General features: G+C 36.2%; 2 protein-coding genes and 1 long non-coding RNA gene across 3 annotated transcripts; 2 read left to right on the plus strand and 1 right to left on the minus strand.

Moving 5' to 3' along the window:
* The first annotated feature begins 25,258 nt into the window (after positions 1-25,258).
* Positions 25,259-29,640, plus strand: LOC110733790 (protein CHROMOSOME TRANSMISSION FIDELITY 7-like). Its single transcript, XM_021913847.1, has 6 exons — positions 25,259-25,698; positions 25,810-26,065; positions 26,148-26,243; positions 26,374-26,442; positions 26,555-26,904; positions 29,285-29,640. The coding sequence occupies exons 1-6, from the start codon at positions 25,562-25,564 to the stop codon at positions 29,409-29,411; spliced, it is 1,035 nt and encodes a 344-aa protein (XP_021769539.1). The 5' UTR covers positions 25,259-25,561; the 3' UTR covers positions 29,412-29,640.
* A 4,650-nt stretch (positions 29,641-34,290) lies between these two features.
* LOC110733866 (patellin-6-like) lies at positions 34,291-37,576 on the minus strand. Its single transcript, XM_021913940.1, has 4 exons — positions 36,431-37,576; positions 36,213-36,337; positions 35,390-35,531; positions 34,291-34,897 (listed from the first exon to the last, which is right to left on the minus strand). The coding sequence occupies exons 1-4, from the start codon at positions 37,163-37,165 to the stop codon at positions 34,637-34,639; spliced, it is 1,263 nt and encodes a 420-aa protein (XP_021769632.1). The 5' UTR covers positions 37,166-37,576; the 3' UTR covers positions 34,291-34,636.
* A 14,760-nt stretch (positions 37,577-52,336) lies between these two features.
* On the plus strand, positions 52,337-52,816 carry LOC110733791. Its single transcript, XR_002513668.1, has 3 exons — positions 52,337-52,387; positions 52,481-52,534; positions 52,634-52,816. It is a non-coding gene; the product is annotated as an uncharacterized LOC110733791 (long non-coding RNA).
* The last annotated feature ends 8,132 nt before the right edge of the window (positions 52,817-60,948 follow it).

The raw sequence follows: 60,948 nt of genomic DNA on the forward strand, positions 1-60,948 counted from the left end.
GTCATGCGTGACTTGGATGGATGAATAAGCAAGGAGTTTATTTGCCTTGGATGCCTTGATGATATTCGTAGCATTAGGGAGGAATATTCTTTTGTTCCTTTCTGTTTTGAAGGCAGCCAAGACAAGGGAATAAAGAGGGGGGTTACACACGGTTTTAGTGTGCATTCAAGAGGAGTTTTACACTCTTGTTGGGCGCCATTCATGGAGTATAACCTCCTTAGTTTAATTGCTTTTTATTACTACTTATTTATATGTTTTATTTTCAGTTTATAGTAGTAATTAGCTTAGCTTAAATTGTTGCAATAAAGTTGTAACTTTCAGCCGTTGAAAATAGGGAGAGCCGGGCGTATTTGCAGCGAGTTCCTTACGGAACTGCGGCGTTAAGGAACAACAACAGTTATTATTCTTCAATATGTGATGGTTTTCATGGGAACTGTTACACCTGAGGGCTGAGTATCGCTGGCGACTTTTGAGTTTCTTTTGGCTGGCGACTTTTGAGTTCCCTTTTATTAAATTAGCTAAGTGAGTTAATTAATGTAACTACTTCCTTAGTCTATGAAAGAAAGTCTAGTCTAGCTTTTGTAAGCAGCTTATCTAGAATGAAATATTTTACCTTTGAAATATACTTTGTGTTATTTCTAATTTTAACTTATGGATTCAAGTTACTTGAACTCGTGGACTCGAGTTTGAGAGCTTAACTCGAAGTGTTCAGGGTTAGCTTGTCTTATGGTTAGTAGAGTGAGTGTTCAACTCTAACCATACCTATCCTTGATTAGTATTGCGAGTGTTCCTTGCTAGTCAAATTTTGAGTTCCTCACTCTCAGGAACTAGTTCTTGTTCCTTACCCTGTTCACACGCCAAACATCTAGCCTAAACACTTAACCCATAACCCAAAAAACACAACCTAACCTTAGTTTCCGCATCATTAGAAGTTTCAGTAAACTACCATATTATAAAGTGCTAAAGTTGAATAGATAAGCACTTGCCAAATTCCAAAAATTGTTTATCGTAGAAGACCAAATGGTGCTGAATAATGAGGAATAGCCTAGCTATTAGCAAGGTATAGAATTGTGAGTGTGCATCATATCCCAAAATACTGCTTACCTTTCAAATACTTGTTTTGCTTTTGTGGAAACCTCTATTGATTAATACGAATCACCTTTCATATATCAATGATGACTTCTTTGTCTGGATTCATAGAGAGTGAAGCAGAGGCCTTGTATGAGTTTATCAAAAAATTGAGCAGCTCCATTATTTACGAAGGCCTAATTCATCTGGAAAAGATTTCTTCCCCAATTTTTACTCAGAAGGGACAATCAGAGGATAAAGGACAACAGGAGAAAGGTTCAGATGACAAGGAACGGCAGGAGAAAGCATCAGATGTTAATGAGCAGCAGAAGTTATCTTATGATAAGGAGCAGCAGGAGAAGTTATCTGATGACAAGGAGGAGCAGGAGAAATTATCTGATGACAAGGAGGAGAAGGAGAAGTTATCTGATGATAGTTACCTTATTTTTGTAAATAGTGACTTCTATATAAATGTGGTCAATGTTGTCAAAATTAATATAATTACCTTATTTTTATATATAGTGGCCTCTGTATAAATGTGGTCAAAATTGATATAGTTACCTTATTTTTGTATATAGTGACCTTTATGTAAATGTGGTCAAAATTGATATAATTACCCTATTTTTGTATATAGTGACATCTAAGTAAATATTGTAAAAATTGATATAGTTACCTTATTTTTGTATATAGTGACCTTTGTGTAAATGTTGTCAAATTGATATAATTACCATAATTTTATATATAGTGACCTTAATGAAATGTTGTCAAATCAGTATAATTACCTTATTTTTGTATATAGTTACTTTTATGTAATGTTACCAAAATATACATACCTTATCCTATGGGTTGTTTCACACCATTAGATTATCTAGTGAATATTCAATGGCTAAGATTGCTTATTTTTAGTTTTCACCATTAGCTTTGTTTTCAGCGAAACCTTCCTGTATATATAATAGAATAGTAAAATTCAAAAAATTGAGGGAGTATAAAATGTTCAGCTAAATAATTAGTCAAGTAACAAGAATAATTTGTAATAACCAAAATTCCATATTTAATGCATCTTATTGTTATTTTTAAAGGTTGGTTTCTCTCTTGATGCAGGATCTGATTAATTTGAAATTGATATTGACCATGAAGGTGTAAAGCTTGATTTGACCAAAGTTGTGTATATCGCATTTTTATCATGCAATCTTGTAATTTTATATTAAGAATAATCACTAGCTAGTATATTGTGTAATGTGTATCAACACGGTATTTATTTCATTTACAGAGGACAATCCCCTTGTCCCTAGACAAGTATATATCATAACGTACGCACCTCAATCCAAAAAAGATAATTAAGCATAGTACAATAACTTATATCTGTTTATATCATTTATTACCTTCGTTTTCTATTATTTGCAACATAAAAGTATTATTTGTGAGACATAAAATATTTATTTATTGTAAATATTCATTTGTGAAACAGGGGATATTATTTATTTTCATTGCGCGTAATGCAAAGTACAATAATCTAGGCCAGAAGAAACTAAAAACAACAAAACACGCACCAAACCAAACACACAAATAAACTAAAGACGAAAAGGAATAGCATTTTATGAACCATAGTGAGGCAACACGTACGGCTAAACAATCCCACACAAGCCTTTCCTTTTAACCAGAACAAGACAATAAATATAAACCGCACATAAACATCACCACCGTTGAAGTGACCCGATGATATATGAACATTATGTGGATATTAAACCACGCCCGCAAAATCTCTACGTAACGCTCACATTTTTGTATTGAATTGACACTTTTACCCTTATATATATATATATAAAAAAAACACTCTCACTCTCTCATCACCTCTCTCTAAAAAAAAATTCTTCAAACACACACACACACACACAATGTCGATGAGGCGGCGTGGCAGGAAGTGGCGGCGCCGAAGGAGGAAAGGCGGCAGCGTAGTGGGAAGGTATTTTTTAAATTTTAAAATAAAAAAATAATAATTAACAGCGGCGTCAAGGCGGGGCGTCTGGCTAGGACGCCAGCCCCATGGTGGCGGCGTCCAGGCTGGTAGACAGCCCCATGGCGGCGGCGTCCGGGCTGGCAGACAACCCCATGGTGGCTGGACGCCGTAACCATGGGTCTGGCGTCCAGCCTGGACGTCGCCGCCATGAGGCTGGCGTCCAGCCTGGATGCCCCTCCTCTATTTTTTTTCTTTCAATTTTTAGTATTTTTTTTCTTCAGTTTTTAGTATATATTTTTGTTTATTTTATATATTTTTTTCAGTTTTTTGTATTTTTTTATTTTATATTTTTTTTCAATTTTTAGTATTTTTGTTTGTTTATTTTATAATTTTTTTGGTTATTTTATATTTTTTTTTCTTCAGTTTTTAGTATTTTTTTTTGTCAATTTTAACTATTTTTTTTTGTTTATTTTATATTTTTGTTCTTAGATTTTAGTTTTTTTTTTTGGTCAATTTTTACTAATTTTTTTTTTTAGTTTTTTTTTTTTTTTTTTGTTTAGTTGATATTTTTTTTGTCAATTATTACTATTTTTTATTTGTACTTAAATTAGGTAGTGATAATATAGATCGATTATTAATATTAGATAAATTAAATAATAACAATTATAATAATAATTACTATTATTTTTGGTTTTCTATTTGGAGTTAGGTATCACAATTTCGACCTGGTGCGGGGAAGAGTATGAACGTTCTGAGTAGTTGTTCAATGGAGAGCTCAGGGCCCAGACATGTTAGATCCCGTAGTATTTCGGCCTCGGCTCGCAAAGAACGGGTTCAATTCCTGAGGATGAAGACGATGTGATGATGATGAGGAGGAGGAGGAAGAAGAGGAGGAGAACGCAGGTGAGGATGTGGTGCATGGGATGGGCGATTAGAGTGGACCATATGATGACTACGGTCCACTTAGTCAGAGGGTTGATGATATGTATGAGACGCAGAGAGTAGATGTGTGGAAGGGTAGTGGTGGTAGATTTGTTAGTAGATCCGGTACATCATCTGCGTCTAATGTGTCTGAGGTCAGCAGAAAACGGCCGAGGATCATTAATGATTCTTGGGTGGTGAAGGGTGAGATGCCTGGGGGTCCTGCAGACGGGAGAGTGATTCCTAGCTTTCTAGGACACATAGCTACCCGGATTTGGGAGGACAAGGAGAGGAATTTGAATGCGAGCATTTTGAAATGCCAAACTCGGGAAAAGACTTGTAGCTTTTTATGTAGATGGGCTGAGGCTTAGCCAGAGGAGAGCGAGATGTTCGGCTGGTTGCAGGGCACTAGAGTGAGTCACCTTCCTGCCACCATGCACGATAGGATTGACTCAACGATGATCACGGCTTTCGTTGAGCGATGGCAACCGGATACGAACTCTTTCCACCTTTCGTTTGGTGAGGTGACGATCACGTTACATGACGTCAAGGCGATCCTTGAGATTCGCGCTGAGGGCAAGCGGCTTTCTGCTGCGAATGATGCGGATCAGACAGATTTGCAGGCGGAGCTGTTGGGGGTGGACAGGACTTCGCTGTACAACGGGGCACGACGGTGTGAAGATCGCATCCGTTCTGCAGCATTGTTTGGACCCCACTGCACGTAGGGAGGATGATACGCAGCTGGCTGCATATGTCTTTCTTCTCCTCGGGTGTACTTTGTTTCCGGATAAGAGCGGAAATAAACAAGCTCAGACCACGCGACATAGTTGACGCGTGTGACCCCAACACCGTAGGCCAGTTTTCTTGGGGGTCGGCTATGTTGGCGTATCTGTATTGCCAATTAGGATTCTCGAGTCGGGCTGACGCTGCAGGTATCACTGGATGTCTGACATTATTATAGACCTGGATATACGAGTATTATCCTGCATTACGACCACACCACGACACGGTTCCTATTGTGAAGGGATGCCACGTGCTTGTGCGTGGAGTCTGCGGCCCGAGAAGAAGTCCCTTGACCGCCTCCGATCGATTCGATTTTTGCTTGACAGGATGTCCCCCTTGAAGGTAAAGTCTATAAATTATTTTTAATATTATATTATAATGATTTTATTATATGAATCTTACTAATTTGAAAATATGTGCAGGTAAACTGCATTCCTTTCGGCCATAAACCTAGTAATAAGGTACCCAGGACCCTCTACACGGGACTGATTTAGTATCGTGAGATCGTAGAGGCGTACATGCCTCAGCGCTGTCTTCGTCAGCTTGGATTTTTCCAAGTTATCCCTCCTCCACCAGCATGGCCCAGTAAGGCGGTCCGATCTGCATCGACGAAGGATTACGTCGTCCAATGGTCGGAAACCATGATTGGCACGTGGGATCAGTTTCTGATGGTCGCCCGCCTATGGACTGCGGAGCTGTAGAGGCCGCCAACTGGGGTGCCTCCCATGTGTGGCCACCACTACATGGAATGGTACACACCTTGTATTCGCACCCGCGGTTGATCGGAAACCTTAACCATGACGACGATGCCGATGATGGTGAGCCACGGCCCACAGCCACGAATGTTGTATGTTTCATTTTGATTATTATATATCGTGACCACCACTGTATGCTTTTTAATTATTATATATCGTGATTGAATTTTATTTTTTTTTTCTTGTGTGTAGTGAATGGGAAAGGTGATACAAGCGGCATAGGGAGTCCTACAGGAGAAGGACAACATGCCGACTGAAGCAGCCAGAGCCTCTGTTGATCATCTGCAACGGGTCTTTGAGCAGTGGGAGTGAGCGTCACGGAGGGGTTACTAATCTGTTGGTAGTTTATTTATACAACATTTTGTACAATCTGACATTACTATATTAGTTTGTACTATCTGACATTACTATATTAGTTTGTACTATTTGACATTATCATTTTAGTTTGTAATATTTGACATTATCAATTTAGTTTTAATGTTAAAATACAAATTAGTATGCATGTAATATATATGTTTAGTCAAAATTAGAATACAAAAAAAGAGATAAATAGGATAAAAATAGCAATACAAATACAATGTTACATAGAAAAAGTATACACATGCAAAAATAATAGGTAGCTAGGTTGTAATGACGCATCCGCTCATGATACAACACATCCCAACCCTCTACGTTTGGTTTGTGAATAGTGTACCAAGTACGTAAGATCGATGGCACCGGAAAATCTGATGACAGGTCCAATCGGATGAAATGTCTGTATGACGACCCCAGATATGCAATAGTGAACTCTCTCACTGGTCTGGAGATGGTCGCATGCGTATCCCAAGGGAGAACCGTGCAAGATGGAAAATAAGCTTGATTGTGCAAAGCAAGCCCGAAATGCATGACTGCGCACTTGTAGATGTTTGCAACGGCAAACAAATCAAGCGGCGCGTCAAACCAATGATTTGGACCGCAACGTCCTCCTCCCCACCGGATACGCTGAAGAGAACTATCCAAGTCTTCGCCATACACATGATGGTAAACATCTCGGTTTGCTGCAATTTCATTTTAGATCATCTGACGCACTAAAGCATAGCTGTCCTCACCCATCAAAAACACGTCAGCCACGACCCGAAATCCGCAGTTACCATTTGCAGTCACATCATTCCACCCGTCCAAGTATTCCATGACGATGTTAGGGATCCTGTCCTTATACGGAAACTGATCAATATCCACTCTTCCTGTTGCAAATATCAATAAACACAATTAACACTTTTGTAATAAACTAAACAAACATTGTAAAAAGTAAAAGAAAGTATTGTACCAGTTCCGGGTATGTTCACCGACGAAGAAGATCGGCCACGACTAGACGAACGACCGGATGACGATGAACGACCACGACCACGACCGCGACCACGAATGTACTCAAACGCACTCCTATTCTGTCGTGATGGTCGACCTCTAGGTCGCTCAATCCCTTCAAGTTCCTCGTGATCTAAGCATTCAGTTGAACATGTCATGAAGTAAGTGGGTAGCATCACGAATGATTGAAGGGTGACTAGAGGACACTCAGTCAAACATCGAACGAAACTGCTCCAACTCCTCCTATCCACGGTCGACCGTCTGTGGAACAGCATGCTCTCCAATAACGAGCGTCCGCCAGAATGGATGAACCTGATCAACATGTAACGACGCCCTATCCTAGGTAATTACACGGTGAATGGTGCATGCACAAGGTAGTCTATGAGTCACTGATATAGCACATCTGCACCGAATAGCCACTTCATCACCCAACTCCTTCATCCTGTTGTGCTCGCTCAGAATCAACCCCAAGCAGTAGTGTGACACACGACCATGGAGAATCTTAAATATGAAATGGCAATACATCATACCATGTCGCCGTCTAGAGTCCTCGAGAGAGTTCTTGATGCTGTTCTTCTGAGTATCAATAGCCTTGTTTATTCTCTCGATTAGTGTATCCAGAGCAGAGGTGGAAGAATCAGTCCCAACTATTTAGAGTAACCCTTCACTTCCCAACCATCATGGCTTCGGTACTGACGAACCTTTAATCTGAACTGACAACCACAACATTTCCTCTTTCTATCAAACCGCTGTGCTACACTGAAATCTCGTTCCTCCCTTTCGCGCCAACGGTCGCATCTCAAAATGCGATCTATTCTACCATCCCGTTGAGATTTATAAGTTGCTGCTAACAAACAAAAACCAGATCCAATAGCAACCTGTTTTTCCCAATCAGTCGCTTGTTGATCATTTTTGAAGAGACCATCATTTACAAAAATCCCACTGTAATCAACTCCGTCTCCACCAAAATCTTGCAACAATTAAATAATTTTAAATACATAGAATTATATAAAGATTAAATTAACACATAATCAAACTAAATTATTTAAAATCATTTAAAATTTAATTAAAAATAAATCATAATAATTTAACTATAAAATTAAAATTAAAAATTAAATATATTTATCATTATTATTAATTTTTTTTGAAGGCTTATTATTATTTATTTAATTTAATTAATATAAATTATGTGTGAAATTTAATTTCTAAATTTTTTTTTATTAGTATCAAATTTCCAAAAAAAAAAAGAAAATATATATTCTAAAAAGAAATTATTTTAGAGAGTGGCGTCTGGACGCCAACCACCATTTTCGTCGTTTTAACGCGTTCTACCAAATTTTCCGACGGGGTTGACGGCTCTCTGGAGTTTGTCGGCAGTGCAGTCGGGTTGATCATTTTTCGTGTAGTAAATTAACGTTTTGGGTAAAATTAGAAAAAGGACAAAATTGTCCAAAAAAAATAAAATGTGGGCGTTATATGGAGATTTACGGGCGTTTTTTAATGAATCGCTTACACCGCATGATAAGAAGCAACAATTTAAGAGATGAAAAAGAAGGGGCATACTTATAACATCCATTATACTTTTGCGTGCAATTATACTGTAAGCTTCTACTGGTTCAGAGAATTACAGATACAAAGTAGTCCAGAATTCAGATTATATACAAATCTCCAAATTATTTTTGTTCAACAAAGATGCTATGAATAAGTAAGTTTAATACTTTAATTAGGAAGGCTAAACACCAATTTGTAACATCATTACTAAAAAGTACATTTGAAAGTGTGTAATCTATAAATTAAACTTTTAATAATCCCCAAACCCAAAGATTATAAAAAGCAACAAACTAAAGACAAACCCACACACAAAACTCACAAAATCCCCTTTATAAAGCATTCATTCTATCAAATAACCCCCAAAATCAATCATCTTCCCTCTTTCTCTCTCCTCTCGATCCATTGAAATTCCCCTAAATTCTCGATACCCAGAAAAATTCCCTTCAATCTCTCGCCATTTTCGCCGTTGCCGGCACCTCGGCGACTTTCCTCTCTTTTAAATGAGGTTCTTGAAAAGGATCGCCGGTTTTCTAGGATTTGCGAAAGATGAAGGGCATGAATCCAAGGAAGAAGATGATGATGCTAATAATGTTCCGAATAATTCTGATGATATTCGCCGCAATCGGATGGAATGTTGACCCAATTCATACTGGCCCTCGTAAAGGATTCAGTGTTCCAGTCCAAGTTCCTGTTGAACGCCTTATTGTGGGTCCTATTTTGGTCCCTTGTAATGGTGATGGTGAAGTTCAGGTCATCAATTTCATCCTTTTTTGCTAATCTATTTTGGGATTTATAATTCTATTCAGCAAATTTATATCTGATATGTGATCAGTATATTATTATGTGTTATGTATGCTTAATTGAATGCTGTGAAATTGTTGGTGATTATGTCATAATGTATCTTTAGAGCAGCATGTTTATGACATTGTGTAAATAATGGATTAGAATTAGCTGGTAAGCTATGAAATTTGGCAACTTTAGTGTCTTTTCGATGAATATAGTGATTTAGAGTTGCTGCTGATAGTAGAGTGACTAGCGTATGTAGCAATAAAGAGTTATCAAAGTTGGATGCTTTGACTTGGGTCGGTTTTCTATTCTCCCATATATAGTGATGCCAAGCTTTTCCTGCATCTTTTGAGCAATCGAGTACAGGAAATCTCTTTGATCATGAATCATTAGTAGTTTGTGGGGTTTGCAAGCAGTGCCCTTAGGGTGATTTATTTATACAATATTCAACCGGGTTTGGAAAGCTATTTGTTTTCCCGCATGGAATGGTTGAAGTATGTGGGTGTGAAGAATTTTGGGCAGAGTTGTTGTAAAGGCATTTGGTGTAGAGTTCATACATACTTTCTAACAAGCTATCAGTTTTGAACGATCAAACTTTATGCTATCAGTGTGATTACCTGGTTGAACTTGAACGGTCAAACTTTTTCTTGGAGATTAACTTTAGTGAAAATGTACCAGCCTCTCTGCGGCAGCGTCACGCGAACCCATCACATTAAGCTTCCTTGGTGTTCCACCTTTGACTTGTGCGTTCCCACCATTAGTATTCTTATTCCCACTCTGAAACTGCGCCTCCTTGTTCACTTGATTCCCATTGCTACCCTGACCTCCTTCTGCTGATTCCAATTTTGTCCATTACCCTTAAACTGATTATTTCCTTGACCCCCTTTATTCTTCGAAAAACACTCGTATACCCTATGTCCTTGCTTGTTACACAGGTTACAAGTGACTAAATTTCCATCACGGTCCTTCCTTGGGTGATTGTTGGAACATCTCTTACAATAGTATATCCTTTGATTATGATCACCCGGTTGGTTCCTATTTCCCCTAGGAAAGTTGTGCCCACCTTAGTTGTTCCTATTGTTCTGGAAGTTATTACCTTGGTGGTGATTAAACTTCTGCTTCTTAAAGTCATTCTGGTTTCCAGATGGTCCAGAACTGGTCACAGGCTCCTTTCTTTTCTCCCTAGCTTCCAACTCAGCCTTTTCAGCAGCTTTTCCTTCAACTGACAACTTGCCTTGGAGAGAAAGAGGCAATCTCCTCTCAAACCTTCTAGCTTTTTGCCTATCAGTAGCCACAGTATCTTCAGCAAACCTAGACAACTTTATGAACTTAGTGTGATACTCTATCACCGACATACTTCCCATCTTAAGTTCCAGGAACCCATCAGCTTTCTGCTTATGCAAGAACATAGGGTAGAACTTATCCCTCACTTTTTCCTTGAACACGTTCCATCCAAAAATAGGTAATGCTCTCACAATTTGCTCATTCTGATACCACCACAAATCTGCTTCACCCCTTTAGTAGTAAGTTGCACTATTCACTTTGGACTCATTAGGACATGCTACTGCCATAAACACCTTATTGAACTCCCTCAGCCAGTTTTCAAGGATAGTTGGGTTAGGTTCTCCCTGATAGGTAGGAGGTTTGTTTTGGGCTATCTTCTAAAACAACTCCCCAGTAGGGTCAGGATTGTTAGGTATCATTGTTATCGTTGTTTTTCCCTGCCATCCTAGTCCTCCTGAATAAAGAAATGACTACTATTAGGTTGGTCACAACTCTCCTGTAACTAGACAACAACCAAGCTACTTTAATCGATTTAAGCATACAAGCAGTCATTTTGAATTATAATAGAAGCACCTATTTATTTCTCCTACTAATAATTCAACACATTGTATTGGTTGCATGCAACCATTTCACTTAGGTAAGCACATCACAAAAATATTTTTGAGTCATTTCCCTTGATACCATTTACAGAAATAAAAATAATAAATGACACTTAATAGACTTGGTTGAAGATTGAAATGAATAAGAAAAGAATAAATAATACTTTATTTAAATAAGGAAAAGAAATGTTTGGAATATCCCAAATGTAGCTTTGCTACTTATTACTCATACGCAGTACTTTATTAAACTGTAACTATGAATAAAGAATGAAATAAATGCTTAAAACACTAAGAAAAAGTTAGTCTAAGATTTTTAAATGTTGACATTGTCAATCTTGTCTTTTATCTCCTTGTACTTCTTTGGATTATACTCAAGATCACTCCCATTACCACCTTCATTGCCACCATCATCATCATCATCTTCCTCAGGATCCATTTCTTCATCAGGGTCTTCGTCAGACTCTTCAGATTCTAAGTAATAATTATTGGAGGGCTTGGAGGATTTGGATTAGGAATGACTTTGCATGAGGTGTCTCCTGACTCATTATCGTGCTCCATTGGCTCACCTTGACTCTCATAAGTTTGCTCAGGTTCGTTCTGATTCAGACATGGAATCATAATTTTCTGAAGAATTGTAAGGTGCATTTTGTTGTGGAGCTGGATCGCCGAAGTTATGGTAAGGTGGAGGATAAGCAGCATATTGAGGGTTAAGATAAATAAATTCTTTGTGAGCAACGTAATGGTATAAGTATCTCCAATCTGCTCCCCACTGACCATTAGAGTCCTTATACTTAGTATAGTTAGCAACACCATTAGGCAAATGAAAATCACGAAAGCGACTCTTAATAGCCTCATAGGGAGGATAGTTAGGCAAGTAATGAACAATCATGGCAGAGACATAGTCAGGTTGGTCAAGATGGCGCTCTCCAAACATATCGGATCTATAGAAATAGTAAAAACGAATCCTGCGAATATAATCTCATACATGCTCATAGTCTTTCTTTGTCAAAGTGCCCATGTCAATAAATCTATTAGGTAAATCAAACATCCTGCAAGGTATTTTGGGTCATGACTCAATTAAAAAAAAATTCTTTTTCAACTCAAATATACAGTTCTTGCAAAAATTTAAGTTTGGTGTTCAATCATACAATTTGTATTAATCCACAAATACATATCATCATCCAACATGCTTGAACACCTTGCATGCATAAAATATGCACATAGGAAGACATACAATTTCAGCCTATATACCCTTTCTTTCCTACCTAATCTCACCACATGCTTTCAAAAGCAATTAACACATAGTTACATACCCTAATTCCTTCGCATACCTGCACACATAATAAATTTCTTTTTTCTACATTGAAATTTATTTTTGACAATTAGTTGCCCGAAATAAAAATTAAAAAAAAAATTCGGACCCCTTTATTAAAAAATAATTTGGCCTTTATTATTCAAAAAAAATATTCAGACCAATTAAATAATAAAATAAAAAATCGGCCCTCTTAAAAAAAAATTCGGACCCTTTCAAAAAAAATAGATAAACAATTTCAAAATTATTCAAATAAGCACTTGGCCAACCTTTTAAAACATAGGTACCTAAAAACCTTTTTGGCTTAGTGGTAATTAAAATCCAACCAAAGCTCCCAGATACCACTTTGTAATACCCTGGAAATTTCCTCCTTTTTAAAATGCTCTTTTTACTATAAATAAAACCTTTTTTAGGAAATAACTAAAATATTACCGCCACCGTGATAACGGCTAAGGCTATTTTTCAAAGTCACACAGCGGAAGACTAAAAATTAAAACCAACTTTCAAAATAAAACTTGAGTTCACAATCTCAAAACGAAAGTAAAATAAAACGTTCGCAAATTGGAACCAATATAAACAAGGTCCTTTAAAAACCAACTTAAAAATAAAGCATAACATTGTTAGTCCATAATCAATAAACAAATAATTCAAAATATAAAATTAAGAAAGCATAACAAGTAACTCTCTGCACTCATTCCCTTCATGCTCTTCATGCTTCAAATACCAGTCACTTTCTCTTTATTTCAATCCCTCTACTTCCATATAAATGGGTCATATTAGGGTCAATCCATAGAAAAGCCAAACACAAACACAAAAGTACGAATCAACAAAAGTTAAGTACATATGCACCATACTAACATGAATATCCTAGCATCAATAAAATAATTAAAACATGCTCGCCATACAATCACAAGTCAACTTACCTTTGACTCATACAACAATATTAATTAATAAATAATAATTTTGGATTACGTATCGAACGGGTTTCCTTCCTTGAAAATAACCCATTTAAATAGTGACCTTCCAATTAGGGAGCTACGCCAATTGGCACCTACTATGTCACACTTGTGACGAAATTCCAGCGCATTAATAATAAAAGAAAGTACAGCGTCCTGTACCCCTATAGAAGCTATGATTAAATATAAAACCGCATAACTCCCCCCTATGTTCATACTCCAGGTGTATACGTTCCAATAGTTTTTGTGAGTATCCTCTTACACTTACGTGATTTACCAATTTAACTTGTGATGACTCCAACTAATCAATCAAGAACAAACATAATAACAATCATCATGTACTACCATTTAATTCTTGAATTAATAGTGAGCACATATTATAATTTGTAAATTACCACCCATAAAATAGACCAATTTTGATATAACCACCCAAAAAATATTTTATTTTAAATTACCACCAATTAAATTAAAAAAACGCGCAGATTACCACCCATTTAGAATTTCCGGTGGAATTTCCGTCAGTGGGCCCCACTTTTTTTATTTTTTTCCTTTTTTTTCTTCTATTTTCTGGCTTTCTCACTCTCTCTCCCCGATTTTTTCACTCTTCTTCTTCCTACCTTCTTTCTTTCTTCTTCCCAACCACCACCACCACCACCACCACCACCACCATTGCTCCACCTTTCACACCACCTCTGGCAACCGTTAACCACACCAACCCACCCATCTCCTCCACCTCGCGCAGCCGCACCAGCCGCCGCAAGAAGAGCAAAAACAGCAACAATTCCCTCCACATATTAGCTGTATAAAATTAACAACTTTTGTAATAATTGGTTTTGCTCGAAATTTCAGAAAACCCCCAATTCAATTAAAATAAGAACCCTAATTTAAGAAACCCCTAATCAATTGAAGCATGAACCCTAATTTCAGAAAACCTCCAATCCCCTCGATTAATTGCGGATGGGAATGTCGATGGGGTGGGAAATTTGGCTGGGGTGGAAGATGTTGCAGATGGGAATGTTGGTGGGGTTCATAATTGCAGATGATGATGTTGGTAATGGTTCATAATTGCAGCCAAGTCATCTCAATTAAATTGCTGCCAAGCCAAATGGGTAAATTACCCAACTCAAAAACTATTATCCTACACAATACCAAATTGAAATTGACAACATTAGAAAGAACAAAATCATCACAGCCTCAAAATGATTAGTACTCCGTATAAAATAAGGGGGCGTTTGGTAAACGCAGAAAAAAAGAAGGGAGTAGTATTACTGTAGTATGGTTATTGTTGTTGTTGTTGATGATGATGGAATGGTGGTGGTGGTGGTTGGGAAGAAGAAAGGAAGAAGGTAGGAAGAAGGAGAGTGAAAAAATCAGGGAAAGAGAGTGAGAAAGCCAGAAAACAGAAGAAAAAAATTATTAAAAAAAAAAAAAGTGGGGCCCACTGACGGAAATTCCACCGGAAATTCTAAATGGCTGGTAATTTGTGCGTTTTTTTAATTTAATAGGTGGTAATTTAAAATAAAATATTTTTTGGGTGGTTATATCAAAATTGGTCTATTTTGTGGGTGGTAATTTACAAATTATCCATATTTTAATTAAGGTTCCTTACCTAGTGTTGTGCACAAAATTACACGATTACTACCTTGGTGCATAAGATGCACTACTAAACTTCCTTAACTCAAACTCAACTTACATGAGCGAGTAAATAAATAAACTAATTTCTTGAGTCTTGACTCAACACCAATAATAAATGGGTGAGAAATAAAATCATTGTAGACACTTGATAGTGTCTCCCCAAAAACCAAACTCAGTGATAAGTACCTTTCACGTCTTTGATTATCGAGTTAGATGAAGAGTTAAAGAGTCTCGTGAATTTCCTTTAGCCTTGAAAATTTCTAACCTTTCCCTAAATGTTTTAGACCAAAATCATTTGTTTCGTGCCTATAAACCCAAAATCATTCATTTCGTGTCTTTGAAAATCATTCATTTCATGTTAATTTTATAAAAATGTCCAAATCAAATTGTTTTGTTCCATAATCTTGGTCCAATAATTGAGTAGTTGGATGGGGATTGAAAAGAGCTTTCCAACAATATATTATAAGCCCAAATCGGAGTTATAACGAAGAAGTTATGGTCAAAATTCCAAACCGGGCCTAAACCGAGCCTTACCTACGACCCAATGACCGAGTGGAGGGTCCATTAACCTTAATGTTATTCCTAAACCAATTAGGATTTATTATGAGCTTCTAGAATCCTCTAGAAGGTTGTTTTAAATCCTAAATCCCTTAGGATTTATTATTAGCTTCTAGAACTTCTAGAAGGTTCTAGTTTATCCTGTTTTTGAAAAGATAAAGACTTAAGAATTTTACATCGGATAAAACACTTGTTTTTCAATGCTTTTAATTTTGATAAAATTAGAATACGTATGGATATTTGATTAACCCAATTTGATTGGAAGTCGGATTCCGTACGGATTCTATCTTCTAAAAGTATCGCTGAGCGACAGAAATATCGCGTCACGATAAGCTTATCGCACTAAGATAGACATATTGCGTCGCGATAGCACCTGTTTGACTCCGAGTCGGATTCTGACTCTTTTCTGATCCTTCGACCCTCGTTTTTCCCTATAAATAGAGGTCGTTTCACCCCGTTTTCAATCATCAACAAGCTTGATCACCAACAATCATCATCTAATCCTCTCTAAGCTAAAAGCTTCTCTCTCACTCTTTTTTATTTTCTTAGCCTAGCCTAAACACATCCCAACACCTTCTTGATACTTTTCCCTAATCACACACCATACTTCCTTCACGAGCCTTGAATACTCCAAGCCAATCTTAAAGTTGTCTTCAACCTCGACGTGAAAAGTTGATAGTTATGAGGGTTTGGTCTCAAATCTATATTTCAATTCTTATTTGATTTATTTATTTGATCTGATCTTTCTTGAAGTTACTAACGCATGTATTGTTTTGATAAAAAGAAGTATGAGGCATCAAAGTGAGTAGATGTACTATCCTTAATTATTCTTTTGATGTATAAATCATGCTTAGAATAATATTTTAATTCCTAGTATCATGCTAGGATACTTTTGTGATTTCCTAGTATCATGTTAGGATGCTTTTGTGATTCCTAGTATCATGTTAGGATGTTTATCTTGATTCCTAGACTCATGTTTAGGGTGTTAATTAATAATCCTAATGTCATGTTGGTTTCTAGTATCATGTTTAGGCTAAAGCTTTGATCTTTATTATTAGTGACATGTTAGGGTTTGTTATTAATCTGTTTAGTATCATGCCTTGGATCTTGCTAATGATGTTTTGATTATGATGATGATTGTTGTGTCAATTAATAATTATTATGTTGCTTGATTATTCATTATTTATTGTTATTGCTTGATCACGCCTTCTTTCTGTAGGTTTTAAGGAAATTTGTACTTGAAATCACGCCTAATAAGATAATTAATAATTTTATTTTAGGCTAATATGCTTTTAATTCAAGTGATCGCCAATAATAGATTTATTTGTCATTAATAATCAACCAACATAAATTAAACAGGTTTAGGGTTAATTTATTGTATGTATGTTGATCGGAAATCACACATGAATATTATAAGAATTAAGTAGAGGCCGATTTAGGGCGGGTTCAATCTATTTTATGTTGGATTCGTACCATCATCCCCGAATATCCAGTCATGGTTCCGGACCACTATGGAGTTAGCAATCTCCGTGATCGTGAATGGGGTGTAACCTTCACACCAGTGAACGGTTTACAAGTTCCTAAAACTTGTTGGCGACTCTTTTATCTCTAACTTCTTTCTCTTTGGACGCTACCATGCTTAAATGCATGATCACAGTGGGGCTCAAAGTTGATGTTTGAAATATTCCCTACAATCATGAATCATGCTCAATAATTCTAACTTTAGCTCCTTTAAACTTACATAAGTCTTGCTTATTAAATTCATGCTTTCTTGTTACTTCAAAATAAAACATACCTCCATGATTCATGCATATTCAACTTGTAACATGCATCAAATAACATATTCACATGCTTGCTTAATAATTCATGATCAACCATCATCGAATCCAAGCATATAATCAACCAAACATGCTTCTAAATTCTAATTCATCACTTGAACACACTTTATATTCCTAGCATGATACTACGCATACACAATTAATCTCATGCACAAACGTACCTTGAATAATGCCTAAACTCGGCCACACTCGCTTGAAACACCTAGCTCTAAGCTTCCTACAAATACAAATACATAACTATAACTAATCCACTATTCTCACAAATTTTCAGTAACTATAACACAATTTAACCTTACTAATTAACCCAATTTAATGGTTTAAAAGCTATAAAACATTTTCTTTAAGTGGGTACTTTAAATCCTTTCAAAAAGATTTAGTTTTCATGACTTAAATAAAATTTCAGCATACTAATTTACTATAAAACATCACTAATAGACTAGGAAATCATATTTAAATCATTAAAACTATTTTCCCTTTTATGGGTAATCAAACTCTAACACACTAATTAAAAAGTAGTGTGTATATTTTAATTCCAGCATTAAATGAGGGCTTAAAACTCATTAAAAACATGTTTAGATCATTAATTTAACAACCACAACAACCAAGGATCAAACCCTAACCATATACATTAAATTCCCAAATTCTAGGGTTTGTAAATTGAAAAATCTGAAAATTATAGGAATAATTTAACATCAAATACCCAAAATTATCATCAAAATATAATCAAAATCATGCTTTAAATTAATTAAAACAAATTAGAAATAAATTAGGGAAAAGAAAGAGTTTTTTTTTCTTAATACCGAACCGCACGGGAGAAGAGAGGACGGGTGGCGCACGGACACCGATGGTGCCCCGATGCTGCTGCTGGTCGCCGGTGGCGCGGTGGCTGCCGAACGTTAAGGGAAGAGAAGAGAGAGAGACACGTGGGAAAAGGGGGGGAAAAAAGAGGAAAAGGGAGAGAGAAAATAAGAGGAAAAACTTTTCGGGTTTTTGTAAAATCTGACAATATGATTTTAGAGTGTAAAATTCTTGGGGTTAAAGTATTTATATCCCCCTTTTTAAAACAAAAACACTTATTTACCAAAACTGCCATTACTAATCCTACTTCCCTTAAACTTCTCCCTTGAGGCCAACTTGTTGGGTTCTTAAGTGTTCTTTAATTCTTAATAAGTTGATCCAACAATTTAAATAATGTTGACCCAATTCAAAACACTTTTATTGCCTCAATTAATGACTCATATTATTTTATACACACTTATTTGATATTTAAATAATTAATTCTTCAAAATGAAATGAATCATTTTTTTTAAGTTATGAATAAAATGAGTAAAATAAATAATTTATACATATAAAAATATTATAAAATACGGAGTATTACACCTACCTTGTGACCGGCGTCACACACTGTCACCACCGCCCACCATAGCCGGAAACCACCATTTCGACACCCTAAAACCTCAAAATCAAAATCCCAAAATCGAAACACTAGATTTTGATTTAAGGGTTTTTTAATTTTAGGTTTTGGCGTGTTGGTTCAGAGGGTGGAGATGGCAGTGGGAAGGGCGGTTTAGGTTCGTCGGTGCGAGGAGGGGTTCTTGGACGCCGGTGATTGGGATAGGAGGGTTTTTCTAGGGAGAGAGAAGAGGGTTTTTCGATTAGGGAGTGGGTGGTTCAGGGGAAGCTTAGGGGTGCCGGCCGGTGGGGTGTCGGGGTCAAGGAGGCGCCGGCGCAGGGGTTCTGGCAGATTCGGCGCCGGTGGGGGTTTGACGGGGACAAGGCGGTGGCTGGGGTTGGGTTATGGTGGGTGCGTTTTTTTTTTTTTTGATAATTAATTAAATAATTATTTTAAAATTTAAATAATTTAAATGACAACCAATCATAGGTTGCCACGTGACAAATTTAGCCTTAATGACTAAATGAGTTAACATCCGTTGGTCATTTGAGCATTTAGTGACATTTTTGTGAAACTCATGAGTATATGGTGAATTTGAAAAAAAAAGTTTGGGTATATGGTGAATAAAAAAATAAATTAGGGGTATATGTGAAAAATCCGTTATTATTATTATTATTATTATTATTATTATTATTATCTACCCATGAATTAATTCCTTTTTTACTCACAATAAAAATCACTTTATTATTAACCTAAATCAAGCCACTTAAAATATTAATCCATATCTTTCAAACAACGTATTATTTCTTTATTTAACATTTTTTTGTTATGAAAACTAATTGATTATCAATATAAAATATAAATTATAGGCAATATCTTATATACATTAAAAAAATAAATTATAGTCATCATCAATATATTATATAGTTATTGATTGATTTTTATTATGTAGTTATTAATTATTAAGGTAATTTTTTGGCAAAGATAATTTATAATAATTGTTTATTATTACTAGTATTATGGATTGTATTGCAATTTTTATAAAAAATTTCCTAATTGGTTTTACTATCCTTTCTAAGATTGATTTCTTTATTCTTGATAAAATTAATAATTTAGACAATAATTAAATTTAAACCATTAAAGCTATTTTCTTATTAGTCAACTTTTTTTTATCTCATTAAAACTTACTTAAATAATGTTTCTCCAAATAATTTTTGTAAAGAAAACTTAAGGACACACGCACCAAAATATGACACGTGTCATTGTTGGTGTGTCTTTTAGTATATAGTTTATACTATATATTAAAAAACGTTCTTAAACAAGCTTACACGCCACGTGGTGCTCTCTTTATTTAATCGAGTTTTTTACGTACTCCATATGTTGAAGTCACGTGGTGCTCCATCATTTAATCAGGTTTTTTTACTCGATATGTTTAAAAATATGTATCATATATACAAGACTTGAACCCAGACCTTAAGTTTAAATGTAGTGTAACGTGTTTATAGCCACTAAGTTATTATCATATATAGTAAATGTCATTCAATCAAAATTAAAGATTTTTATCATGAAAATAATGCAGTAATCTAGGGCATGGCCCAGGCATAAAAACTAGTTATTGATTAATTAAAAAATCTTTAAAAAAAAAAAAAATCCTTGTTGTTATAATGGTAAAGTAGTACATAACACTATGTATGTCACAAATTATTTGATTTATTTTTTTACTTAAGCTTATGGTATCAATATATATATTGGAAGGATACATTAAATCTTTTTATTCTTCTATTTCTGTATAAGATTTGTTTTCTAAATTAATGAAAAAAATAAGAACACACCGGAAAATGACACGTGTCAGTGCTGGTATGTCTTTTAGTATATAGTTATATTTGATTCGGTCAGTGTTACAACCATATAGGGGTTACTTATTCAGTGTTATAGGGGTTACTACTCGGTTAGTGTTAAATGGGTTATTTTATTCTTTTACATTTTAAGCGGTCACATAGTGTGGCTCACAAAACGCGCTAAATTGTTATAGTTATGTCTTGCAAACTCTGATTAATTAAAAAAAAAAAAAACCCTAATTTTCTTTAATAAGTTTAATTACTTCTTATGCATGTATGTAATTTGAAATATGTATAAATATATTGATCATTTGCATTGAAGATGCAACAAATTCTAGCGTAAGTTTTTATAAATGGTTTTAAGATGATGATGTTCTTGTGGCCATGGTGAACGACAAGAACACACAAAATTTGATGAAAAAAATGGCTTCAGAAGAGAAGAAAACCTTGGACTTTGATGTGAAATGCATATGTTTGGAACATTATTTAATGAACACTCATTTTACAAGTGTAAGGAAGCAATTTCTGAAAGGGAACTTTCTCTCCGCAAAACTTTGACGGTTTAACAAGTCTAGATTCGGCGGATGATATCATGAACAGTTGCAAATTAAAACTCTTATTATGTATAATTCTTGCATTGTATTTTTATTTATTTTTTAAATAATGGCCTATTGTGAATAGACCCAGAATGGCCACAAGGATGGATAGTGATATAGACGATATACAATCAATCCTAGATTTGGCTATGACCCTCCATGTATTTACCAACAAATGCAGTACGGCTTGTATAATATTGCTTTTATTTATTTCATGTTGATTGAATAATGATGCTAATAGATTTGTTGGTCTTAATAGATGCTTTCAATATAAACTATAAAGTGTGATTTGTATTATTTACTCACTTTCATTATAGTATTTGTTTTACATTCTTCTTTTCTTATAAAAATTAATGAAATTCTTTTGACAGTCCTACTTACATTATTACATAAAGTTGTATAATTAGGAATTGGGTGAGATGTTGTTAGTTGAGCCATATTTTTAGGTCAGATTAGGTCAAGTTAATATATCAATAAGTTAATTTGAGTAATGTAATACCTCACAACCTTGCGGAATCTCAATCAAAGAGCTTGGATTAAGTTTAAATGGAATGACGTTATATTCGAACAAATTATATTCTTTTGGAAAAAAGAGGAGAGTCTGATCCATTTAGGTTGGCAAGAATGGTTTGGATTAAGAAAACAAAAAGGTTTGAATTTGTAGCTAATGGTAAAGACGATGAACGATTGATTTGGTTGGCTTGTGCTTAATGTAGGTTTGTATTTCAATATAGGTTGGTATCTAGACTACGTGTTCTTTGAAATTCTAAAAATTCTTATCGTTGTTGATGGATAAGATGCGATTTGACCTCAAGATGAGACAACCTATGTATCCTTACATAATCAGACCTTGTTCAATTGTTGCCTTTAATAGATCTTTTGCAAGTTGTATGTGGTGTGGTTTAAGGTTGAGGGATTGCCCGAGAAGAGTAAAGGCTCAAGATCCAAAGAAAGCCTTCATTCCATAGTGTACAAATATGCTTTTGACTTTTGAACTTTTAACTTTTTTTCTTTTAAACTATCTTTCTTTCCTTTAATTTGCTTTAAATCATCTTTCTTATGGATTTTGAAACTTAAATCTTTTGAACTTCTATTTTGTACTTTGAACACAAACTTTTATTTTGATGCTTTTCTTTATTAAATTTGCACGTTAATTTCTTTCACACCCTTGCATAGTGAGTTTATGTAGATGTGGGTTTAAACTCAAGTCTAATCAAGTGGAATTGATTTTGGATTGTTGAAGAATAGCTATGTAATACCCCGTATTTTTGAGACGTATTTTCTAACTAATTAATTATTTACTAATTTTTAAAAAGGGTATTTTAGTAATTTATTTTATTATTTGATTAAGGAGCCAAAATGATATTTGAATTTTGACTCCAAAAATATTTTCAAACTCGATTATTACTTTGGATTTCGGATAAGGTTAATCATCCATTTAATATTTTAATAAAAACCTAACTATATATATATTGGATATTTTAATTAACAAAAATTACATTTCCTAATTATCAATTAAAGGGCCGAAAGGCCTGAAAATCCGAATTAATTAGCTAAGGATTTCGGATTTTCTAAGTGTAGAAAATCTGATTTTTCTTAGTTAATTAAGTTAGTTTTAAGGTAAGATTTTCTAATTAAATATTTCTTACAAAATAAATTATTTACACGATCATTTTTAATCATTAAAATCTATCAAAAAATTCCCTAAACTAATGTAGGAGGTCCGAAAATATTGAGCTTGATTAGGCTCAATCTAAATATAATGTAGAAAATCAGATTTTTCTTAGTTAATTAAGTTAGTTTTAAGGTAAGATTTTCTAATTAAATATTTCTTACAAAATAAATTATTTACACAATCATTTTTAATCTTTAAAATCTAGAAAAAATTTCCCTAAACTAATGTAGGAGGTCCAAAAATATTGAGCATGAGTAGGCTCAATATTTTCGGCCAAACTATGTTAAATTTGGGATAATTTTTGTTAGTTTGTATTTTAATTATCCTCCTTAAATTCCTTATTTTCTTAAACCCTTTATTCCAATCTTATCAAAATATGATCATGGATTATATTGTCTAATATTGTCTCTTAATTATTCCCCAAGCAAGCTCACTTACCATCTTTTATTTCATGATCAACCTCTTACCATATTTTATTATTTCTTAATCACCAAAAATTAAACCTTCCTTAATTATTAAACTCTCTTTTCCAAGTAATTCCTTAAACTAAAATTGACATACTTCTTCCTATAAAATATTACCTTAATTCTTGCATGCTTGAGCCTATAAACACCCCCTTACATCAATGCAAAAACTCACACAAAATTCTCTCTCTTTTTCCCACTCTATTTCTCACGCTTTTCTCTCCTCCTCTCTTCACTTTTATTGCGCCACCACCACCTCAAACTGCCGACTGCCACCACCTCCGACGCCAGTAGCACCTGTTGGAAGCTGCTGTCGTGCCTTCCTCTTCCTCTCTTCTTCTTCGGTTTTCAATCTCTCTTCTTCTCTTCTCTTAATTAATTCTATTATTATTATTATTATTATTATTATTATTATTATTATGGTTTTACAAAAATTATTATTAGTGTTTTAAATTAAATGAAATTTGAAATTATTCAAAGTTATGAAAAGAATTTTTATAAGGTTCGTGTACATAGAATTGGGAGTTTATTTTAATTGTTGTGATTATTTGATGACCTTATATTTATTAAGGTTATATTTAATTGTAGGGTGTTCTTGACAAGAGTGCTTGAGGTTCTTTTGAGTGTTTGCTAAGCAAGGATTCAAGGTACATTTAGGTCGCTAAATACCTTTTAAAGTGATTGGTTTGACTTATATGTTTTATGTGATTTTAATGATGTTTGAATTAAATTGGTTATTGTGATTTATGAAATAAGTTTGAGAATTAATGTTTTAAAACAAATATGTTTGAGAAATTATTTTAATACCATGTTTTAATGATTTATCATGTTTAAGAAGGTTTGATTTTGAAACATGTTGAATTAAATAAAAAGGAGTTACTTTATTATATAGGTTGATTTTATTCAAAGAGGAACTTCTATGAGAATTATTGAATTATTATTAAAGCTTTACAAGCATGATTAAATTAATCCCACTATGTAGATTTGGTTGATAAGAGTTTGGACATTGTATGACTGGGTTCGGGTCTTTCCTCAAGGATAGTCTTTCAATATAAAGATACTAATTTGGGGGATGTGCACACTTAGGAGAGGAAATGGGGCTTTAAAAAGAAATTGATTTTATTAATTGAATTATTATTCAACTTATTTGAGTATTGGATTATTTGAGAATTTTGAGAGTGGATTTGGAATTATGAGAATTTAATTATGAAATAAATATTGGAATTTCCATAACTGGTTTCAAAAGAATGTTTGCTAATAAAATTGAGTTTACTTATCTTGCACTTAAATGTACTTGTCATATTTTGCTAATTTGTATTTCCTATTTGTTTTGCTTCGCCCTGTTTACCTTAATGGTAAGCAGTGATGAATTTTTCAGGTGGAGTCAATAATTTAAGCATATGGGAGTCCCGAGATTTGCTTCACCTAGATAAGGGAATGTTGGTTTTTGTTTTGTTATGAGTACTCATGACAATGTTACTATTTTTAAATATTAATAAAAGAAGAGTTGAGTTTTCCGCTGCAAGTTTATTGTTGAGTTAAGTTTTTGAAGTAGCCTTACGTAATCACGCGCCGATAATATGCCTAAGTCTATTTCTATAGTATAATTATACATATTATACTAGTTTTTCCTTAGAGAGGGATTTGGGGGTGTTATAAGCTATATGGTTGCCTATAAAGTGTCTCACATCCTTATCTCAAACGTGTTTAGATTTATCAAAATTTCTTCGATCCTATTTCAGATACAAATCAAATCAAAGTTATATTCATGCTAATATCGAGTATTTTTGGAGACACGGTTATATTTTTACAGTCAGCAAGCGTGCTCAAACAAACCATGCAATTATTTAGAAATAAAAATGTCTTATCACTAAGGGCTTATTCAGTTCACCTTATCTTCACTAATTTCAGGTTAATTAAGTTCGGGAAAAATAAAGTCTGATAAGGGGTTACTAAAATACAAATTACAACTAAAATAAGTTCAAATAAATTTTGTAAAGTTCGTTAATATCAGATAAATAAAAATCAGGTGAATAGAACACCCCTAAATTACTCTACACGTCTAAGTCGGTCTATACAACCCTCCAAAAAAAACTGAACGTTTTGGCGCGAAAACATAGTCCCCAAATTCCAGATAGACGAAAATGGAGGGAGCTAAAAGTCCAAAGTAATCTGCATATTCAGCAAAACCCGAACTCTATCAGAATTTTGCAAGAAATTGATTGCGAGTTTTGAAGTATCGGAAGAAATGCAGAAAAAGATTGAATCATTCTTCAAACACTCATCAAATCTTCCTCCATCTGCAAATTCCGACGATTTATTCGACGGAATTAGGGCACCTAAGTGCCCAGAAATTCGAATCAAATACACTCGTCAACCCACCAGGTACTTCAATTTTCCCCCAAATTATGCATTTTTAACTTTAATTAATCAAATTTTATTCATGCCCGGATCGTTAATTTGGTCCAAATCTAATATTATGGTCCTATAATTTAGGGTTGAGGAATCGACAAGTGATGGGATAATTGGGGAAGAAAGTTTCGAAGAGCAAATCGAAAAGAGTGAGAAATTTAAAGGAAAGAATTTGAATAAGAAGAGAAAGTATGCCCAATTTCATTTGGAATTGGGTCAGTCTGATTTTCTTCTTCATACTTGTAAAGTTTGTGGGATTCAGTATACTAAAGGGGATGAAACTGATGAGAAAGTTCATACTTCATTTCATAAGAATTATACTCATGGAATCCCATTTAAGGTGAAATTTGCATAATGTTAGCCCTTTTTTCAATAGTAGTTCTGTTTTTTTGGATTGTTTGAATTGTTGTATTGATTTACAGGGTTGGCGCCAAGAGCGATTGATTCATTTACCGGTTCTCGAAAGGGATCGTATCGTAGTTGTTTCGAATTGTGATCCTTCGGCTCAAATGAAGAAAGTTGAGATCTTATTTCATTTTGCTTTAAAAGTAGCTGGTGTTTCTTTGTTGGTGATTTTTTTGTTGTAAACAAGATTGAGATGATTGTGCAGTAAATTTAGCTTTTTGTTGGGATATTATTATGTTTTAGGTACAAGAAGTTGTGAAGATGATGGAGATTGAGCTTGGTGATGGGTGGATTTTCCATGAGCTTTGTGAGGTTTGTACTGATATGTTGGAGTTATCCAGACATATCACTTCATTTCGTGTTTCGGAAGTTGTTCTGTATGCGTAGATATTATTGAGTAACCTTTGCGGAATGGTTGTTGCAGGTGTATTTGTTTATATCCTCACAAAGAGTCGCTGGCTGTATGATTGTGGAGCCAATAAGCACGGCACACAAGCTCCTTTCGGACTCGGTACAACAATTATCAGATAGTGCAAGTGGAAAAGAAGTAATACCTAAAGCAAAGACATTGCAGTTTGGTACGATATGCTTTCAAAGGGAAGTTTCTAGGAAAGGCTCTACCCATAAAAGCTCGGAAGCTATGGATTCTACCTTACTGGGATCCATTGTCTGTGAAGAGGAGGCTACACCTGCTTCTTGTGGCATTAGAGCTATTTGGGTCAGTCCATCAAATCGAAGAAAACATATTGCAACTCACTTGTTAGACGCTGTGAGGTAACTTAGCTCTTCCCACACTTTAAAATCTACCTATGGTTGTGTATCAATTTCCATGAATGAGAATATATGACTGATTAGAAAAATGTCAAAAAAGTTGTTACTAATGACCTGTTATAGCTATGTAAAAAGAGTCTTTCTTTATTATTATTATTATTGCCATAATTAAGCAGCATGGACACATAATGACTAACTGTCAGTGACTCCTTGTTCCAGTCCATTTACCCATGCCTAGGCAGAAAAGAAGAGGGATACAAATTAGGTCCGTAGAGACAGTAGTCATTCACATTGCATTGATAATGTTCTGCTTGAGTAAAGCTTTTTGGTAAAGTCACGATACTTTTTTCTTTTATGGGGTTTTAAATGCCATAGAAAACAAGACAAAGTCATGTATATTAATGTCTTTATGAGATGACAACCAGTAGTTATTTACTACGACGTGAATGGTGAATATGGATTCTGGAATCAAAAGTACCTGAGGGCTTAGGTGCTTACTGCTTAGGTGCACTACTGTGGATAGAATAATTTTATTACTGCAAGAATCTGGATGAGGCACCTTGGAGCTGTTTTAATCGAGGCAGATGGTCTGGTTAGTGAGTTACTATGGAAGCTTAAAACCTTGAACAGATGCTAAAACATATCATTATGGCAGTAATGGTAAATTTGGATATGCATTTTACTGTTAGATTGTATATGTTTGATTATTAAGGTTTCTTAGTGAAACGATAATCTAGAGTGTTAGTGAATGCAAATTGCATATTGCGAACAGGATTAGATACCCTGGTAGTCCATGCCGTAAACAATGAGTGTTCGCCCTTGGTCTACATGGATCAGGGGCCCAGGACATAGGTGATTAGGTGGTTGGAGTTGCAGTAGGTCTTTTCTCATGCTAACTATTACTTGTATGATTTTAAAAGAAGAAGAATAAAACCATAATTTTAGCATCATGCAGGTGTCAGGTTTGCATCATGGCTAATAGAAATCTTGCAATGCACTCACATACCTTCCAAAATTAGAAGTGTGAACTCCTTGTGCTCCCTCCTCCTTCCTGCATGCTGTCCGGCCTTGGCATGCTCTTTGAAGGTATGACTGTGAGTCTGTGACTAACGGTAGTTCACATTTACACTATATTTAGGTATATGACGATTTGGAGGGTAAGGGAGGGATGTGAAAGTCAGGATTCGTTTTCCTTTATTTGCAGCAGAAATAGGGGAAGTAAAAAGAAAGGTTGGAGGGAATGAGGATCCATTTTCCTCCCCTTTAAATAAACCTAATCTCTTTATTATTGAAACCCTCCCTTCCCCCCTCCACCACACACACACACACCTCCCTTTCTCTTCCTATTTTTCCCTTTCCTTCCTCAAAATCTCACCAAACAGAATGTTAGTTATGCCATTGAATTGCTGCAAAAGTAAGGCAGTATTACGGCATCTGACTATCTTCAGCATACCCTCTTTGCATTTGTGTTTGTATCTATAAGGACGAGATTGGCGTGATTTTTGTAGAGTATAAAGCTTGTCATTGTGGCCTTTTGGGTGCACTTAGGGACGAGGGATTGGTTTACTGAGTAGGTGATACTTAGCTAATGCAAATTGAGTATCACTTCTTATATTAATGCCTCATGCTCTCATCTTCCATGAGGTAAAAGTATATCTTTAGAGCTGTTTTGATGCTGGTAGTCATTCAGCTAGATAGAACAATTGACAGAAGCTCATACTTTTTCGTAATAAGAATTTTTCTTGATGATCCCCCAAAACATCATTTATAAATTCTCATTGCACATTACCATGTATGTTATCTAGGAGTCTAAAGTCTCAACTTTTTTGAACTAATTGATTGCCATAAGATCCTTGACTCGGTTGCCTAACTTGCCTTTATTTCTCGCATGCTTTTTGATGGCAACACAAGCATTGCCATAGATTCTGTAATGAACAAACTCCACAGTCACCCACGCACTAAAGCAATAAAGCACCTATAGATATAATCTCTTAGTCTTGCATTGCCTGGCTTCTCTTGCTAGTAGAATTGTGTAAGCAACAGCAGCACTCTGTGTTTCAACTCCTCAAAGGCTCAAATCAACTAATAACTGAGTGACTATCACTTTGACTGTTGGCTGCCTCAAATGTTTCATAATCATTCTGATGTTATATTGCTTTCAAGGTTCATCAATACCCTCGATAACCCTACAGCTTCATAATTTTGTCTGGCAAGGCTAACTACCATAAAATGTATGATAAGGGAGTTATTGAGGAGACTGTTTATGTTTTTTAATGCAGCATAAATTTGCCATTCAGTCTTTTTTTTCATCATTTTGCTTTTGTTGGTTGATTGTATTCCAGTAATATTTAAATATCTATTCTCATGTAAAATATTCATGCAGGAAAAGCTTCTCTACAGACTATGTTCTTGAGCACTCGCAGTTAGCATTCTCTAATCCAACCACAGCAGGAAAGGCATTGGCAACCAATTATACTGGTACAGGATCTTTTTTGGTGTACAAAACGTAGTATACAACTATTAAATATATACTCCAATGTATTTGTTGTATTAAAGCTTGTAAGTTTCGAAATCACACCAGTTTAGCTACTGAATATCTTGCAAACATTTTATCTTTGCATTCTGCTAATTACTTATCTTTGTAGCCAAATTACCAGACTCAGGAACCAAATTACAATCCAACATTTATTCAGCTTAAGGATGCATTATATATAACCAGACAGTAAAATCTCCTTGATACATGGTAAAAACCATTTTTATTTTCCCTTCCTCTTCAAAAGTGGGCCTTGGAGTACATGGCCCATAAATTTGTTAATAATAGGCCCACTTTCAAGCCTGTTGCTTAAGATTTCATAACCTCTAAAAGCAAGTGGGGAGAAAAGCTGCAAAGCCCATAACATTGTTTGTTAGATGATGTGTATATACAAGTATATTTTTGCATAGAATTTTGGTATGGAAGCATGGTAGGTGGATGAAATCATTGTACATAATCCTGCATTTTCCCAAAAGTTCACATTTTTGTGTGCATAACTTGTTCTTTTTAGCACTTTTTATAACAATGGTAGTGCAGTTCTGTAACTTTTGAACATTAAAAACATTGGAAAACTGTTTAATATCTTTATATTAAAGTTATGGATGTATAAGATTAACTTGTTAAGGGGAAGGAAATTTGGAGAGAATTATAAAAACTCTGTATTATATTGTAATGCTATTTTTTTTTTTTTTTTGTGTGTGTGTGGGAAGAGAGGGGGGGTGTTGTATAGGGTGCTTGATGTTCTAATTAAAATAGATTAGTTTACCACTCTAGAAACAATATTATTGATCCCAAGAGAGTAATGTTTAGAGCAATCCAAATATGCATCAAAATGGTGTAGTGTTGATCATTCATGAATTACTTTTAATGTCATACAAAAGCAAATCCAAGAAAATAGAATCCAATGACGTAGTGTATTGAAAACCTTAATCTATAGTTCTTAGGTAAGTTAGAGTTATAGACTCCTAAAAAGAAAGTAGTTTATTCAAAAAGAAAACTTACTTATTGGTTTAATGGGGTTGGTTAAAACGTTAAAAGGGGTTAAAATCTTAAACTCAATATAATTTAAGTTTAAGATTTAAATTTAAGTTTAAATCTTAAACGCCGGAGAGTGGGGGATAGGTCAAGTGGTTAAAGCTCCCTTCCGATTCCAGGGGATCCTGGGATTGATTTTCATCTCCGCCCTAGTGGCTCTCTAAACACCAAAAAAAAAAAAAAAAAAAAAAAAAAAAAAAAAAAAAAAAAAGTCAAGTCGACCTAGGCTGTTTAAGTTGATTGAAAGTAAATAAAGCACACTCTAAACTATGAAATCTTCATATTTTCTGAGTTAGCAATCAACATATTTGCTCTGCATCTAACATTATTCATTACGGAATGATTTGTAGTACTTGTATAATTGATTAATCATTCTTCAATAATCAATAGTATAACGTATGTAAGTAGCAAATGGTAAGTAAAAGACCAAAACTGAAAAGCCATTGCTTAAACGTCACTCTCTCTTACATTACATAAATGGAACTCCCCCAATTGCAACTAATGCTCCCTTCAGCTTCTGCACCCCTCCATTTGCTACCCTTTCTTGTCTCTTATATTTTAGCTCACCAAGATGCCTTTTTTGCATAAAAATAAAAATAAATATACATAGGAAATCCAAGTCCCTGAAATTCATTAATTAGAAGTTATATCAACAATATACATATGCAGTATTATTAATGGTGGATTGGTAGTAAGTAGAATGTATTATGTGGCCCAAACAAAGCTATAGAACAAATGCAACAAATAGAACTTAGGCAATGTTGGTTCATCTTATTAGCCTGTTTTATCTTATTTACCCCTTATTTATAAGTTTAGATAAAATAATTTAAGAAAAAATAAGTTGTAGTACACATAATTTCGGATTAATTTAGATAATGTATATCAAAATAGAATTAACAATAATAGTTTTTAAATTCTTAAAATAAAGGTTTGTATAAAAAAAAAAAAAAAAAAAAAAAAAAAAAAAAAAAAGGGTCTTAAAATAAAGGGGATAAAACGATCAAATTCACACCAACACTTCAAATGGGGGCTAAGTATTACTTGATTTTTTTTATGGGGTCGGTTGGAATTCAATGTTTAGTAGAACATGTATCTTATGGGGTGGGTTGGAATTCAATGTTTAGTAGAACATGTATCTTATGGGGTGGGTTGGAATTCAATGTTTTAGTAGAGCAACATGTATCCCTTGGCCTTTAGGGGTTGTATTTTTAATTACTACTCGTATGTACTTCGTATGTCATACTTAAGGAGTAACAACAGGCAAATATGACCCCCTTTAAGAGTCGGGAGATGGTTCTATCAACTTGCTACCTTTGTTTCTTAGGACTAAATCTAAAGTGGACATATTTTATATTACTCCGTAGTTCTTATTGCTTAATGATGATATAATATTGAATGTGTGACCATGGTTATAGGGCATGCACAACCGCACAACCCAAGTTTGAGACGAAATTTAGCTAGACACGACCATACTTAAAACTTAGTTAGACACAACCGCACAACCCAAGCTTGAGATGATATTTTGTGCCCGTGCTATGTAGGGTTGGCCACTCTTAACATCACGATCCACCCTTTGGAAAGTTGCAAGGTTGTGTTTTGTCCCCTTTTTTTGATAATATATTGTGCTTACTCATAAAATTCAGATTTCATCACTTGATACAACACTCCATATTCGTGTCACGTCGTGTTTTTCTTGTGTCGTGCCAAATAAACAATCGGACTCGGATTATTCCACCATCCAACCCAATGTCAAGCCAAACAATATCGTTCAATCAGAAATCGACACAACTATATTTATTTTTTGAATTCAGAAACATCAAAAATTTTTCAAGTATCAGAATTTTTGAGTAAAAAAATCCGCAGACTTCAGCTGTGCTCAGTTTGTACAGCGCTCCTTTGACGAGCCATAGTTAAAGGCCTTCTGCACACGCTACCTCAAGGTAGGACTTGGCCTATCGCGGCTGAAAAGTGGCCCACTTTCGGCAGTGCATTGGAATTCCCCATCAAAATATTAACCCAATTTAAGAAAGAAAGAATCAAATAGCCTTTTTGTAACACCAAGATCATAAATTAGACAAACTAATTGCTGCTCCTTACTCTTCCCTATCCTCATTCACACTTGCATGTTTATAGTAACAACCCACTTTCACCGGAAATTATCTCAGCATTCCCCTAATTTAGTACCTTCTGTGTTTCCCTATGTGTTATAGTCCTATATATAGGCATGATTAATTCCCTGTTTGCGTTATTGATTCACCCTGTTCGTAATTAATTGTCGCACATATAAATTTTAATTATTTAGGGTTTGTTCTCTTTACGCAATAAGGTGATTTGATCTGAATATTTTAAAATCTTGTCTGGTTTGAATGTTTCTAGTCTGAATCTATTTGATCTGATTTGATTCTTCTTGTCATTATTTAACAAGTCTAAATCATCTGGTCTGATTAGTTCTAATTTAAACAAAATTCGAAATAAGTATCTTAAAAATGTGTCAGCTAAGTTTTGAACTTGTTTGATTACCCAAAGTAAACCTAAATGAAACTAGGGAGTTAACGCGCTTTTGAATTGATACCCAAAGTGACCCGACTCGATTTTAACCCGAAATTATTAAACCGAGCAAACTTGATGCCCGAGTGACTCAATTCGAAATTATTCGGTACTCAAAATGACCCAATCGAAATTATCTTATATCCAAAATGACCCGAAATGATTATAACCAGACCGAAAAGACCCAAATACAAAACAACCTGCACTAAATTAGCTCTATTTTTGTAATTTTATATTTTATAATATGTTAGTGTAAAATTTGCATATTTTGAGTATTCATTTTCATTAATTTTGAATCATCGATCATGTTAGCCTCGAATTGAAGTGACCCAAATTTTTATTTCTAATTCGAAATACTCGAATGTTCAAAGGTTGACTCGACTCGATTGAAATGACTTTATTTGAACTATACATGATCCAAACTTAATTGGAAGTCTTGACCCGATCCAAAATGACATAACCCAAATAGATTTAAACCGAACTCAACTCGAAACCTGGCACTCTTGATTATCTATTGACTTGAACAAACTTGAAGCCCGAATTAACCTGGCTTGAACCCGACCTAACTTTATTATTTATTGATTCGAACAAACTCAATATTCGAATTGACTTGATCTGAATCCGACCTAATTCGATTATCTGTTGACAAGAATAAGCCCGAAATCCGAATTGACTTGACCTGAACTTTACTTGAAAGCATAATCAACCCAAAATTATCAGTCTTAAAGCTTAAACGATTCGATTGCCATAGTCTACTTGCAAGTTGCAACCCACTTGCTCTATCTATTTCTCTTTATAGATAATTGATCCTTGTGCACAAATTTGATTTGTTTCTTGAAAAAATAATGTTAAATTGAGGTGATATTATATACAATTATGTTTAAGTTACTTTCAAATTGTTTTTCTTTTATTTATTTTTTTTTTTTTTTTTTTTGTGAATTTATGCTTGAGGTCTTTGTGTTGCATATTTGCTTAAATTTATTTTATTTGTCGGGTTTTGTGAATTTCTAATTGAGGTCTTTGTGTTGCTTATTTGCTTAAATTTATTTTATTTTTTGGCTTTTGTGAATTTATGCTTGTGGTCTTTGTGCTGCTAATTTGCTTAAATTTATGCTAGCTTGTGAATTTTCTTTTTTCTCACTGTCTAAAATCTTATACGCTCTCCCCATGTTGCAATATTAAACAGAGTATAACAAAGTACAAAGTATAATGTTTTTTACATTATGTAATCGAATATCAAATGTAGTCAATGAATAATGTTCACTATGAGTCTATGATTGAACAAAGAGATTTCACAATTTCACACACAAAGCTCAAACAAGATCCCAGACACGCAATTAGAAGCCAAGGATTGTCGATTTCCAAAAAATCAACTCCCCAAAAATGATAATACAAGCATCTAGATTAATACACCTAGTATACAATTGCACTAAGTTAAAACTATAATAATACTAACACTTTATAGCAGAGATATAAATTCATAGGCATAGCCATACAAAAACAACATTAGTTAATTTTATATAAGCAGTACTGCTATTAGTTAATAACCTCAAACAAACAAAACAACACCAAAACCTAAATATTCTAGGACACTTGGGTTATTTTACACAAGGGATCACACTAGGCCAGTGTATATTTGCGGACGACATAGCGATAGGCAGCTACCTTCCTCTTCCGTGATGTGGTGTTGTCGACAGACAACACAAGTTTCCCGGCCTCTTTTGCCAAGAACGAGTTGTGGATGGCATCGTCTGAGGGGTTGAGCTTCTTCGGCTTCTCCACTGCAAGGGTGTAGCTATCTTGAGCGTTCGGGATGAACTCTGCGCTATATTCCAAGTCCCAACCACCAACGACCAAGTCCCATGTAATTGTTGCACCCGCCTATTACAAAAACAACAATTAATGCGTCTTCATTATAAATAAACTATTGACATTGATCTTAAGCATAAAACAAGTAGGACACACCATTAATCCCTTGACAATCTAATTTCATAAATTCATTCACATGCCTTAATGTTAGTTCCAAGTTTGATTTCAAACTTGAGCAGAACTAACCCCACATTTCAGGGATTTCCGACAAAAAATCAGCAAAACATCCTACAATTCTAGTCCTTGAATCATACTCAATAATGCAATATGCCAATTGTGCATGTAAAAATAGTTCCTAAAATTTGAATTGTTTGTTTTGTTGAAGGTATTTACAATCAAAAGTAGTTAATTTACAATCGAATGTTTTTCACCTCACAATTTGTTTAGCTTATTTTTGGTGCAAATTTAATTTCTATTTAATGCTTCCCTCAATTTGTGAGGCACAACAATGCGTTGGACAATCAAAAACAGAAAAAACTGTATCAGGAAAAGAGAAAAACTAACCTCAATGCCCTCAATCTGAATATTAACCTTTTCACCCCCTTTGACAGTGAACTCGGAGGCCGGTTTCGCCGGCCCATTCTGGAGATCGCCCGGTCGACTCAGTCCTCCATACTGAACTGGTACATCCTCCGGCCTTATGAACCTAGATACATTGCATACAAAAGTAGATCAAACCCAATTATTAGCTTTAACTTAAATTCAACTTATAAGCATTTCCAATATTAATACTGTATAGAGTAATGCTACATGTCTAACATATATAATTAATCGTTTGTCAACCTTCATTTCAAATTTAAATTGATGTTATCATCATTAGCACGCGTGTAAAACTAGAGTTGTTAACATCATTACAAAACGGAGATACTCCATAGTAGATAGTATAATTCTTTACATAAAGATAAGATCAACAGTACTAATGATTTTAGATACTCTTTTTTGAAATTAAGGAAATATCAGTAGAATAATTTAATACACTTAGCATATTCAAAAATTCAAAAGTGAAGTGAGAAAAAGACAACACAAGAAACATGATCACAGGAAATGAGATTAACCTTTTCAAATATTATCAAAAAAAGACAGAGAAAAGAAACAAAGAAGTTTTAAGTTCAGGCAAACATGAAAAAAGTAAGCAAAAATTCAGATGAAATGTCCTTTTTGCCACACAAAACCCTATCAAACACCACTAATCACAGTATCATACATTTAAAAAAATTAAACACATCTAAATGGGCACTTTTATAATTTACTCAAAAATTAAATGCATTTAATATCACATTAATAATTAAATAAAAGGAATTAATTAAAATTTAATTAATGTGCTTACTTGTAGAGTGTTTCAGCAACATTGCCTTCCTTAGCAATCACAAACTTGCTCTTAGTTCTTTGAGTCAAAAACGGGCTGAACATTGAGTACAACAAGCTAAAATACCATGGCACATTGATAAAAATCTACACACAAAAAATAACACACAATTGTTAGAAGCAACACACAAAAAACCGAAACACGGATAATCAAATCTCATCTACATCACTGCCCTTTACCTTGCGAGCAACCATTTCAGGGTAATTATCTTGAAATAGAGATAGAATCTGATTAGAAGCAACCCTAAGTTCTCTTTTAGGCATATCTTTTAAATCAGTAACTTGAATAATAGAATTAACACCACCAGGTTTAAAATGAAGTAATTTAATCCCTGTTTCAAGAACTTGAACTCTCCATCTCAAAAATTTCTCAAGTTTTTCATCATCTCCAAAAATTCTTTCATACATTTCTTTATCCTTAAAAACACCATAAGCATTGTAACAAACAGGGTGACCTTCTCTATCAAATCCATGCATGTAAGCAACTAATCCTTCTAATTCCTTAAACCCTAATTCTTCTTCAACTACACCATCGGCTTTAAACTCTTTTCGCCATTGTAGCGATTTCTCGAGCATTGAAAACGCTTCGTTTACCTTGAAGTCCCTCGCTCGGAGGAACTTGAGGAGGATTACATCCGCCTTCTCGTCTTCGGCGAGAAGAGGAATGTTCCACATTGATGGGTTTTGATAGGATTGTGAAGATGAAAGTTTGGATTTGAGTTCATTGAGAGATTTCTTCTCAGAAGGTTTGAGATTAGAGAGAAAATAAGTGTCTTCTTTGAAAGAAGGAGAACGAAGAGTTGTTGCTTCCATTAAAGAGGAGATTAAGTTTCTTTTTGTTGGGAGTTTTTGTGGGTTTGGTGATGGGGTTGAAATGGGTAGTTGAGTTTTTGGTGATGGTGAAGATGCTTCCATTTTTGCTCTGTTTTACTCTGTTTTTGCTCTGTTTTTTTTGGTTTTTTTGGGGGGGATTTTGGGAAGAAATTTGTGGGTTTTTAGAGAGAGAAAGAGGGAATGTGGGAATGGAGGAGAGAGAGTGAGAAAGGAAGATTTTATGGGTATTTGTTTGGCATTTTTGGTACTGCAGAAGAAAGAAAGGGAAAAAACAGGGGGAAACAGAGAGACTGAAAAAGAAGGTTATAAGAGAGAGAAAGAAGGGGATAAATAATTGAAGTGGGGGTGAGTGTGTTTTGTTTTTTCAACTGGAAAAGCTGGCAAAGAAGGGGTGAGGTTTGAGGGTGTATTTGAATTAAGTGAAAAAAAAAGTTGAAGGTGGGGGAGTTTGTTTGTTTGAGTTTATCAAGGTTGAAAATTTGAACGAGGCTACATCAAAATTGAAGTGACTGGTAATCTGAATTTACCACAAGTAGAAGCTGTTGAGGAGTAATTTTGGGAAAAGGGCTTAACTTTTTTATAGAACTAATTAGCTTAAGTCCCGTGTCACAAATGGTTTTAATTAAATTGTAGAGTAAGTAAATTATTAATAATAATGTTAATTCAACAATAATTACCATAACATTATTTTTAACAAAAGCTTGAATTATACCGATGAAACATTGGATTGTATAAAAAAATGATAAGAGAAATTAGAAGATATAAGGTTCTATATAAGAAAACAAAAATATTTTAGTATCCATATACGTACTCACATATATACATTTGTCTCTATTTTGTTGACACACTTTGACCGGCATAATATGAAAATTTAGGTTATTTTATTTTTACTTTAGGTTGAGTTTCCAATATTTATTATATAACAAAAATATTTTGTTCACATAAACGTTGTGTATAATCTTAAGATTTATACGAAGTATGCTAACAAAATGAATTTTCTTTTTTGATTAAAATACATTTTATCATCAAATGCTAAAAGTTGGAGAAAAAATGATAATGTTATAATAAACATGGATAAAATTATTATTCTAATACCTTTTTTTTATTAGTATTTTTTGTAACTAAAAGTTTCCTAATTTGTATAGAAGGTATGTTAAAAAAAGTTTAGTATATTTGGATTAAATATGTTGTCAAAAGGAAAACCTGCTGAGTATATATGGATTATATATGTTGTCAAAATGGAAATTAGTATTATTGTGGGTTATAAATTGATGTCATTAAAATTTGGCAAAAAAAAAAAAAAAAAAAGGAAAGTAAAGAAGAAAAAGGCGAGAAAATTTCTGATTTCGCCTTTAGTATATAGTTATTAGTGATATAATAATATATATCTACGTTATAGATTTATGTGTTAAAGTCAATTTGATGCAATATAGCGTAATTTTTTTTTTTAATTTACTATAATTAAATCCATGTGATTGTAATATATCAGAAAAATATCGCAAATAATATTAGTATCAGTAATAAGAATCTTTAATTTAATTTCTATTATAATATATAAACTAAATATATACATAGTATAATTTTATTGTCTTAAATAAGTTGTCAATAAAAAAGATATAAAAAGAAATATAAAGTTAGCATATCTTTTTTTTTTTTTGGAAAATGTTTTTTGGAGGGAAAAAAAGACACCAGCAAGTGACATGTGTCATTTCCGATGTTTGTTTTAGTATTATGTTATTGATTTTGGATTTACTTTTAATGGCTAATTTGACTTTAAAAATTGTTATTTTCTATAATATTATTAGTGGTTAATTTATTTCCAAATAAAAGTCTCATTTTACCCAAAAAATAAATAAATTATAGACTAGGGAAATGTCAACGCTTTGTTTGCCATAGGTGAATGTGACACATGCAAAAGATATTGTGCTAGGCACGAAGATGACTATTGCAATTCAAGAGACGTAATTGTTGAATGTGATTGCAAGTAGTAAAAAATGATGAATATGAAATAATAAGCAATGTGATGGTTCCGTCGTACCCAGGTTTGATTGTGCAGGAGCCAAGAGATGCGCTAATTGATCCGTACTTTTGATTTGATTAAGCTTTTTCATGTTTTTATAGAGCTCAATCTAAGACTCAATCTATCTTTGATTCAATTAAATTTATGTTCATGCTAGCAACTCGAGTTTTCAACATATGTGTGGGTACGAGGTTTGTCAAAGTGTGGTAGACAATGTACTACGACAACTACGTAATAGCTTATGATTTTTATTTGGTTAATATGGAGTAATAAGTAACAACTAGTGGTAATGATTGCTTTCCTACAAGAAACAAACGAAGTACAAAACAAAATAACACTAAAATGACTTATAGAGTAAGTGTTAATTACAAATAAATATTATCTATTTTTATATATGAAAATGTCACAATACTTTTTAAATATTCTCTACTTCTTATGTCTTTTGCTATGCAATGTCTGGGTTTATTATATTATAAGGATTAAGGAAAGAATTCTTTGTTTCTTTTGACAAGGTTTCAAACTTTCAAGTCTCTCTCTTTTTTTTTTTTTTTTTTTTTTTAAGGGAATAACAAGTTTTCAAGCTAAGAAGGCCAAAATTTCTTAAAACTCGTACTCGTAGTTTAGAAGGGGAAATGAGTATGCTAAAATGTGGTCTCTAGCTTTCTTCTTATAACAAGTATGCCATCAACAAGCACAATACATGTTGAGTGCGTATTAGATACATCTACATTCGGGACATGGGTATATATGTGTCCGAGACACAAAATCAAGTGTTTGGTTTATCTCAGTAAAAGAGGACACGGACCAAAAAAACGATAAACTTATCAGATACATAAAAGACTAATTTATTTTGTTATTTTCATTTTATTAGCTGTTTACTCCGAATAATTTTGTATAAACTACTAACTTATTGTCTCAAGACAATTTAGTGGCTTGCGATCTCCCTCTCCTTTTTGGTATAAAGTCTATCTATTATGCAATCAAATGTATCAATGTTGCTTAACTTTTGATGGATTTCTTGACATTTAACTACTCACATGATTACGTAAACTCTTTATCGAGAAGAATACTCCCTTGAGCAAGTGCATATAATAAGAAACTTCACATTACTTTAGACCTAAAGTTATACGAGTAACAAGTAGGAAACATGGAGCACTAGTCAACTACTCCCAAATGACCAACCAAGTAAAGCAAGGTGGTCACCTTCACCTAGCTTAAAATCGCTTCCATCTCACTGCAACACTGCATACATTAGTGCGACTACATGATGCCGTAACAATTGGAGCAACTATAATGTCAATATACAAGTTATTTTATAAAAACAAAAACATTTATAAACCATACTCGTAAAAAAGATGTAAGCAAAGGAAGTGTGTGGCAATAAAGAGTAGAGTGTTGAATAAGGTTAAAATAATTGGAAAGAAGGCGTGAGAGCGGCGAAGCGACACGGGTGTTGTCATGTGTGGGGGAAGGAAGTTGGGCTTACATTAGTTAATGTTTGACATCCAAACATGCCTTTTCTTTCTTTGTTGTGGGGTTGTACACACAGGATTAGAAATCAATTTTAACCAATTTCAAGCATTTTCTTTTTTTTTTTTTTTTTCTTTTTTTTTTTTTGGTAGCAAACTTTTTCAATTTTAATTCCTAATGCATGAGTGTTGTAGAACAATGGTGTGAAATTTTGGTGGGTTAAATTGGAATTATTGAATTAAACAACTATTCCGTATTCGATATTTTTTTTTTTTTTAACTTAAAGCTCATCTCATTTTTTTTTTAGAAAAAATAATAGTTAATGTATCATTATGATTATTATTATTAGAAATAAACTTAGACTTGTGTTGGTTCATCATATGTTGTTTTAATTATTTAATAATTGAAATTGTATGTAAAAACAACCTTTTTGAACTTGTACTTTTTCTTAAATAAGATTAATAAAATGTTTTTTACAAATGAAACAAGTAGCAGTGCGTTATATGTGCACCTGGTTACACCATGTGACCGCTTGTAAAAGAACAAAATAATCTTTATAATACTGACCGAATAACCCATGTAACACTGATCGAATAACTCTTGTAACACTAACAAAGTGACCCCCATAATGGCTGACCACACGTATAAGTATTTGTGAACAAGTAGACCCTTAGAAGTTGGCCAACTTAATTACTTATTAAATTAACTATGAAGTAATTAGACCTTTTTAAATTGCCAATTAAATTATAGGACAAACATTTTTGTATCATTTTCCAAATAAATGCGGAGTATCTAGTTATTGAATAACTATAAGTGCATAGGTGCTATATGTTTGCCAACATATAGGATGACATTGTTGAAATTAATAAGTTAAAGTTTGTTACGTGAAAGTAGGCCACAAATTGCTAAGTGGAAGGGATTTTGGGGGAAAATATGACGGCAGAAAGTACCATTACGTGCATAATAGTAAACAAAAAGTACTATCAAGATAACTTATACTTTAACGGTACATTATATATGCATAATAGTACACATAATTGTACCACTGTAGAAAAACATCAAATGAAAAAAAAAAGAAAAATGAAAACCCTAAAATGTCCTCCTATATACATGCTTAATAAATAGGTGCTATGCGCCTATATGCACTCCTAGACTCCTAGTTATCTATCACCTTCAAAGTACAACACATCTCATTATATAACCTTCAAAGTTTTCACGAATAGGGTTGTTCATCGGTCCAAGACCGGACCGGACATCGAAAATTAGAATTTTAAGAACCGAAGACCGAACCGATTAAGCTGGGGCCGAACCCGGACCGGACCGAAAGAATTGGTCCAAACCTCAGACAGTCGGACCGGACCGCTTTGGACCGATTTAAGAATTTTTTTTTTAAATAAAAACTAAATTTTTAATAATTTTATGGAAAAGTTGAAAAAAGTAAAGCAAAAACTATATTTAACGTCTTTTTTTGTATGTTTAGTACAAAAAAGCTCATAAAATTAAAGTTTTCTAAGCTTATTAAGGATAGTCTTAACCATTATTTAAGATTTCACGTATAATTTTTAACAAAAAAATCGGTCCGGTTTTAGACCAATTTTTATAGGATTTTGGACCGCACCAGACCGAAAAAATAAATTTCTAGACCCAAAGACCGGACCGATTAATTCAATCTAGTCCGATCTGGGGTCGATCCGGTCCATTTTTTAGGTCCGGACCGATTTATGAACACCCCTATTCACGAACTCTTCAAAGTACCTCATTATTCAGTCATTGTTTATGTACAGACCAAAAAGTATCTCATTATTTATTACCTATTTTAGATCATAAGAAACTCACCTTTATTTACTGCTATATTTCATTTACCCCTATTCTCTTTTTCCTTGTCTCTCATGATCGAATTATCAATACTTCTTAATAATCTGATCAATTCAAGGGCTGAAGTTTGGAATGACACTTCTTTATTTACTTCATATAGTGTTGCAGAAAAACTTAACAAGACTAGATCATTTATACTTGATATCAATGAAAAAAAAGAAAGAAACTCTCCCTATTTAAACTTTTTTTTAAAAAATAAATAAACTAAATCATTAATAAAATATAAAAAAAAAGTCAAATGACATCTATGAAACAAAATCGAATTTAACAAATACGGAGTATATAACATATTGAATTAAATAATAATCTCCTTCATAAAAACTATGATCGTCAAGTTAGACCCTATTCTTTTGAGTTGTTCTGCTCTGCTCTGCTCTGTTGAAATCTGTTCTGCTCTGCTCTGCTTAAAAATAATAATTAATAATTAATATTTAATAATATCAATAATTAATATTTAATAATAATAATTAATATTAAATTGATAATAATAATAATTAATATTAAATTAATAATAATAGTAATTATTAATTAAATTAATAATAATTATTAATATTTTATACTTCCTTTGTTCCACAAATATTGCAACAAGGATGAAATTATGCATCCCAAAGCACATTTATATTCTAAATATCTATAATTATATAAGAGTAAAAATTATAAAAAGTTGATATTGTGAAAGTATTTTACGAGACAAATCTAACAAGACTCCACATAACTATATTTTATTTTACGTATAAATAATAATATGTGGTCAAACAAGCATGATAAATAGCGTAAAAGTCCAGTTGTTGCAATATTACTAGAACGGAGGAAGTAATCATAATAATAATAATAATAATAATAATAATAATAATAATAATTAATATATAATAATAATAATTAATATTTCATAATAATAATAACTAATATTAAATTAATCATAATTAATATGAAATTAATAATAATAAATATAATAATAAATATTTCATAATAATAATAATTAATATTTAATAATAATAATTAATATTTAATAATAATAATAATAATTAATAATGATAATAATAATAATTAATATTTAATAATAATTAATATTTAATAAAATAATAATATTTAATATTTAGTAATAATAATAATAATAATAATAATAATAATAATAATAATTAATACTTAATATAATAATTAATATTTAATAATAATAATAATTAATATTTTATGATAATAATAGTTAATATTTAATAATAATAATAATAATAACAATGAAAATAACAATAATAATAATAATAATAACAATGAAAATAACAATAATAATAATAATAATAATGAAATCTGCTCTGCTGAAATCTACTCTGCTTTGCTATGCTCTGCTGATCCTTGCTCTGCTCTACTCAGAATCTCAAAAGAACAAGGCCTAAATCTTACATTGAGGAACATCCATCGCTTATTGCTTATTCGATTAATGTAAATTAAAATGAAAGCCAATCTTATTTTAAAAAAGTGTATTGTAGAGTGGTTAGTTGAAAAACTTGCATAAAATCAAGATGATGCACCCTCATGGAAAGTTTTATTTCCTATAAAAATGATTAGCAACTTTTCTGTGTTGTTGGCCATACCACACCGTGTAGCAGAGATTACTTGTAAGGGTTATTTATTCATGGGTTACTTGTATGTGTTACTTATTCAGGGGTTACTTGTAGGGGTTATTTATTTGTAGGAGTTATCTACTCGGTCGGCTAACTCGTTTTCTGTGTGAGAATAATCCCTGACCGACCGAATAACCTTTTAATAAGTAACCCCTGAATAAGTAACCCTTATAATTTACCCCTGACCAAACGAGAAATCCCTGAATAAGTAACTCTTGACCAAACGAGTAACTCCAAAATAAGTAACCCACTGAATAAGTAACCCCTGACCAAACGGGTAACCCCCTACAAGTAACTCATGCCACATATAAAAAATTGTGTAAAATGATAAAAGAAAAAAAAAAAAAACTACTCCATAGTTCCTTTATTAGACGACATTCCTTAAATAACTCAACATCGACATTTTCTTTAAAAAAAAAAAACCTAAACATTGTCATTTTACAATAAATAAGAAATGAAGTACATCTTTACCAAAAAAAAAAAAAAAAAAAAAAAAGAAACTACATCAAAAAAATCACTTTACTTTAATCATTTCACACTTCTTTTGTTCAAATTAACAATAACCCGACATGATTGTTATGTAATTGTCTCAGATGAACATGACCTGAAGTCCTGAACTGTAAACCACAACAAAAACCGAACAAGCAAAATCAAAGTCTGATGCGAAAAAATCGTGAATCACTGAATCCCGATCCAAACACCTATTTAATCTCAAGTACACTCATAAGATAACATGGAGTACAGTACTTCGTAAGCATTTGTATCATACATTCATACTACTACGTATTATGAGAGTGAGGGATAGCTCAAATGGATATAGCTTCCCTCCTGATTTCAAGAGATCTTGGGAACGATTTTGATTACTTGTCCTTATAACTCTCAAAAAAAAAAAAAAAAAAAAAAAAAAAAAAAAAATACGTATTATGGCTAGAGAAGTTTACCAAACAATTTCACACCAAGAGCCTAAATCCAAAGGGTTTTGAAATGCCAAGGACGAGAGGGCAAGGCGAAATCCATGGGGCCCAATAATCTTCACCAATGAAGAAAAAGCCTGCTTTGTTATAAGCCTTGTTTTTGAAAAAGAAAGGTGCTAAGATATTAGACAATACCATTATAATAATATGGTTAAATCTTTTAATTTCCTCCATACGAAGTATTATAGAGAGACATGAGTCCAAGAGTAGGGTCATCCTTACTCTTTAATTAGAGAATTTTTAGGGATCTTAAATTACTAATTCATAATTATGCTTCTTTAAATATGGTGACTTATGATTTGGGGATGACCCATGTTTAATCATTATACCCACTAATCCTCACGATTATGGCCTTAATTACTCATGTTACTTGTGCATTGGTTTAAGGCGACAACCAAGAATCATTCAAGTTTCAAAGTTATTTTTTTATGACCTTTGTATTTTTTTTTTTTTTTTTGTACTTAAAGAGTACTAAGCAATCTTTCCTATTTTTAATAAGGTTATTTAGAAGTGTGCATGCACAAATTGAAGATTTACTAATATATGTAGGCTTAAAAATAGCATATAAGATTCTACAAGTAGAAATATTAATTATTTCTAAAGCTTTAATTGATCTTGAGTATTTATTTACATTACATCGACTTTGAAAAATGAAAACTAACAAAGGATAGTCTCTTTCTATTTTACGGAGTAAAATATTGAGTGTCTAAGATGTCTAACATTCATGCACATACAACTCAATACCATCTCTTAAATTTGTATGTATTTCATCTATTGTCTCACGCACTAAAATTGCTCCATTTATTAAACAAAAAAACTCCCTTGAAAGAGGCAGTACGAGAAAAGGTGTTAATAACGACGGGAAATCCCGTCATTAGCCCGTCGCAAAAGAGCAATTACGATAGGATATCCCGTCATGAAAAAGGGCCGTCGTATTTGACTCTTCCCGTCATAGTCCCGTCGCAAATGTCAATTGTGACGGGACAAAAACCCGTCGTCATTGCTAATCATGACGGAACAAAATCCTGTCGTTATTGCCAATCATGACGGGGCACATCCCCGTCGCAAATAACAATAATGACGGGATAACCCTCGTCGTAACTTTATGTTTCACAAACTATTAATTTTAACAAAATACTCGTAAATGATTCTAATATTTCAATATTCTTAAAACCAGCAAAAACATATCAAATTTTAGAAATATAGTCAATTACATTTAACACCATAAAGTTTTTCAATAGCTGAATTTACATCAATAGTCAATTACAGAAGCTGACAATTACAAGGGAGTTTGAATTTTTTATAGCCTGACTCCTCCAAGCATATGAGCATTTCTTCTAAGCCTTACTTTTAGCTTCTTGGACTATAGCCAAGCTCTTTCTATCAAAAATGTGCAGGAAACTGAGCAACAAAACTATGCAGTAGTAGTATAATCTAACCATCACTTGCATTGATATCATTAGAAGATAGCAGGTAGGAATAATTCCATCTGCAGTACACCACAAAGCAACACAAACTCAAAGCTTGTAAACAATCTGTGTCTGGACAGAAAATTTAACATCAATGCTTCAGCTTCCGCATTCAAGCCATCAGAATTTTCCTCTGTTTTATTCTTCTTAATCCAAGCAATATCTCTGTTATTAACCCCATCTAATCCCTTCTAAACTACTTTCAATTCATCTTGATCAATGATGATAACCGTATTTTATGTATGGCCTTGTAAACAAGCATGCATGCAGTGCAAAAAAAAAATAGTTGAACAAAGAATAAAAGAGAACAAAACTTTTTTACCTCACTAATCACTGAAAGCATCCAACATGGCCTGAAATTTTTCCTCAAATTTTGCTTCAACATCATTTAAACGTGTAGAGAATGTTTTGTTCTCTGCTTCCACAGATTCTAACCTTCCCAATAGCTCTTTGTTGACTTGCTTAGCTTGTTTTAACTTGATTTCGAGGTAAAAAAAAAAAAAAAAAAAAAAAAAAAAAAAAAAAAAAAAAAAAAAAACAGCACATTACGTCCTATCAGCTGGAAAATCAAATTATGCACATTCAGTTGTAAAAACTTGCATATTTAATGAAAAAAAACAAAAAGCACATCAGTCCTACTATAAAGCTACAAGTATCATTCATGTAGAAATAGGTGCAATACATTTGAAAGTATTGATAACCTATCAAACAGGTACCATTTTCCAGCTGCAAAACCCAATACCAAAATTATTTCCTCCACCAGAAACATTGGATAGATCTACAGTTGCCATTCTAAATAATATCAAATCAACGAACCTATGGGAAGGGGAAAGATAGCTCAGTTATCCATCTTCATATGCTGATAATAGATCAAAATGTCCACCTTGGGTTGCCTGTATGGAATCTGAACAAGCAAACTTCTGCTTTTCTAACATAATAGAAACATTGGATGTTTGTGCTCCAGCCATATGCACAGCACAGGTGCCTTTAACTAAATGCAGTACTTCTCATGTATAAATAAAATCAAGTCAAAACTAGAATTATTAAGCACTAGAAAACTTCTCAAAACTTGTATCCGCATCATTTATAGTCAGTTACACAGCAACTATTTATATCAGCTCAATAACAGGACATTAAGCGATGAAATAGGCCAGAAAAGTACAAAATTCAAAGCATGAACAAGCACTTACCATGTCGTACTTTATTTGTCGAAAAGGCTTGCTTCCGGTATGTTGCGGCATCTTTATTGCACTTCTATTCTCAGCATTCTGGCTTCCAACTTTCTGTGATGCAAGTAAAGGTGGGCACGGGCCGGGTTGGCCTGCGGGCGGCCTGGCATGGCACGAAGTTCGACGAGGCACGACACAGCCCGTCAGCTGGCCCGGCCTGGCACGATGGTCGCCTGGCGTGCCGTGGGCCGTGCCACGAAAACAGTTGAACTTTTCCAGCACGGCACGACACGAGCCCGCCCCTTGGCCCGCGTGCCAGGCTGCTTTATGACCGTTGCTCAACGTTCTTCTTCCTCCTTGTTTCCAACGGCTACCTCCCCTAAATTTCTATAAATAGCTCCATCTTCTTCATTCCAAATCACAAAATCACAACTCTTCTCTTAATCTCTTATATTATCTAATAATTCTCTTCATCTCTTAAATTCTTTAATAATTCTCTTAAATTCTCTAATTATTATCTCTTAATATCGAAAAAATTAAAAGTTCGTAATCGTAATTAGTGGAAAGCGTTGAAACACGGTTGTAAGATCTAAACTAATCTTTAATTTATTATTGTTGTTATTATTATTGTTATAATTATTGTTATTAATTATTATTATTGTTATTATTATTGTTATAATTGTTGTTATTAATTATTAGTATTGTTATTATTATTGTTAAAATTGTTGTTATTAATTATTATTATTGTTAATTAGTTATTATTAAAATTGTTAATTTGTTAATTATGGCATCACCAAACATGAACCGATCATCCTCTAAAAAAGCCCAATTTGTCCGTGGTAATAGTTTTAGGGAATCACCTAATCTAATGAGCCCCCAAATTCCGAGTCCGTCCATTCCAACCAATGACCCCGGTAACGTCCCCCTAGGCTTTGAACAATTTAGGCACGATAATACTTCCGGTTTTCAACCCTATAATATGAATATGCCCGGATTTCCACAAAACCAATTTCCACAATTCGATCAATTCCCACCTAATTTCTTTGACCCACAAATTTTTTATACTAGCCAAGGTAGCCAACAAGATACCCTAAATGCCTCCGGTTCTATACTAACCAACAAATCCCCAAATCTACAAACACCCAATTCCTAAACACACAAGAGCAATGGTTAACCGAAAGTGACATGGTAAATATCAAAAGCCGCAAAAGTGATGTATGGAATTATTTGTGCTAAATAAAGCCCAAACAAGAGCAAAATGTAAAACATGTGGTAAAATATACTCGGCAGAATCCAAGTTCGGGACGGGACACTTAAGTAGACACTTTAGAACATGTGCACAACCAGCTAGTGATCCAACCCAGCCAAAAATTTCCCAATCCCATCCACACGGCTTTACCTACAACTATGAGAGGGATAGGGATGAACTAGGGAAAATGATACTACACGCCGAACAACTTTTTCTTTTCTCCGAAAGTGATCCATTTAACACTTATATTAATAAAGTATTACAACCCCAACATAAAAGAATCTCTAGGAAAACCGTTCGTTCCGCTGCCATGAAAAACTTCCTAGAGTACAAAATGCGGTTACAAGACGAATTGAGTATACTTAATTGTAGAGTGTCTTTAACTGCCGATTCTTGGGATAGTTATTTTGGGGTTTTTGGAGGCCCTCGGGAGAGTTACAATTTCAAGAATGTGCGTCGACCGTCTGTACCTGCAAAACCATGGAAACTCCAGTTGGGTGGAGTTCCGACTCCGACGATTAAGTTAGAACGTTTCCGGATGTATAAAAGTGCGGAATGTAAAGGTTTTTCTCTCTGATTAAGAGAGAATTCTGCAATTAATATTGCTCGGTTTTTGTGTGGATATTTATGAATGTGTAATAAATGAGGATTTTCCTCTATTTATAGTGGAAGGGGATCAGTTCTCTTTTTTGGTTAAAGCGCCACGTGTCAGCATGCTATAAGGCCACGTGGACAGGGTATTTTTACCCTAAACATTTTCCCCTTACTGGTGTGACGTGGCTTGCCACGTGGCACCTGTGACAGGTGTCACATTCTGGGAAGGTGACGTTTCGTCTCCTTCCCTCTCTTTTTTTTTTTTTTTTTTTGAATTCGAATTTCGAATTTGAATAGGGAGGTGACGGTTCACCTTCTGGGTTCTTCTTCTATAAGTAGAAACCCTCTCCCTCATTTTCAACACTTCGCAAATTTTCAAAAAACTTCTTGAGAGAAAAGCTCTGATACTGGCTGCTCTTATTTGCAAAAACTTCCCCTCCTTCACTTATTCGGCTTCCGTCTGAGTGTTCTTTGCTCAAAACTCTCATATACCGCCTGACCATAGTCAAGTTTTTTCCCTTTGCTCTCAATATACCCACAGCCGATCACAACCATCTGGGGCATCTTCAAGAAAATTTCCTTCAAACCGCCTGAGAACCCTTTGACTTTCCCTAGCTTCCAATACACCCACAGCCGGTCACAACCGTCTGGATTATCTTCAAGCAAATTTCCAGAGAAACGTCTAGGTCTTCAGTGAGGTTCAGTTGCTCTCCAAAGAGGTACATCTGGAATACCGTTTGGGGTATCATCAAGCAACAAAAAGGATTTTCGGCTGCTGACTTCAAGGAGTCAACTGTTTTCTGATTTTTTTACAACTTCAAGGTACCGTCTCTACCCCTTGCAACTTTTTTGCGCTTTTTCCGGTTGTATAGCTTGTAAAGAATAATGGACTCACCCAACACACACACGGCACGGCCTAGGACAGTTGTCAGCCGGTCACCGGATACGGCTAAGTCTAGGATTAGGGATGCCGTCTGGGGGTGTTTGGACCATCCTTACATTTCTGCGAATCCGACCGTCTCTGTTCTTGTGCAGGACAGAATGGCTCGGATGAGACGGACGGCTGTAGACCCTGAATACCAGTCAGACGGCTCAGCAGAAGTTCCGGATGACATTGTACCTTATGACCAGCCGGGCGTACCTAGCACGCCCGGAAATGATATCTTGGATGAATCCGAGAGTACAGACGGCGAAGAGACCGTCCAGCAATCAGACTCTACTGAGTCAACTATGGAACCAGATGCCCCTCAAGAGGATGAGGAGGCATATAAGTGGCCCTCTATCAACAAACCAATAGAGGCGCACATGTCCGCCCGGGATGTGGTCACTCTAAATGCCACCCTTCCCGCATTTTTGGAAAAGCGCCCGGTTGGGAAGGGATGGGAGATTGTTGTACCGCCTGTTGAGGAATCCGTCGTCTGGGACGACGACCTTGACCATGCCAATGATTATTTTGGCTGCTATGAGGCGGCGTTCAAAGACGGCCTCCGGTTCCCCCTCTATAATACAATAAAGGCCATTCTAAGGGGTTACGACCTTGGCGTCTGACAGCTAACACCCAACTCTTGGGTGAATATACTAGGATTATCGTCGCCTACGAGATGCAAGAAATAACGCCCAGCTGGAAGGCGTTTGCACATATGCACTACCTTAGCCGTGCCCCAGGCGGCTGGAATGTGTGGAATACATTGACCATGCACCCGGAATTTATGATGACGCTTGACAAGCCGTCTAAGTGGAGCAGCTGGAAGAGCAAGTTTTACATGATTTCTTCCCCCTCGCTACAACTAAACCATCGGCTGCGTCGTTACAACACACACCCGTCTCTCCTCGGAATGAAGTGTGCCCTTCCTAAATTACCGGAAGAAGCTTGGGATCAAATAATGGAGACGGGTCTTTTCAAAAAGACCACCTTGCCTTTGGATGATGGGATAAAAGTCATTGTCCCTAAAAATTGGGTCCCTCATCTGGACTAGCTGAAGGACGAGGCGTTCCTTTCCGCCTGTGGCCTTAGCACGATGTTTAGCAGACGTATGTTGATTGCTAACCGGCACTTTATGTCGTCTGTATCATGCTTGAATGGATATTAACCTTTTGATTTTTCTTCCTTGCAGAGAAATGATTAGAGATGGTGCCTCCTGAAAAGACACCGGCTAAGTCTGCTGCTGAGATACAGAAGGATCAATTAGAGAAAAAGAGGGCCCAACTGGCGGCTAAAGATGATGGGGTAAGCGCCGGCTAAGCTCTTTTACCGTTTGCATGGTTTGGAGTTAACTTTTGATATTAACCGGCTGTGCTGTTTTCCTTTTCAGACGGGGAGCAAGAATGTTCCTCGTTCCCTTAGGCAGATGGTGAAGAGACCGGGAGAGGAGCCCTCCCAGCCTGCCCCCGCCTTTACAGGAAGGCCGCCTGCGCCTGAGAGGCCTACTTCAGCAGGCAAAAGCCTGAAAGATCTTGGCTTAGGATCAGGGCCGGCTGAGATTAGGACGAGGGAGCCTGAAATCCCCTCAAGCCGGGTGCTTGCTGTAGCATCCGGCTCCAATGCGGCCGGGGGTGGAGTGATCCCTCAGCCTGAAAATCAAGGTACTGCTCTCACCTTTGATCCCCCCTGGCCGCTTGGGCCTATGCGAGTCAAGTCCCAAGCTACCAAATCAGGGGATTCTTCAGGCAGCCGACAGAATATAGGTGTCGCATATGCTCAGTACTTAACCGATAAATCTATTGATGCAGATGCCTCTTCTCGTTGGCCGGATCTCTAAAATTACGCCAAGAGAATGCTGAGGACCCTTACCCGATCCGGGAAGGAGGCAGTACCGGGTATAAACCAGGTCAACATAGACCGCATCAACTCACTGCTCGCAGAGGTAATTCATCGGTTGGGTGCTTTTATGCAATTTTATTCATTTGCCGATTGTAGCGTAATTGAAAACTAACCCCCTTTCCGGCTGACTTTGCAGGTGATGTTGAGGGTAGACGGAATGAAGGTCCCCTTGCGGAAAAAGCAAGAGGAGGTAAGGGATGCCTAGAGAAGAGCAGCCGAACTTATTGATGTTACTCAATATAACACCCTAATATATGAAATCCAAACTAAAAGCCTGGAGATGAAACAGGAGGAGCTAATCAAGGAGCTCACGGCTGCTGCTGATACGGCTAACAAGAAGGCAGCCGACTTTGAACTCCAAGTCAAAAACCTCCAAGCTGATGTCAAAGCCTTGGGGGATGCTGACAAGGAGAACACTTAGCTGCGGGCTGAGGTCAACCGGCTGAAGAATGAGCTGGCCCAGACCCAGGCGGACCACAAGGGGAAGCTGGAGGCTGAACAGAACCGGTTGATTGCCGAGAAAGAGCGCGACTGTGAAGAGCGCATGAAGATGGCCTGGACTATGACCCATCCGGACAGCGACTGGGCTTTCTTTGACCTGAGGTACAGATACGCCACCGAGGTGTTCGATGCCCAGGTTCTCGGAACTGAGAAGCCGGCTCCCTTTGAAGAATGGGCCGGCATTGCCGAGGAGGAAGAGGATCAGACAGAAGATCAAATGCCGGGTGGGGCTAACGAAGCTCAAGCCCAGCAAACTCAATAGGCTCCTCCTTCCGGCCAGGGCTAGCCGTCGCAGCATCAGCAACAGTAGCTTAATTTGTTTCCTTCTTTCTTTCTTCTTCCAGCCTGCGAGCCGTGTATTTTAAGATGTATCTCTTTCTAAGTTCGGCTAAAAATCTTATTTTTAATATATTTGCCGACTGAGTCGGTTTTGCCTTTGATATTATTTGCTTTAATTTTTGTAGTTTTTCCTCGTACAAATCTTTCTTTTTGCAATTTGATTCGATACGTGTGGTATGCCGGATGCATTGGCTCTACCTGCCCTTAGACGGTTGTTTGCTTAATATTATTCAACTCTAAGCAGGCAGCCGTCCATACAAGCATCCGGACAAACACATAGGCGGCCATTGACCGTTGTTTAAGAAGTAGAATTATTCTAAGTGGGATTAGCAGACGGTGCCGGCTAGGGCCAACCTAGATTATTCTTTTAACTGGCTGCGGATTACCCTTTGGGTATCCGTCATTGCCGTTTGCTGATAAGCAGGCGGCCATAGGCCGAACGAATGTATCATAACCAAGTTATGGATTAAATGCTAAGGTTTTGACCTTGCGTAATTCGAGTTTGTAACCGACTGTGATGCTTTTGAGCAAAGACCGGCTACATTCGACCAAAATTTAACTTACCGTCTGCGTTGCTTTGAAGCAACGGCCGATTGTATCTTGGTTTCAATTGATCATTCAAACGGCCATGAGTTATCTTTAACCTAGACAGTCGGTTAAAGCCGGTTGAGTTATGATTTATAGAACAATGTACCACCTAAATGGGAGATGCTCTCTTCGACGAATTCACCCAAATGGGCGTCGCCGGTTACTTGCTCATGTTGGAGCAGGCGGTTTAAAATATATCCGGCTATTAGCCTTATGAATAGCTAAGTCTGATACGTAGCCAACGTCTACTCAGTTTAGAGCAGACGATTGCCCGGTTGTGCATTGCAAAGATGGGACTTTGTACAAAAGACAATGGAAATAAAGCATTCTTTCATTAATATACTCTATTTACAAAAATTTACAAGTCCTTAGAAGTAGTACTTTTTCAAGTTATCAACGTTACAGGTTCTGGCTTGCTGCATGCCGTCTGGAGTTTCCAGGCGGTAGGTGTCGCCTCTAACTTCTTCAAAGATCCGGTAGAGGCCTTCCCAATTAGGGGTTAACTTTCCTTGCTCATTAGCCCTACCGGTTGCCTCCATTTTTCGTAACACAAAATCCCCCACTTTTAAAGGCTGTTTGTGTACCCTTTTATTGTAGGCCCTAGTCATTCTCAGACGGTATATCTCATGACACAAGGCGGCATTGTCCCTGCGCTTCGGGAGTGCATCCAATGCTAGACGCATGGCCTCCCAATTTGCCTCTTCAACATAGAGCATGATTCGAAGCGTTGGCTCATAAAGTTCAATTGGCAGGACGACTTCAGTGCCGTATGTCATGAGAAACGGGGTTTCACCGGTTGCCCCTTTTTCAATTGTTCTGATGGCCCATAGGACATGAGGTAACTCATCTGCCCATAGACCGCCAGCCCTTTCAATTTTCTTCTTAATGCCGTCTGAGATGAGCTTGTTGAATGTTTCAACTTGGCCGTTTGCTTGGGGACGGCCGACTGATGCAAAACAATGTGAGATCCCTTGATCTCCCAACCAGCTCTTGAGGGTAGGCGTTTCAAACTGAGGGCCATTGTCAAAGACCATAGACATAGGTACCCCAAACCGGGTGATGATGTTTCTCCAGATAAAAGAGATGACATCCTTTGTCTTAATGCCCTTGACCGCCTCTACCTCAACCCATTTGGTGAAGTAATCTACAACCACCAAGATATACCTCTGTTCGCTTGTAGTAGGTGTATATGGACCCATGATGTCCATGCCCCATTTTGCAAATGGAACCGGGTTGTAGATAGCCGTCAAATCAATAGCCGGACAGTGTATGAGCCGGCCAAATCTCTGACACTTATCACACTTCTTCACCATTTCCATGGCGTCTGCCTCGAGAGTTGGCCAAAATTAGCCTTGCCGCCTGGCCCCTTTTGCTAGAATTCTGCCACCTATATGTGATGCACAAAAGCCCGAGTGCAGATCCTCTAGAACCTCTTTCCTCCTTTCAGGGGTAACACATTTAAGCAGTGGTTGGAGGTAACCCTTCCTGAAGAGTTTCCCCTTGTAGATCTCAAAACTTGAGGCTCGCTTTTTCAACGCAGCCGCTTCTGAAGGGGCGTCCGGCAAAGTGTCGTCTACCAAGTAGGCCTGGATGGAATCAATCTAGGTAGAGCTTTGGTCAAGAACTCCAATGGGATCATGTTCAATGCTTCTTTTTTCCATGACTTCCCAAAAGACTGACCTGGGGCGCATCACAAGTGGCGGATGATGCCAACTTAGACAGTGCATCCGCCTAATTATTTTCTGACTTGGGCACTTGACTTAGATGAAATTCGTCAAGTGTCCCGGCCTCATCTTTGACCGCCTGCAGATATTTGATCATAGCCGGATGGGTGGCCTCGTAGTCACCATGGTATTGGCTAACAGGCGTCAACTTTCCTTGCCCCTGCCGCCTTACACATGCGGATACCGGCAAGCAGGGCCTCATATTCCGCCTCATTATTAGAGGCTTGGAACTTGAACCGTAGTGCATATTCATATTTGTCCCCTTCCGGAGACTTGCAAATTACGTCTGCACCACAACCGTTCATAGTAGAGCTCCCGTCTACATATACCTTCTAGACCTGATCAACATTGTTCGGCTGAGCCGGCCTTGTCATTTCCACAGTGAAGTCGGCGAACGCCTGACCCGTCACTGCCTTTCTTGGTTCGAAGGTGATTTCCAGACTTTGCATTTCAATAGCCCACTTGAGCATTCTGCCGAATGACTCCAAGGTTGTCATTGGCCGCTTGAGGGGTTGGTCTGTGTAGACCACCACCAGATGTGCCAAGAAGTATGGTTTCAACTTCTTAACAGCCATGAACAGGGCGAGGCCAAAATTTTCAACCAAGGGGTACCGCAGCTCAGCATTTCGAAGAACATGGCTAATGAAATAGACCGGGAGCTGGATGTCGTCTCTCTCAGCTAGGAGAACGGCACTGAGGGCATGCTCTGAGACGACCAAATACATATAGAGAACCTCTCCTGCTAGAGGGCTGACCAGCCGTGGCAATGAGTGAAGATGCTCTTTCAATTTCTGGAATGTCGCCTCAGCATTTTCCCCCCATTCGAATCTAGTCTTCTTTTTTATTGACTGGAAGAAGTAGAGGCATTTGTTGCCTGACCGGCTGAGGAATCTTCTCAATGCCGCCAAACAACAGGTAAGCTTTTGGACTTCCTTGACAGTGCGGGGTGACTTCATGTCAATTACCGCCTGTACCTTTTCCGGGTTGGTCTCTATCCCCCTTTGATCAATCAAAAATCCGAGAAACTTCCCAGACTCAACACCAAAGACACACTTTTTGGGATTAAGCATGACCTTATGCCGCCTGAGGGTGGTGAAGGTTTCTCGAAGGTTAGCAAGGTGATCCGTCTGGAGCTTATATTTGACTATCATGTCATCAATGTACGCCTCTACATTCCTCCCAATTTGATTAATGAAGACCATATTAATCATCCGCTGAAAGATAGCAGGTGCATTTTTCAGCCCAAACGTCATCACCGTATAACAGAATAACCCTTGATGAGTGACGAATGCCATCTTCTCTTGATCGTTTTTCCACAAGGGTATCTGATGGAAGCCTGAATAGGCGTCCATGAAGCTCATCAAGGCATGACTGGCTGTAGAGTCGACCAGACTGCCATTCTTTGGAAGTGGATAACTATCCTTCGGACATGCCTTGTTCAGATCTGTGTAATCAACACACATCCGCCAGGAGCCATTCGGCTTTTTTACAAGGACAACGTTTGCTACCCAATCCGGGTAGTAACATTGGCGAATGAACCTGGCATCTAGCAGCTTCTTGACCTCGGCGGCTACAGCCTGAGATCTTTCCTCGCCGTGGTTCCTTTCTTTTTACCTAACCGACTTCTTTTTGGGATCCACGGCGAGTTTGTGGACAGTAAGATCCAGGCTGACGCCTGGCATCTCTTCCACTTCAAAGGAAAAAATGTCTTTGAATTCTTTCAGCAGTTGGTGCAAATCTGCACCCAACTTGGCAAAAGCAACCGTCCCCACTTTAACGGTTCGTTCCGGACAGCTGTCATCTAGAACAATGTCAATATTTTCACTAGCTGGCTGGGGATGGAGATCATCTGACCGCTCCCCGATCAGTGATTGCTATTGCTTCTCTTTTTTTACGGCCACCAGGTGGTTCGCCTTCCTCTTTTTGCCGGCTGCTTTGGGAGTTGGCGCGGCTTCCTTGAAGTCATCAAGGTCTGGGTTCCTCGCCTTGGCCGGTTGCGGCTACATAGGCTTGACGTCTGAGAGATAACACTCCATTGCCGTCTTCTGTTCTCCGTTCCAAAATCAGATTATAGGCGGTCAATTCCTCGACCACCAAGAACTTGACGACAATGTGTCGTCCCTCCCCCTTTTCTCCTAGCCGGATGGGTAGGTCAATCCTCCCCACCGGATGCACTACCCCTCCCCTAAAGCCAACTAAGGGGTGAGAGGCCTTGTGCATGCTTATAAGGTCAGACGAGCTCCCGGTATCAATAAGGATCCGATCCACTCGTTGGTTGGCAACCTTGCATTCGATGACAATAGGGTCATCATGAGGCCGGCTGACCTTGCCTCGATCTTTCTCAGAGATGAGGACCTCAGGGAAGGTGTCTTTCGACGCCTGGCCCTCATCCACTAAGTTTTCCAACTTCTTGATGTTATCCTTGGTACCCCAGATGGTGGGACCCCCTCCCGCGAAGAGCCTGCTATGGTAAAGATCTGCTCTTCATCAGTGTCAGAGCTCATAGCCGGCTTCTTGGATGGTTGTCCATTGTTTGTTTTGAGGTTACCCTTAGACTTCGGCATATAGGACTTCAAAGCCCCCTCATTAGCCAGACGGTCCAGTAGCCGCCTGAGGCTATAATAGCCATTAGTGTCATGGCCTATATCCTCATGGAAGTGACAGTACTTGCTCTTGTCCCGACTTTTGATCGGACTTTTCACTGCTGCCGGTTTTTCAATGGTCAACCAGTCTTTTATGTCCATGAGGATGGAGGAGCAGTCCTTGTTGAACTTGTACTTGGGGACGTACGGCTTCAACTCTCTCTTTTTCTTCTGGGACGGCTGACCAGAATGGTCCGCCACCCAGACTTCTATTCTTTTCTTGCTCTCTTCTTTTTTAGCCGGCTGAGCATACCGGCTCTCTTTTCTGTCGGACTTTTTAGGGTCCGACGAGTGCTTGATGGCACGAGCTCCATCGACTATATGTAGGCTTCGGCTTTCATCAATGCCTCTTGGAGGGTAGCAACCCTCTTTCTGACCAGGTCGAACTTAAAGGTCAACCCGTCCTTCAGACCCTTGAAGAAGTCTGTATAGGCAACTTCGTCAAACAGTCCTTGGATCTGAATTCTCATCAGATTGAACCGCCTGACATAGGACCTTAGTCCTTCCTTATCTCCCTGCTGAATAGCCCCCAAGTCGAGACTTGTCTTTTTGGCAGGGATGTTTATGGAGAAGTTGGACGCGAACAGGTATGCTAGCGTCTTGAAGTTGTTGATGCATTCGGCTAGCAGATTGCAAAACCATCGTTGGGTTATGCCCTTCAATGTTGCCGGGAAGCATCGGCACCAGGCGGCATCATCCAACCCTTGTAAGTACATGAGGTTGGTGTAAGCCATTAGGTGGTCTTCCGGGTTTGTGGTACCATCATAGGTACCAACAACCACGTTCTTAACCTTGGCCGGCTGAGCCTCCTCGGTTATCTCCCTGGAGAACGCCGACGGCTGTTCCCCAAGGTTTAGCAGCCGGAGCTGCCATTCCATGGGCTGGACCTGTTGTGCCGCTTGACCCCCAAACAGGGCCGGCTGCATGTATGGCGATCCATACGACATGTATGGCTGTTGGGGCATATACGGAGCCGACTGGATAATCTGAGGGCCAGTACGTGCAGACATGCCACGTGACTGACTCTCTCGTTTTGTTTCCGAATACTTCATTGAAGTGTTCTGGAAACTGTCTAGGTAAGTCGACGTTGAGGCCGACTTAGACAATTGTTGATTTCTCTTCTCCTGGATGAACATCCGGGCATCTGAGTAAGTCTTTTTTGACCCATCCGGCTGAACTTGCTGGATGGCCTTCCTTTGCCCTGATTCAGGGAAACGAAGTCTAGATAGGTTGGGCCCATCCGCCCCTTTTGGTTTAGGGTGAGGAGTAGGCACACGATCTTTCATATGCTTCTTCCCAGAGGAAGAAGGCTTATTGGCCGACTGACCCTTGTTGGTGCCAGTTGACTTTTTTATTATGTCCTTGATATCCCCTTTGAAACTCGTCATGAATTTCATGAGCTCGTCTCTAGTTACGGGGGCACCACCCTCCGCCGCCCAGGATCGCCCAGCCGGCTTGACGATTAGGCTGCTAGGGCCAGCTTTGTTTTCGCCCCGTTCCCTTATTTCCTTAGAACGGGTGTGTCTAGTCCTGAATGACCCGTCTGGGGCCACATAGGTGTCGATTTCGAAGTCGTCACCACTATCTTGGTCCGTGTGGACCTCAATCTCGGCCATAGGCTGTTTTCCCTCAACAGGCGGTACAGATTCGGATGCCATCTCGGAAGTACTCTCCCCACAGACGGCGCCAAATGTTTCGGGGTTTTTGGAGTCCCTCGGGAGAGTTACAATTCCAAGAATGTGCGTCGACCGTCTGTACCTGCAAAACCTCGAAAACTCCAGTTGGGTGGAGTTCCGCCTCCGACGATCAAGTTAGAACGTTTCCGGATGTATAAAAGTGCGGAATATAAAGGTTTTTCTCTCTGATTCAGAGAGAATTCTGCAATTAATATTGCTCGGTTTTTGTGTGGATATTTATGAATGTGTAATAAATGAGGATTTTCCTCTATTCATAGTGGAAGGGGATCAGTTCCCCTTCTAGGGTTAAAGCGCCATGTGTCAGTAGAGGATTAGTTCCCTTAGGACCTCTCTGAGACTGACACGTGTCAGCATGCTATAGGGCCACGTGGACAGGGTTTTTTTTTTACCCTAAACAATAGTGATTATAAATATCACTATTTATGTGTGACTTGCCATTGGGTAGATGAACAATGGTTGTTACAAAAACGAATAATCCATTTCAAAATGTTGGAATACCCCCACACCGGTAGTAACATTGCTCACCATTTAATGGAAGCTATAAATGAATACAACCTTAGAGAAAAAATCATGTCTATGACATTTGACAATGCAACCTCAATGACATATACTGCTAATTATGTGAAACAAAATTTAACCGATGTGATATTAGATGGTGACGCACTTCATAGTAGATGTGTTTGTCATGTTCTTAACTTATGTGTATAAGATGGAATTAGAGCAATTGGTCCATAATATAACAAAATTAGAGAAGCTATTATGTCTATTAATAGCTCAAACATGAGATACCAAGAATGGAAAAGTTTTATAAGACAACAAAAGATAAGAGCAATAAAAATCAAAACCGATTGTCCAACTAGGTGGTAGGTGGAATTCCACCTATGACATGTTAACCAAGGCAATTGAATATAAGACTCTTTTAACAATTTTTTACAACGGAAAATTTTTAAACAATGCTATATATGAGGATGATTGGGATAAATGTGAAAGATACATGCAATTTTTACAATTATTATATAACATGACATTTTTTCTTCTTATATTTATAATCCCTGTGCTCAAAACTTTCTTTCAAATGCATGTTTACTCGCTGAGCTTTTCGCTGATCATTGC

The sequence above is a fragment of the Chenopodium quinoa genome, unplaced genomic scaffold (assembly GCF_001683475.1).
Source record: "Chenopodium quinoa cultivar QQ74 unplaced genomic scaffold, ASM168347v1, whole genome shotgun sequence".
NCBI lineage: Eukaryota > Viridiplantae > Streptophyta > Magnoliopsida > Caryophyllales > Amaranthaceae > Chenopodium > Chenopodium quinoa.

Coding starts and splice junctions, on each gene's coding strand:
- LOC110733790 (XM_021913847.1), top strand. CDS start 25,562: ATGCAGAAAAAGATTGAATCATTCTTCAAACACTCATCAAATCTTCCT. Junction 26,066..26,147: donor CTCATGGAATCCCATTTAAG/GTGAAATTTGCA, acceptor ATTGATTTACAG/GGTTGGCGCCAAGAGCGATT. Junction 26,905..29,284: donor CACTTGTTAGACGCTGTGAG/GTAACTTAGCTC, acceptor ATATTCATGCAG/GAAAAGCTTCTCTACAGACT.
- LOC110733866 (XM_021913940.1), bottom strand. CDS start 37,165: ATGGAAGCATCTTCACCATCACCAAAAACTCAACTACCCATTTCAACC. Junction 36,338..36,430: donor CTGAAATGGTTGCTCGCAAG/GTAAAGGGCAGT, acceptor TTTTGTGTGTAG/ATTTTTATCAATGTGCCATG. Junction 34,898..35,389: donor TTCAGATTGAGGGCATTGAG/GTTAGTTTTTCT, acceptor TTTTTGTAATAG/GCGGGTGCAACAATTACATG.